General features: G+C 36.0%; 1 long non-coding RNA gene and 1 pseudogene across 1 annotated transcript; one reads left to right on the forward strand and one right to left on the reverse strand.

The window, feature by feature from the left end:
- Nucleotides 1-8,983: 8,983 nt before the first annotated feature.
- LOC143682745 (uncharacterized) lies at nucleotides 8,984-37,234 on the forward strand. Its single transcript, XR_013175258.1, has 3 exons — nucleotides 8,984-9,044; nucleotides 31,475-31,757; nucleotides 37,134-37,234. It is a non-coding gene; the product is annotated as an uncharacterized LOC143682745 (long non-coding RNA).
- A 22,374-nt stretch (nucleotides 37,235-59,608) lies between these two features.
- LOC143685482 (U2 spliceosomal RNA) lies at nucleotides 59,609-59,760 on the reverse strand (annotated as a pseudogene).
- Nucleotides 59,761-72,089: the final 12,329 nt, after the last annotated feature.

A 72,089-nucleotide genomic window follows, 5' to 3' on the forward strand; every position in this document is an offset into this window, starting at 1 on the left:
ATGGACTTTGAACTTAAATTTTTAAAATATGTGAAATTTAAGAAAATATTTTTCCAACATTGTTTAAAAAGACTTTTAATCTACTCTTTATTTTTATATTATTTTAACATTTCAGGTGTCTCTAAAGAGCCAGTTTCAGCTGTTAGCTTACTGCAATATTGCTCGTGTCCAGAAAAAGTATGAGGTAGCTTAGTGCTTACAGAGCATTTAGTCAAAACTGAGCATTAGGTATTTGCAAGTTTAACTTTTCTAACATATTCTTATTATATCTTCATTTATTCCCAAATAATTATAAGATATTATAACAGCAATTGGAAATCTCAGATTTTTGTTTGAGATAGAAATTTTTTAAATCACCTAATTTTTTTCATTTGACTAGAGAGATCAGAGAAATAATCCATGAGAATCACGTTTTTGAAGTACCCTTTGCTTAGGGTATGTTGATTTATTCATTTTCTGAACATTCTTTAATGTCCACTATGGGCCAGGCACTGTGTGAGTAGCTAGGTTTACAAAAACAACAAGAAATTGTCCTTACCCCTAAGCAGTTGAAAATAAAGTATACAATATTGTATTACAAATGCATAATAAATATTTGCAGAGGGTGTCATGGGAGTAGGGAAACAGATAGAATAAGGGTATTTAAAACAGTTTGGTTATTAAAAAGGAGAACATATTCCTAAGAAAAGGTGACATAATCTGAAATTTGAAGGTTGAGTATAAATATTTGGTTACGGAGAACGGCTGAACTCAAATTAATCATCTCCACCATAGAAGAGATATTTACACGTTTATACATGTGTTTTTTGAAATACAGGTATGCTTTCTCTAGTTTCTTATCTTGATTAGTCTTCATGCTTACCTTTGACACAGAAGTATCTAACCTCACATTTGACAGATATTTTATCGTCTATTCCAGTGGTTTGCAAGTTGTATTGTGCATCAGGATCTATTGGAGGTATTGTTAAAACACTAATGCAGGGTCCCATCCCCAGAGTTTCCAAGTCATTAGGTCTGGGGTCAAGACTGACAATTCACATTTCTACAAGTTCCCAAGTAAGGCTGGTGTTGCTGGTCCATAGACCACACCTTGAGAACCATTTCTCTATCCTGTCATTTCTTCTCTTGGCTGATTATCAGAACCAGCTGGGGAATGTTTAAAAAATATGGACTTTTGAGGTCCACACCTGGAGATTCAAATTTAGTTGGACATAGGAATCTGTATTTTTATAAATCTCTCCAGTTGATTTTGATTATCGATGAGTTTTAGAATCTGCTGGCATAGTCCAGTTCTCTCACTTCACAAATTATAAAACTGAGATGTAGAAAGTTATAAGAATTCATAAAAATAAACAGCTAACAAGGGAGCAGAACACACCCTTTCCCCCTCTACCACACACATCAACTATTCCTTTTTTCCTTCAATAAACCACAAAGACAATTAATTCTCCTCTGAAGCAAGCTAAAATTCCTATCTAACATGCAAGGTTTTTCCAAAATTTCCTCTTTCTAAACAATTGTTCCAGGAGTTAGTCTTAGATACAATTAGACCAGCCCTAAAGCAATGAACAGAAAATAAAACAACTATATACTATCAGGGTGGAGTGAGTTCAGATGGGAATAAAACTTCAATCTCCTCTTTACCAGGACCTTCTAGCTCAGTAGCAGAAATAGCTTTTTCTATACATTCACAGATGCACCCCCACACAAAGGTAATAAAAGACAGATTAATAGTGTGTTATTGAAGAAATACAAAATATCACAGGGGTTTTAGTATAATGAAACAAATATTGCTATCGATCTGTCAGATGCTGCACTAGTAAAAGTATTAAAACAGCTTTCTACACAAGGATATCAATACAACTGTGCAAAAGCACAACTAACTATACTATAACATAATTAAGTTTATAATAATAGTATGAGCAAAATGCTGTCAGGAGATAGAAGTGGGAGTGAATAATTCAGCTGGAATATGTGGGAAGCATTCATAAAAAGGATGATATAGCTGGACTTTGCCAGAATAAGGAGGGGGAAGAACAAAAGTACACAGGTGAGCCTGGTGCATGGACTGTTGGTGTTCTATGGCTAGAACATGAAGTGTGAGGAATCACAATAGTGTTCAGAAAGGTGAATTTGAACTGGGCGTTGAAGGATGCATAGAATTTGGCAAATAATGCTAACTTCTCTACGCATTATTACACTAACTCTTTTTGGGATTCTTCCTCTTTTCTTTCCTAACTACAAAAATTTATAAATCTCCCAGTTGGTTTTGATTATCGATGAGTTTTGGAATCTGCTGGCATAGTCCAGTTCTCTCACTCCACATTCAAATCCAGGTCCTTAAAAATTCCTACATTAGCAGTTGTCAACCCAGGCTGAGCATCACAGTTATCTATGCTGTGTAAGAAAATTCAGAAGCCTTGGCCCCAGCTAGGTGGTGTATTTTCTAGAGATTTCTAATCAGAATTACTGATGGTGGGGCTCAGAGATTTCTAACTGATAATTCTTTTTTGGCTAGCTCTGATCTGAACCACTTGGACTGCCAGATACCAAGTTGAATACATAGTTGCTGAACTCAATTGCAGAACCTAATTGCCTTACTAAGGTCTGTTCACAAATTATCTTTTCTTTTTTACCAAGCAGTTTTAGTATAAACTCTCTGAGGTCCTAATATTCCTAATCAAAGAAGAATTTCCTACATAAAGACTTCAGTAACATGAAACCCAGTTTCCTGATATATCTACTAATGTTCATGGTCGTGAGTAATGCCATTCTGAGCTTGGGAGGTGGAAAGACCCAATGTTAATTTGAACTATGACAAAAATAGGAATTTTAAACATGCACAGGATTTGTAAGACAATATTATAAAGGCGAATTTTTGCTCAACAACAAAATTAAACCAAATTGTTCCAAATTGCAGAGATGATGCATAAACAGTTCAGAAAATCAGAATGCCTAATTGCTCTGTATTGGATATTGAAGAATTAGTAATTATTGAGAATTTGTGAAGTTTTAAATTTGATGCTTTTGATGGTCATTCACAAGTCATAGAGGTTTGTGTGTGTGGATGATGTGGTTAGATAACTTTTTTTGACCATTTGTAAACATTGTTAAAGAAAAAGGTTTGAATTATTTTAATTCTCTCACAAACCATAATGAAAGCATCATTTCAAAATATAAATAAAATATTTTTATTTCTGACACATGATGTTCTGAACAGTCAAATCCCATAGCTGTATATTCAATTAGATATTATTGGATTGGGACTTTTATTATTAGGCATTGCATTAGCTCAACATTCACGCTCACTAGAGATGACTAGGGAAATTATGTTTCCTCATGGACAAATGATGTGAATTTGAATATAAAAGCAGAGGATATTCACAATATGATAATATTTAAAAATATTTTATGATTAATTTTGTCCTGAATACTAAGGAATTTATGGATATCACCCCTTCCCCTACTAGTACTTCAATGAGAGGAAATTTGAGCATAATGACTCAAGGACTAATAGTTTGGGATTCATGTAAAAATAGTATACTATAAAGTGCCATTCCAGAGTATAGTTTTCATGAGCTTGTATCATATATGTGAATCATTTCCCTTCTGTTCATAATATGCACATTTTAATTTTATGTGACAAGCTTATAATGCATCTATCAGATACAACATGTCAGTGTCATGTGTTTTGCCTCTGATGACATTTAGCATGGAATTTACATTTAAAATCAACATAGATAGAAACTTATAGAACCTAAGGTGTTTCATTTATTAATAATAGTCAATATTGTTATATGTAAATGTACAATATTACCTGAGTTGTGCATGATTATGAGGATTGAATAAATAATGGAAGAACCATATTCTGATATAACTCAAGTAATATAACAGGGACAGATAATATAGTGTCTTTTTGTAGTGCTTACTATGGGCTAAGCATCGCTCAACTCTATTTTTTGGTGTCATATTTGACCCTCATCACTATCCTAAAGTACATACTATTATCTCTATGAATGATGAACCTGATGTAGAAATCCTAGTAATTTACCCATAATTGAATAAGAAGCAGAACTGGGAGTTGAATTTAGGCAATAGGCTCCAGGGTCAGTCATCTTAATCACCGCTGTAATCCTGAGAGAAGAATCTGTATATATAACCCATGCCAACACTGTGATTCAGGATGGGAATAAGGGAGCCCCTTCTAAGATGAAAGTGTATATTTTGTGGCTATGTAATTTGAACAAATTATTTCAGTGCTTTAATAATGCTACATATTTTACTTGTTACATCGAAAAACTAATCTGTGCACATGGAAAAATGAATTATTTAAATTTAAAAGAAAAATATTACCCCTAAATTTAAATATAGTAAAAAGAACATTGAACTTAGAATTAGGAACCATCTCCAGCTTTATCTGGAGCTGTGGTTCTCTAGCTATGAATCCACAGGGGAACCATGAGGTAGTTTAAATTTTTTGAGGGATAGACAGCGTTCTAGTTTTCTAACTGCCAGAATGTGGTATACCAGAAACAGAATGGCTTTTAAATAGGGTAATTAAATAAGTTGCAAGTTTACAGTTCTAAGGCTGTGAAAAATGTCCCAAATAAAGCAAGTCAATAGAAATGTCCAATCTAAGGCATCCAGGGAAAGATACCTTGGCTCAAGAAGTCCGATGAAGTTCAGGGTTTCTCTCTCAACTGGAAAGGCACGTGGCAAACATGGCGATATCTGCTAGTTTTCTCTCCAGGCATCTTGTTTCATGAAGCTCCCTTAGGAGGATTTTCCTTCTTCATCTCCAAAGGACTATGACTGCATGAGCTGTGTGGTTCTCATGGTTCTGTGGCTTTTTCCAAAATGGTCCCTTCTTTTAAAGGATTCTAGTAAACTAACCAAGATCCACCTGAAATATGTGGAGTCACATCTCCCTCTAATCAAAAGTTAATGCTCACAATTGGGCATGTCACATCTCCATGGAAATGATCTAATCGTGATCCCAACCTACAGTGCTAAATACAGAATTTAATCCCATTTATACGTTATTGTGTTTAAGTATGAAGTAATGTTATTTTTTATTTCAATTTACAAAAATGACTTTCTTTTTCCAAATGGCTACTAAGTTGTCAGGGCACAGCTCATTCAGTTTTTTGAAAGTAACTGCTTAATAAATAGAACTGTTGGATATTTCTTTTGTACTAAGAGCATCATGAAAAAAATTACTGGGAACCTATTCTGTGTGAACTGAGAAATTTTAGGATCATTTGAAGTAGAAGTTTGGTTTTTGGCATACTGATGCATATTTTTCTCAACTTCAATTTTCTTATTTGAGAAATGAATCGGCCAGAGGAAATGGTCTCAAATTCTAGTCTAGTTGTAATAGTCAATGATTCTATGAACTGGCAGAGAATGATTTCAGTGACTTTGATAATTCCATATATCATTCATCTGTGGACAGAATGTAGCTGTTCTTTTTAGCAATCTTCAAATACATTTTTAACCAAATCTTTGAAAGCAAACTGTGAGATGTAAATGAATTAATCATTTTACAAATATACCTAATCTAATTTTTAAATCTATAGAGCTCTTTTTTTGGGGGTGGGGGAAGTCAAGAAATTTCTTCACTTGGTATCATTGAAATAGAAAATTCTCAGAGTCAGTGAAAACCTGGACTCTGTAAATACTGGAAAACTAAAGCATCTGAACTGCCTAAGAAGATATTGCTGCATGAAAGGTTCAAATCAAGAACAATTATCTCACGATTTTCAATAAAAATGTTGGCTAAAACCACACCACAGTCCCTTTATTTTATTGCCAACTTACAAATGATGCGCCCATTTAGAAAATATTTTAATGTGTGTCTATAAAAATAACATTTGTTACATGAAAAATAGTAGGCACTTATTAGGTGTCTATGAAATAATTTCTGATTGATTCTATTTTGTGGTACAAAAGTTTTGTGTTTGCTTGGCATGTTTTTGGTGTTTGTTTTGCTCAAAATATAGACCAAAAATAGATGTTATACTCTGACAATTAATACATTTGCTTTTATTTCCAAAAGAAGAAAAAGAACAAAATATTTTTGAAAGCCCATATCCTTGGGTTAATGATTTTGGAAATACAAAAAGAAGCCTCCTTCCTTCTGCCTTCTCTATCCTCCAGCTACATATGAAAATGCAATGGCAGAATAACTGTGCTGTGAATGGACTCTGAGCTTTTGCCTAGTACATGCTTAGCACATTTATTGAGGTAAAATAAACAAAAAACCCAAACCAATTGCCAACCATTGATTTAATTTTGTAGTAAAGTGCACACATGGAAACAAGAAATTCAAGTTTTTGTTGATCATACGACCATAGAGATGGTTCACAGTTGATTAGTCTGAATAAAAGTTTTATAATACTTAAACAAATATATCAGAGTTTTAAGTTATTTCCTTTTTTTTTTTTTAGCAATAATTAAGACTTTTTCTCACTAGCAAAGTAGACACTTGGTGTTTTAAAATAAAAAGGAAGACTAACAAATATACAAAACCTTAGAAACTATTTCTAGGATTTCCAAATAACTTATAGATGCATTATATAACTTTGGTTGGATCCCAATAAGGGTATCAACTGCAGAGTAAAATCAAAAGTTGGTAATTTTACAAGTAAATTGAATTGACAGTAATAATTCTGCCCATTTTTTGTGAGCAGCCTCTTCAGATGCTTGTATATATTTGTTTCAAACACTTACAATGGCTACAAATTGATTTAATTAAGTGTATTAGTTTCCTATTGCTGCTGTGTCAAATTACTACAAATGTAGAGATGTAAAAATACAAATTTGTCATCTTCCAGCTCAAGATGTCAGAATTCTCACTGAGCAAAAATCAAGGTGCGTTGGTAGAACTGCGTTCTCTTTCCTCACTCTAGAGGGAAATCCTTTTCCTTGCTGTTTCCAGGCTTCTAAGGCTGCTCTCATTTCTTGGCTTCTGGCCCTCTTTCATTTTCAAAGCCAGCAATTACATCACTTTGATCTCTGCTTCTGTTGTCTTGTCTCTTCCTTTAACTTTCCTGCTTCCCTCTTTCCGTTATAAGGACCCTTGTAGTTACATTGGGCCCATCCAGATTTGCACAGTCCCCTTTCCCATGTAAGGAAAGACATTCACAGATTCCAGGGATTAGAATGCAGACATCTTTGCAAAGTGTATTATTCTGTTTACTACATTAAAGTATATCCTGCTTCATCCTACAAAGAATTTTAGGAAACAGTGTCAACATTTTATGAAGATTTTAAGTTAAATAGATTAACTGTCCTTTATTTGGTAAAGTCTGAATAAGAATTCAGACTTGTCTTTAGTCTTATTATAAATCATACACTATTCAGCCCTCATCACATATTTCTTTAAATACAGTTGTAAGTCACAGCAAGAAGATGAAATGAGATTTATAGTATAAAAGATTTTATACATTTAAAAATAGCCTTTAAATTTGATGTTTATATTAGATTTCTGTTTACCTGAAAGAAACCTGAAGAACATTTATAAATATTTTTATAGTAATGAGAAAAATGAAAAACAAAATCCTGAGTGGAAGTTCCTGCTTATGAGATCCTCTATCTTTAGCTTATGCTCCAGGAAGAAAGTTCTTTCATTTAAGCAGAAAGGGTTAAAGGTTCACCCTCTATTGGCATAGCGTGTGTAGACTGTGGTCTCATAAAAAATTTAGTTGCCAAGAAGAATACAGATGCTGTCAGATAGAAACAGCTGTGAGATCATACAGCCATTTACTTCCACAAGAAAAGGGGTTGGAAAGCATTTTTAGAACAGAGGTTCTCAAACATTAATGTGCGTAAATATTCCACAGAGAACCTTAAAATGCAGATTCTGTTTGAGGTCCAGAGAGTTCTAAGATTCTGTATTCCTTTGAGGTTTCAGGTGATACTGAGGTTGTTGGTCTGTGAATCACACTTTGAATAGCAATGTTGTAGAACACTCTGGAAGGAAGCAAAGGCTTCTTAAGAAAGTTTAAGGAAACACAATAAGCACTTAAGTGAAACCAGAGATTTTGTTGTGAAGAAGCAAGACGTGGACACCACTGCAATTGTGGTAGGACTAAGTTATCACCTTTTCTTTAGTGAGGAAGAACTGAAACTGTATATTTATCAGCATTTTCTGTATACTCTTACTAATCCATTGTGAATAAGAACATACTGTAAAATGAATACAGTTCACAGTAGAATGCATAGGTTTACTTATTCTTTAATAGATCCCTTAAATTATTGTTATATATGGTTGACAGCACTCTATTTCTAAAGTGAATCTTTGATGCTCAGAGTGGACAGAACTAAGAAAATCTCATCCCTTAACAATTTCATTCTTATTTTTGTAGATTACTTATCACAAAGTTACATATTTACCTTTCTTTAAAATAATCAGATGATAAACAAGCAAACAGTAAATGAATGATACATTTTCATGCAGTTATAAGGATGCAGGAAAGAGAATAGAGGATAATGGAATGGTGTTGAGCAGAGACTTGAATGAAGTCAAACAAAGGTCTGAGAGAAAAATTCTAGACATGTGGAATAGTGGATGCAAATCCCAATTAAGGGAAGGGCTAGGTTTATGCAAAGAATAAAAAGGCTGGTGTGGCTGGAGTGAAGTGTATGAAGAAGAGGAGATGCCCTTGAAGAGTTGGTAGGGGCCAGGGATGTAGGGCCTTCCTTGTTGGCCATGAAGGCAAGACATTTGGATTTTATTCCCAGTGTGAATGGAATGTACTAGAAGAGTAACAGAGGTACAACTGACAGATTATGATGACAACTGAATGGTCTACGTTATTTGTTCCCCGCTTTGTTAGCCCACTATCAGGGCACCTAGTACTACATCCTCTTTTTATTTCATCATCTATCTTCCAATTTGGAATGTGAGATTCATACTGCCCATGATGGTATCTGCAGAACATGGTTACCACCTGGCATAACTGGTTGTTTTCTGAAGGTATGGGTGTGTAGGACTGTGGTTGGTGGGTTTGAGAAGAAGGGACGAAAAGGAAGAGTCTAAGGTAAAGGTAATGCTTTTCTAGAAAAGTGGACAGAAAATGACATAGCATACCACAGTTGAAAAAAATATTGATGTTAAAAAGACAAATTCAGTTTGGAGAGAAAGAACAATGAAGAGATCCCTATAGTGAATCGTACTGCCACAGAAGACTAGTTCCATGTGATTTAAAAGGTGTTCTGACAAAAAGAGTCACAAGGGTGGCATTTATTCACAGGACCCCACTTTCATCCTTTTTTTTTTGGCTTTGGTACTTCTTCAGTTCTTCATTTTGATCTGGATTAGCATTTCCACCTGTTCTTACAATTGATTTTCATTATGATTGTTGTTATAATTATTATGAAACTATTTATTTTTATATGTTATCTTTGTTAATTGTGGGTATTTAAATTTCTAGCAGATTCTCTCAGCTAATATTCTTCTTTTATTTAAAACATATTTAATGTTTTACTGTTATTATTGCTTTAGAAAGAGCAAACAGAGGATGTAGGTACATGGCAGGCATCTGAGAGAAATACCTTAGAAATTCTCCTGCCCTAAAAAACTGTCAGTTAATAGTTGGCCTCACCTCCTCCCCATGACCACCACTTGGCTTTATGTATCTCTCCTAGCCTACTAGTTATAGTCTTGCTAGCAATAAAAATGAATTGTCAGGACAGTTCTGTCTTTTGATATCTCATGCTATCCATTCTTAACAATATTGGGTTTTTAAACTATCGGTGTTGGACATCAGGCTTTCTGTGACACACACCGCTGCTCTCCTAGTTCAGTGGACAGAACTAGACACTTGTCTTTTCCTAACATAAGGTGGGTGGTTAGTGTAGTGTGCCCGAAGGAGAGCAGAACTAAGCAGCCCCAGTGATGCCTACCACGTGCCCGGTTATAGATTGGTTCTCGTAATGGATTACGCTGATTTCTTCTTCATATTAGCTCTTTAAGACTTCGTATTATCATTGATTTGCATCCACATTCAATTTCACCTTTCAAATGTAAATTGTAAATTGTTCAAAACTTACTGTGACTATTCAGGACCGTTGTTTGATGGGTGACCTATTATAGACTTTTCGCATTGTAAAAATGTTCATATTTAGAAGATTAAGTTTACAATTACTGTAAGAGCTCATGTTTAACATGATACAGGTACAGAGGGCTACTGTAGAAATATTTATAGATATGTGTTGTGCTGGTTTGAAACTGTTATGTATCCCTAGGGAAGTCATGGTCTTTTAATCCAGTCTTGTGGGGACAGGCCCATTATTGGCTCGGACCTTTAGATTAGGTTGTTTCCATGGACATATGACCCTGCCCATTCAAGATAGGTCTTAATCCATTTACTGTAGTCCTTTAAGAGAAAGAAAACACACCCAAGGAAGCCAGAGGTACCCATAGGAGCTGAGAGACCCATTCTGAAACCATCCCAGGAGAGAAGGACAGCAGACACCGCCACGTGCCTTCCAATGGGACAGAGGAATCTGGATGCCATTGGTCTTTCTTCAGTGAGGGTATTCTTTTGTTGATTGATTTGGACATTTCCATGGCCTTAGAATTTAACTTGTAACTTAATAAATCCCCTTTGTAAAAGCCAATCCATTTCTAGTATATTACATTCCAGCAGCTTTAGCAAACCAAAATGTGTCAATACATGGGTTAGTATATAAACATATATTTCTTTGCTTTGACAGCTGAGAAGGTCTAAAATAAATGATACCTCGGTATCAAGAAGCATACCTCTTGTCTCAATCTTCCTTTCTAATAACTTCTCCCAATGTGAGGAATAGGGTTTCTTGATAGTATGGGACTGGGACTAGGACAGGTAATATATAAGAAGAGTCTGTAACCTCTTATAGTTAGGAAGTGATAAAAATAAAAATATGGATTAATGTCAGAGAGACACAAGAGCTAACTGAAAGAGCTCCCAATGCTCAAAGCTGAACCAATCTAAGCAACAGAAAAATAAATAAAGCTGTATTGGGTTGTAAACCAAAGTATAAAATAAATATCCATGAAAGCATGACATATAAATAAATGATTGAATAAATTTATAAGTGGAAAAGACAAATCTCCCATGCAGAATTCAACATAGCTATTTCACCCTAAAGGAGGGTGAGCATAACCCCTCCCTTAGGTATGGGCTACTCATAGTGACTTTCTTACAAACAGTAAGAGTGCAATATGGTAAGGGGAACAAAAGAGAATAATGCTACAGTGGAGAAATCTGATAGATACTACTCTGATCAAGATCAACATCAACAGACGCAAATCATATTGCTAGTACGTCCCCTTGATACATGTGATAAAAATGACAATTTACTTCTGCAATTTTTCTTCCCCAAATCCATGACTCCAGTCTGATCATGAGAAAAGAAGACAAATTCCTATAGAAAGGCATCCTACAGCATACCTAAGCAGTGCTTCTTAAATTGTCAAGGTCATCAGAAACATGGAAAGTCCGAAAAACTGTCATAGTCAAGAGGAATCTAAGGAGACATGATGACTAAATGTCCTATGGAAACCTGGGTGAGATCTTTGAACGGGAAAAAGGGCACTAGGGAAAAATGAAGGAAATCTAAATGAACTATGGTCTATAATTAATAATGTATCAATATTGGTTCATTAATTGTAACAAAAATACTATACTAATAATGTAAAATGATATTAATTGCGGAAACTATGCAACCCTGGGTTCCATATGGGGACTCTGTATTATCTGCTCGATTTTTCTGTAAATTTCAAGTGTTTCTAAAAATAGTCTATTAAAAATAAAGAAAGAATGATTGGGAGAATAATAGGGATTACTGATCATCACTTATGAACCTGGACTATGCTCATAGCTTTCATTACTCTCAGCTCAGGAAAATATCTGCCCAGCCTCAATGAATAACAGTCCTCTAGAGTGTTGCCAAAGAGACACATATAAGAAAACAAAATACCCTATGTTCAAAGCCTTATTAGCCTTTTTTATCTTGCCATACAGAAAACCAATGTTGGCATAGATAAGAGTGGGTGAAATAATTTACTTTTATTTAATGTTAGAATCATGATTTTTTATATACCTGGCACAGGTAAGGAGAACTGTTTTCTTCTGATTTTGATTTAGCAAACTTCAAGATAAACTTGCTGTGTTATGGTGTTTATATTATTTCTGCCAGGATGAATGCAGATTTTTTAGTTACTGGTTTCATTTGGCAGTTTTTTTTCAATTTATATATACTATGCATCATCAGCTGACATAATAATTTCAGGTCTGATAATGGGATTGGTAATGTTTCTACTGTATCTTCACCCATAAAAAATAAACCTTTACTAGGGACACATGTGTTCCCTGGAGCCATTCATGGATAATTTTGTAGATCAAAGAGAAAAACAAAACTCCTGGTTAAATTAATCTATGACCAAAATCTACTATTGTTGAACAGCAGCCAAATGTTTCTTGGTATCCCTCAGAACACCAATTACATGTGATTTAATAGATGTTCTGCCAAAAAGTTGTTGTCAGATAAATTTGGGAAAATCTAGGTTTAACTAAACAAAAATGGGAGTAGTTTTTCCAAGATTCTCATAATATGCTAATGTATTTTGTGAGTCCCAAAATTTACGTACTTTCCCAATCCTCTCTGACCACAAAACTCATTTTCAAAGAATACTTATTTTTATCTCAAGGAACCAGAGTCTAAGTAATTCTGTTTGAGAAACTTGGTGTAGGATGGTGCTTTCAATGTCTGGTATCAATACCAGGATTTGTATCATCTGGGGAATTTATTAGAAATGAAAATTCTTGTACACCACCATACAACTTCTGAATCAAACTGTTAGTTGGGGTGGAGCAATCTGTGTTTTAACAAGCTTTGCAGGTGCTTCTGGGACATACAAAATTTTGGTACCTTTAGTCTAGGAAAATCTAATATCTTGAATGTAGAGACCAATGTTGTAGATTATTTTGTAACTTTAATATAGGTGTTCTCTTCCAAGGGATCTTCAAATATGCTGAAAGTCATCACTTCATTTTTTTAAAGCAATCTTACTGGATTTATATTCACATATGATATAGTCATCCAAAGCATGCAGTCAATGGATGGCTCACAGTTTCATCAAATGCTTGCACATTCATCACAATAAATTTTAGAACATTTTTATTACTCCAAAAAGAAAAAAGAACACCCAAAACATCCTAAACCCCTTATCTCCCTCATTAATTATTTGTTTGTCTTCATTTTCTTACTCATTGCCCATACACTGGATAAAGGGAGTGTTAGTCACAAGGTTTTCACAATCACAAGTCACACTGTGAAAGTTATATAGTTATACTATCATCATTATGAATTGAGACTACTGGATTACAGTTCAACAGTTTCAGGTATTTCCTTCTAGTTACTCTAAGACACCAGAAACCCAAAAAGGAATATCTATGTAATGCTTAAAAAAAGAATAATCTCTAGATTGAACTCTCAACTCAATATGAAATCTCTTAGCCACTGAAACTTTATATTGTTTCATTCCCTTCCCCTTTTTGGTCAGGAAGCCATTTTCAGATGCATGATTTCAGGGCCAGGCCTGTCCCTGGAAGTAATGTCCGATGTAGAGGGGAAGGTAGTGAGTGTATTTGTAGAATTGGCTTAAAGAGAGAGGCCCATATCTGAGCCACAGAAGAGGCTTTCTGGGGATGACTCTTAGGCATAATTACAATTTGCAGAAATAAGTTTCATAAAGGCAAGCCTCAAGATTGAAGGCTTGGCTTATTAAATTGGAAGTCCCTCATGCTTGCAAGATACCAGGAATTCTCCAGGTGGGGAAGTTTAAAATTTCCACATTTTACCCCAGCCCCTCAAGGGGACTTTGTAAATACTTTTCTTTATTTTCTGCCCAAATTACTGTGGGGTGTATCAGAGTATTACATTAACCTGTACAAAATAACAGGATCTCATTCCCTATTCAATTTTCCATGTAAATATGTTGTTTGAATAAACTGGCTATACAGGTTAAATTAGATATTGTCCTGCAGAAAATATAAATCTTGTACCAAATAAACATAACTTCCTTTGATCTTACACAGAAGTTGAAGTTTTAATATAGAGTCAATATCATCATTTACCATGTATTCTGATTTACCTTAGTCCTAATTGAAGGTGATCTCTTTTATCTTCTTTAACTACTGCTATATAGGATAATGTTGACTTTCAGAGCTGTAGAACTCTAACTCTGAGTCTCAGGTGTCACATAGCTATGCAAAGTTCCAGGGAAATACCAGATTATACACAAGAAGTTCAGCATCTCACAATTTAGAAATAACAGTTAAAACTCAGGAATAAATGTAACTGCTGTAAGAGTTTTAAGATCTAGGAACATTTACAATAAGCCTTTTTGAACATTCTATACTCCTTATTGTTGATTGCTGTTTCAGTTGGCTGAATGCAATATACCAGATATGGATTGGCTTTGATAAAGGTGATTTATTGTTACAAGTTACAATTATAAGGCCATGATAATGTCCAAATTAAGGCACCCAAGAAGAGGACACCTTCTCAGAAGAAAGTCCAATTTTTTCTCTGGGGTTTCTCTGTCACACGTGAAGGCATATGTCAATGAGTGCTGTTCTTCCCTCCCAGCTTCTGGTTTCAAGTGCTCTCTCAGCTTCTGGCATCTCCTGGGACATCTGCATTTCCAAGCATTCTGTGTCTGTTTCAGCTCTGATGCTGTCCTCTTTCCATGAGCCCCTTTAAAGACTCCAGTAAACAAACCAAGACTCGCTATGAATGGGCATGGTCACATCTCCATCCAATCAAAAGCTCACACGCACAGTTGGGTGACTCTCATCTCCATGGACGCAACCTATTCAAAAGATCCCACCCTATAATAGGACTGGCCCCACAAGATTGGGTTAGAATTAAAAGAAGATGGCTTTTCTGAGGTACATGATCATTTCAAACCATGCAACTGCCCAATTTCTACCCTCTTTCTGACTCTTGATAGTCTGTGTTCTCAACTTTATCTCTCAGAGAATTTACTCATTGTAGTTAGTTTATATGAGTGAGACTTACAATATTTGTCCTTTCATTTTTTGGCTTATTTCACTCAATGTAGTGCTCCAAGCATCTCCAAACATCTGTGTCTCTATTCTCTACGTGTCAGCATTTTTGTCAGCTCTACTCTGAAGTTTCTATTGGCTCTGTCATTTCTGTTGCTACTGTCATTTCTGACTCTCTCCAAAATGTGTCCTCTTTTAAAGGATTCCAGTAAACTAATAAATACCTTGCTAGAATGGGTGGAGTTACATCTCCGTATAATCAAAAGATCATACCCACAGTTGGACATGTCACATCTCCATGGAGATAATCTAATCAATAGTTACCACCCTGTAATATTGAATTAGGATTAGAAGAAAAGGCTGCCTCCACAAGACTGAATCAGGATTAAAACTTGGCTTTTCTGGGGTACATATATTTTCAAACTGGCACACCATGCTTACTATTTTTCTTGTGCTCTTAGTTTCTTTAGCACTATCTGAGTCCCACCCCTGGTCTTGTTATATAAAGCATAGTCCATTCCTTCTAAGGGACAAACAAATATCTAAAATGCTTTCACTCTGCTCTTCTTTCTTCACTCCTGTTCTTGATAAGCATTTATTTCTGATAAGTTTTTATTACCCCAATCTTTTAAAAATTTTTAAAAAATTAAGCACCCATCAACTAGCTCCAGACTTTTATTTTACAACTGAACTGAAGAAACATGACAAGGATGAGGGAAACAAATCTAGAGTGGTGGCAGAGATGGGGGCTCCATGGAGAGGCAGCAAAAGGGTCTTATTGACTTTTCAGAACTAGAAGCCTCGATTAAAACCATCTGGGTACAGTAAGTCTTGGGCCTGGTATTTAGATAACTCTCTCACTTTAGAGATATCCAGACCTAAATCCTATGTCATTTGCATTGGACCTGGACTGAATTAAAGCACATATCTTGCTCTTTATTCTTACTTCCTGTCACTCTTTTTCCACACACAGACCTCCTTTTTGGTGGTGGTCAAACCTGCATGTCCTCTGTGTTTGAAACTCAGTGGATCCTCTCAGACATACTTTTAGTACTTCCAATAGTAAAGTAGTATTGGACTTTAAGAATGATAGTAAAAATTAACAGAAAACTGCAATAATCAACAACAGAAATAGAGGGGAGGGACCACTGAGAAACCAAACTTCAGGAAGGAAGGTTTTTATTACTCTATTGGGTAATGAAGTGAGTCCAGCTGATTTCCTGCTTAAAGACAAAAGAGACGTGAAATCAATAGTGGAAAACGGAAATTATAAATATCAACTACAGCTTCAAGAGAGATTACACATCAGTTACAGTGTTTGTGCCTCATTTCACTTGAATGCAGTGCTGACGAGAAGTGGTGCTATTGGTAGTCTTTGTCTTTTCCTCATCTCAGAGAGAAGACTTTCAGTCATTTACCATTAAATATGCTGTTTGTTGTACTTTGATCTGATTTTGTTGATGGTCTTTTCCAGATTAAGGAAGGTCCCTTCTTCCCTATTTTGCTAATAGATTTTTAAAATATGCATGTGAGTGTGCTAACTTTATAAAAAATTGGTGTTAAATTTTGTCAAATCTTTTTTTTTCTGTGACCATTGAGATAATCATATAACATTTTTCTTTTAGTGTTGATGTGGTGAATTGCATTGAATGATTTTTGAGTGTTAATTCAACCTTGCATTCCTGAGCTACTTCTTAGTCATGTAATATATTCTTTTTATTTATCATGGTTTTCAACTTGTTAATATTTCAATGAACATTTTTCTATCTGTGTTCATAAGAGAGATAGTCCACAAATTTCCTTCCTAAGCATGTCTTCACCAAGTGTTGTCATTAAGGTCATTATGACGGCTTCCTGAAAAAGTGTCTGTATCTGTTTTTGCTTTCTGCAAGAGTCTGCAGTTCACCCGTGATGCCATGTGGGTCTAGGGCTCTATTTGTGCCAGGGTCATTAAGTACAGATTCTATTTATTTAATTGATATTAGAATAATTCAAACATTTTATTTCTTCCTATTTTGGAACTTTGTGCTTTTCAAAGAATTTTTTCATTTTGTTGAAAATTTTATGTTGACATAAGGTTGTTTATCATATCTTCTGATTGTCTTTTTTAATCTCTCTAGTGTATGGAGTGATGTGTCCGTTTTCATTCCTAATAATATCTCTTTTTCCAGATAAACCTTATTAGGGAATTTTCAACATTATTAATCTTTTGAAAGAATTCATAATGATTTCCCCTATTTGTACATTGATTTCTTCTCATATTTAATTATTTCTTTTTTAAATAGTCCCTTTGGGTTTGGTTTGCTATTCTTTTTCTTCCTGAGATGTATGCTTATAGGGTTGAAAATGAGCATTAAATTTAAATCTATATTATTTGTCAAGCACTATTTTAGATAGATTCTGCCATTTTCAATCTATTTTTATTTTCATTATCATTCAATTCCAATTAAATTTTAAATTTTGCTTTGATACATTCTTTGACCTGTGGGTTATTTATAGTAGTAACTTTTAATTATAGCAATCTCTGATTTTACCTCTAGCTTAATTCCATTGTGCTTAGAGAACATATTTTGAATGATTTCAACCTTTGAAATTTGTTGAGACTTTGTTCACTCAGCGCGTGGTTAGTTTTGGTTAATGATACATGTGTATGTGAAAGGAAGTTAATTTTATTACTGTTGGATGTTAATTTAGATGAAATGTATGAATCATGTTATTTAGATTTATATCCTTACTGATTTTTGGTCTGTTTATTTTATCATCTATTAAGAAAATTACATCTTTCAGTATGATTTTGGATGTGTGTATTGTTCCTCTTATTCTGTCAAGTTTCTACTTTATATGTTTTCAAACTGTGTTATTGAGTGAACAGATTTAGAACTGTTGATTAACCACCTCATGTTGGTTTCATTATGAAACATCTCTATCTATAAATGTTTCATTACTTACAATCTCTTCATTTTAAAATTATTTGAAATGTTCTTATAGGATATCTATATATGACAGCGTTCTTTTGTTAATGAATGTGTTGTGTATCTTCTCCTGTTCTTTTATTTTCAATACTTATGTATTGTTTTATATTCAAGGTGCATCTCTTATGTGGATCATGTAGTGTTTTCCTTACTCTAGTCTGAAAATAGTAGTAATTCTAATTTTGGGGTTCTGCCATCTGAGTCCTTGACTCTGTCCATGAAGTCATTCTTCCTTTTTCAGGAATAGTAAAACATGTCTGAAACTGAGAAGTTTATTAGAATGTTTCTGGCCTGTAGAATTTTTAAGAATCTGACAACTGTCTTTCATTTCGTCTTTTCTGTGTTTTTTTTTAGTCCTAGCTGGCAGGGTTTCGCAAATTTAACATTCTTAAGAAACTTGTGGCTCCCCTGTGTATGTCATGGGGATTCAGTCCATTATCTAAGAAGGTCCACCATAAATCTTCCTTAGATAATTCTGTCTTTATTTCTACATTCTGCTGAGGGAATCCATGAGTCATACCCTTAATGTTTTCAATGACTCCCTGTATGAATGACTATTTTGAGTTTTTAATCCTTTCAAGGCACCAGCAAAATGTTTCTAGCCCCATCCTTGACTTTCTCTGTAGAGCATGCTCTCCTGATGGTGAACCTTCTTAGCACCTTTTACAATCTAGATAGACTGAGAATTTCCAGGAACCTCAAGTCCTGATCCCTTTTTGTTTAATAGTTCTTCCATCAATCAACCTCTTTTTTTCTCACATTTTACTTTAAACAGAAAGAAGAAAGTAGGCTATACCACCAACACTTTGCTTAGAAATCTCAGATAGACATCCATGCTCATAGAGTATGCACATTTTGACTCTACATTACTGTATGATAAGTTCAGCTAAGCTCTATGCCACTATATAACAAGGATCCCCTTTCCTCTGGTTTCTAATAACATGTTCATCATTTCCCTCTGTGCCCTACCAGCAGTACCTTTAATGTCCATATTTCTGCTGACAGTCTGGTAATGACAAAGTAGGAATTATTTAAAACAATATAGGTTTTCTCTGCCTTTCTTCCTTTCTTCTGAGCCTTCCCCAACAGTGCTTTTATAGCCACATTTCTTTTTTACCAACAGTCTATTTGAAGTAATCCAGACTTTTTCTATCATACATCTATAAATTCTTCCATTACCTAATTCTAAAGTCACTTCCATATTTTTCCTTATTTCTTACACAGCATCCTACTCTTAGTACCATTCATTAGTACCCTATTGAGTTATAGCAAATTACTAAAAACAACGTGACTTAAAATATCATGAGTTTGTTATTGTACAGTTCTGGAGATCAGGAGGCCAAATGGCTGAGCGGAGTCATGTTCTTTCTGCAGGCTTTATGGGTAAAACTGTTTCCTTGCCTTTTTCAGCTTTTAAAAGACTGCGTTACTTAGCTCATGAACCCTTTCTTCATCTTCAAAGTTAGAAAGTTAATTTTTATTTTTTTTTACATGGACAGGAACTGGGAATCAAACCCAAGTCTCCGGCATAGCAGGCGAGAACCCTGCCTACTGAGCCACTGCCCGAAATTTAGCATTTTTAATCTCTGTCTCTGACTCTAATCCTCTGTTTCTGTCATAACATCTCCTTTGCTGACTCTGATCTTCCTACCTCTCTCTCGATCACAACTCCTGTGATGACATTAGACTCATCTGTGTAATGTAGGATGATCTTCCCTTCTCCAGTTTCTTAACTGAATCACATTTGCAAAGTGCATTTTGCCATAGGAGGTAACATATTCCCAAATGTTGGGGATCAGGACTTGGACATATTTGGGTGGCCATTATTTTGTCAAATACGCAAACTTATTTTGGGGGCATAAATTTTAAACATTGTATTGTACATAGTCTTAAATTTAAAATTTAAATCTCTCTCTCTCTCTTTTTTTAATCAAACTATTGTTCATGTTCTGAAACCCTATGTCCCAGATTTATTTTTCTTTTTGACGTTACTTCCGCCTATACAGAATGCCTGAAGTGCTGGAAGGGATATGGAGTTGTGTGGGAATGGGGATGGCATTCATCTTTTGATACCTCAATATATCCCACCATATTTCCATTTTTTAATGCTGTAGTCTCCTAGCCTTCTCTCAAAATGTCTATAATGGCGAAGTTGAAGTACTTATCAAGCACAGTGTTTGCTAAATTAGTAGAATCGTATAGCAGGAGACTTCTTTTAGATATTGAGCAAAGAAGAGAGAAGGAATGCTTTCATTACAGGTAACATCTGGGATTCAGTACTCAATAAGGATAAAACTGAATAGTAATAATAGTTCACTATCTACTGTTTTCTGATAACATAGTTGAACAACTCTATGCTTGATGCATAAGTTTGTACTACTACTGCTTAACAGCTTCATCATTTTACTTAGGCTTTAATATGCACAGCAGGTTAAGAGGCAGTAAGATTCTTGTTTAGTCTAACAATCATATTTGAATAGTGAATGTTTAGTTTAAAAAGTCATTCTCTGAGACGACCCTTTAAATTGAAGTATGCTGTCTTACAATGATATCAAAATAAAATTTTGACACCTGTGCACACAAAGAGCTCTAAGAAGACTGCTTTAAACATCTTTAGAAGAAAACTAACTCTGTAAGGCTGCATAGAAAAAAACATATTTTAATCCTTCCAGAGATTACAGAATTTGGCACATAAAAGGAAACAGATATGTAAAGCCAGTGGTTTTTACCCTGTAACCCAAGGATCCCTGGGGATTTCATGGAGGGACTGCAGAGGCTGCTGCATGGAGTGAAAGGAAGCCAAGCAGGCAAGTCTTCAACCAAAGTGTTCTGTTTTTATCTGATTTATAATGCTAGTTCTGGACACTCTTTGTTTGAATAAGGGCTTTTTTTGGCTAAAATAGCTGGATAGGAATTGCATCAAATAATCTGACCTAAATCCTAGTTAGCGAGGGACAGGGCCAGACTAGATTTTAGTCATTCATTCCATTGCTTAAACCCCTTCAAATGCCTCCTGTCAACTTCACAATGAAATCCATACTCTTTTGCCATGACATGCAAGTTCTTACTGACCTGACCCTTGCCTACCCCTTAGCTTACTTATGGCACTACATTCTTCTTAATACTCTAAAAAGTCTTTCCAAAAATTATGTATTGTATCTACGGAGATGATATATCTATCTCTGTTGCCTGAAACTCTTCATGCTCTTTGAGATCCTTCACCTCCTTCTTCCCTGATTACCTCATTAAGGTTTTGGATGCTCTGTGGTGCTTCCATAGAACCCTTTATGTACTCTAGTATGAGCAAAGGGTTGCATCTAGAGTATTGCAATACTCTAGATGATGTAATTGCTGCTTTGTCCTTCTCACCCAACTAAACTGTTGATAGCATGTTTTCTAAAGCATTAATCTTTGACTCAATAGCACCTAGCCTAGGAGATGGACCAGTTTGATGATCAAACATATAGATCCAAATTTATTTCTTTTTGCTCATTACCATACTACATAGAAATATTCTGGGGGATGAGGAATTAGAATGGTCATCTGAGCCAGCACTCAGAGAAGCTATGAGGTCAACAACTGGATAGGAAGGCAGCAGCAGGGAGGATAAAAGGGCATTAAATACACTCTATAACTATGTTCACTATTTATTTAGTTAAATAATTAAGCCCATGTTTGTTAAGCACCTTCTATACATAGCCTTAGGCACTATTCTAGATACTGAGGATAGAGCTATGAACAACAGAGACAAAATATTTACCTCTGGTTCTTCAATTCTAGTGGCAGAGGCTAGGTAATTGTGCTGGTTTGAAAGGATGTATGTCCCCTAGAAAAACCATGTTTTAATCTTTATGAAATCTTTACAAAATCCCATTTTGTAAAGGCAGAATACTCCCTATTCAATATTGTATGTTTGAATCTGTAATCAGATCATCTCCCTAGAGATGTAACCCAATCAAGAGTGGTCGTCAGCTGGACTGTGGGAAATGTGTTTCCACCCATTTGGGTGGGTCTTGATTAGTTTCCCGAGTCCTATAAAAGAGGGAACATTTTGGAGAATGAAAGAGATCTGGAGAGAGCAGAGAATGCTGTAGCACCACAAAGCAGAGTCAACCAGCGAGCGACCTTTGGAGATGAAGAAGGAAAACACCTCCTGGGGAGCTTCATGAAACAGGAAGCCAGGAGAGAAAGCTAGCAGATGACACCATGTTCCCCTTGCGCCCTTCAGCCAAGAGAGAAACCCTGACCATATTCGCCATGTGCCTTCTCACTTGAGAGAGAAACCCTGAACTTCATCAGCCTTATTGAATCAAGATATCTTTCCCTGGATGCCTGTGATTGGACATTTCTATAGACTTGTTTTAATTGGGACATTTTCTCAGCCTTAGAACTATAAACTAGTAACTTATTAAATTCCCCTTTTTAAAAGCCTTTCTGTTTCTGGCATATTGCATTCCAACAGCTAGCAAACTAGAACAGTAATCAACAATTACTTTATATAATATACCAGACAATAAAACTTCTGAAGAAAAATAAAGCAGGACAGGGAGATAGAGAATGACTGGGGAAGGAGTTTGTTCTTTTATAGAGGGATAGTAGGAAAGGCCTCACTAACAAAGTGTGGGGTGACAGCTGAGCAAAGTTCTGAAGACAGTGTTGGTGTTTGTGGGAAGGCTGGTCCAGGTAGAAGGAGCATCAAGTTCAAAGGACCCCCAGAGGCAAAAGTGTGCTTCATGTGTTTGAGGAAAAACAAGAGAGCAGTGCCAATGTGACTAAATAGAGTAAAAAGTGAACTGGGGAGAGATGGGTCAGATAGAACATGACACATAGATTTTTAAGAATTTTGGCTTCCACTCTGGGTGCAGTAGGAAATCCCTATAGCCTTGTTTCAGCAGGGTTTCGTGAAGTTCTGATTTTGGGTGTTTAGATGATCTCTGAATCAGAAAGACCACAGGAAGCAGAGATAGTAGGAAAGAGACCAGCTATGAGGTTATTGCAATAGTACAGGAGGAGATGTTAGTAGTTTGAACCAGAGTGTAATGGTTCAGGTAGTGAGAAGTGGTTGAATTCTTGAATTCTGGATACTTTTCAAAGTATAGTTCATTTATTATTGGTGTGGATCTAGGGTATGAGAGACAGCAAGAGACAAATGACTCCAATGTTTTGACCTACCAGTGGGAAGAATGTAATATCCATTGACAAAATGGTGGAGACTGTTAGAGAAACATATCCCCAAAGTATCTTTTTAAGAAGGCAAACCAGGAAGACATCAAGGAAAAGATGGAGAGAATCTGTACTTTAGAAGAAACCAGTAGGTTATTGCTCATAATCTTACTGCTGGCACTAGTAGGTAGACAAACTGTCTCAATTTGTAGTAGGTAAGATTGCTTTTGAAACCCTGTAAAGATGTGGAACATGCCAAACCAGACTGTCAAGAAGACTGTACCTCCACAGATTTGGCAGACATGATACAGGCTACCAGTGCATCTGAAGGTCCATAGTAGATATTCTTTCTCAGCCCTGGATGAAGGCAAACACATTGCTTGGGTTTTTCTCCTCTTGATCCTGATGACTTGGCAGTCCAAAACAGCTCCTGATCTGACATCAAGGTTAATGTGACTAACTTGTCACTTAATGTTTTAGCTGAATAAAGATCAAGCACAGTTTGTCCTCTGCATGTTTTACTTCCAGGAAAAATGCTGTATAAACATGTGGCATTTATATTTAACATACCATGTGCAATTAAAATCCCACAATATCTAAGAGACACATACTGTAATATTTGTGGTATTTGTGGACCCAGCTATTGAGCAGACTTGATAGTCTTTTTATTTCCTTACAATTCAATAACACAGAGCTTAAGAATGCTATGATGTTTTCTTCCCTTCCCTTTTTTCCCTTCCTATTCATTTTTCTATCTTTTTCTGTTGTGTTTTTTTTTTTTAAGAAAACTGTAATTACTCTTGGTTTTTGGCCATTACACACCCTATAGTGTTATTTGCTTTGCTATAATCATAATTCACATGAACAGCATGTAAAATGTTGCTCTGAATGGTGAGGAGCAGCAGCTTTGAATGTGTTTAATAAAGCTCTTGAAAGTCCTGCGCCAAGAGACATTCCTCAGAGAAATTGTCTGTTCCTTTTCCTTGAAAGTTCCTCTCAAAGAATGCTGACACTAATGTATGCCAAGACCCATTGATGGTGTCCATACCTGAAGATCTAAGGAATAAATCTAATACTGTGTATTGAGTCACCAGATGCAGAAATTGTCATAACTAAATAACTGTAGGAATTAACCATTTGTCTTGGCTTCCCTTTTGAAGCACTCTTCAAACAATTAGGTGGAAAAAAGTATAATTCTATAAGGAACTAATTCAAAGTTGGTGTACAGTATATTATATCAACCTATTTTTCAGATAAATTTTCTGAAAGTCTTTACTGAAAGAATATTAAAAATAATATTGTCTTGGGCGGGCCATGGTGGCTCAGCAGGCAGAGTTCTAGCCTGCCATGCCAGAGACCCGGGTTTGGTTTCTGGTGCCTGCCCATACAAAAACCAAAAAAATAAAATAACAATAATAATAATAGTAATATTGCCTTGATTTTTCTGTCAACACTGGAAGCTTAGCTTATTTGAGAATTTTCTCTTCAGCCCTTTAAAAGCTTTTATTGGCAGTGTGGGGGAGAACCTCTTCTATTGTGAACTATAAAATGTGTCAAATTATTAAAAAGGAATGTTCTTGTAGATTTCTGAGAAAAGTAAGAAGTAAAAAATTAAACTAAAAAGTCATATGGCATGATGAGTAATTGAAATTGAATCAGGCCGTTCACCTATTCTTCAGCACCAGTAGTCTAGAAGTAATGGATTCTGGTTCACAGTTAATAACTGTCTTTATCAGCAAAGTATTAGCTCCAGTTTGTTCAAGGTCATCCAGATAGAAACAATCATCTTATTTTCTGGGGGTCAGGCTTTGGGGGGTCAGGCTTTGGGCTGGACATCTTAAGAAAAGATCAAAGTAGAAAGAAAGGGCATTTTGAAACTTTGTAGAAGCTTTCTTTCTCATCTAACTTTGCAGAGCAACTTGACTTCTAATTCTAAGGACCAGGTCACATCCTACAATTTGTTAAAACTACAACAAACTCAGAGTGTCATGTCAGAAGGATAGGAGTTAAGGTTCAATTATTGAAAGTGAAGAGGGGAAAAAAAAATGAAGAGGAGGTAGCTTATGTATTAAAATAATAATAATGAAAACAGTAAGAACATTTCTCATCCTTTCCTGTAGAATCCTTTGAAAGAAATTTCTCTTCAAACATAGCATCTGTATACTGCAGATACTGAATAGTAAATGTGGCAGGAGTAAGTAGATGAAGGTTAGTTAAGTGTGAGGATGTTTTCTGGGCATAAATACCAGAGGGGAGGGAGGAGCATTGGATTGAGTGACAGGGGACCTGGGTCCTGGTTCACACTCCACCACTAACCAGACATGTATCCTGGAGGCATCACATAATATCTGGGTCTAAATGGTATGAGTAATCATTTCTAACAATGTCAATTTGCAATTCTAAATTTTTCTAGAAAATGAATCTCATATTTAGTAGGATATTTGTAATGTGCAAACCAATCAGATTTATAGGAATTTAGCTTTTCCTTGAACCAAATAATTTCTTTAGTTAAAATGGGGCAGGGAACCAAATCCAATTACCGAAAAACTGATGAAGTGATTACGTTTGGATGAATTTGGTAAATATTTAATGACACTGCATAAAAAAACCTATAAAATGATCAATAAACTTCTTAAAGTTAAACCATAGATTTTTAAGTTTGAGCACTAAAAATATTCCTTTGAAATAGATTTTATGTACATGTAATAGAAATAGTTGTATGATGCATTATGTCAAAATTAGCTTTTAACACAAACTAATTGGATGAAAGCATGGAAATTCTCCTTAGAAAAGAAAGAAAGATCTAACTTACTCACAGGACCTGGTAAAAGATACATATACTTGATAATATTTATTTTCATATAAACCATTGAATAGTCATTTGAGAATTTATATGGTATTGAAAAGGCTATAGGATATTTGTCAAATCATTAGCAGTTTTCAAACTTTCTGTCTTTGCTTCTTTCATTTTCTGCTATTATGTCTAAATCTGATGGGATGAACAGTGATATAAGAGAAGGCTAGGTAAAACATCCCATACAGAGAAACCGTAATTTTAAGAAGGAACACAGTCGTCTCTATATATGAACACGCTCATGTTGTTACTGTGAAGGAGTAACTAAAACATAATGAAATATTTGCCTATTATATATTTTTATTCATTCTTTTTATTCAAAGTATGAAAAAAGGTACTGATTGTTAAAAAGTGAAAATATCTCAGAAATGTTTATTAAGAAAAGTGAAGGCCCTCTATAATCCCACTCCTTGGAGAAAATCTCCCTTAACAGACTAGAAGGCTGGTGTACATTCCTCCCAAAATTTCCCCCATGCATGTATTAACAGACATATTCTATATGCTGGGCAATGGTGAGACATGACAGATAATTGTTCTGAATAGTTAAAGCTGAGCAATAACTACGATTCACTGCATAAAATAAGAAAGCAGGTAATTGTATGGTATTTTAAAATACTTTAATATTCATATTAATGATAGCAAACTTTTCTTGAGCATTCACTATTTTACCATGTGAAAGTATTGATCTAAGTGGTTTATATGCCTAATCTCTTTTAATCTTATCACCACCAAATGAGAAAGGTACTAATATTTTCACCCCTTTTATTTTAGGAAAATGTAATTTGTGCACTGTGCCTTTCACATCAGAAGAGAAGGATAACAGTCCAGGTAGCTAGATGGAAGTGGGACAGTCTTTCTGCTGTCCTACCAGTCATTTACTCAGAGTCCAGAGCTTCTTTGCGTTCTGCTTTCTGCCCCTTTTGTAAGCCACACAGTTCATCAGTCTTCCATGCCCCATTTACTGCAGCACAATCTAAGCTTCCTTATATGAGCAATCAAGTCTATGTTCTTCCACTAATAAAATTTAAACCTCAGATGCTTCCCATGTCCAAGTAAATGAAGATGTTCAATAATTTTATGTATTCCTTGGTCTCCGAGCTTTCCTTTGCTTATATCATCCTCTTATATGTTCCCTTCTGTTTCTTTTTGTCTCCACTTACCATGAATGTATTGATGCTCCAGGGATAGCCCAGTCATTTCCTAAACTCTTCCTGGGCAACTTGATGGAAATGAACCCCTTCCAGACTCCTGCAGCATTTTTCTTGAACTTCTTATGATACTTATCACATATTACTTTGTTTTAGGATCATTTGTCCATACTTATCTGGATTCTAGAGTCAAGCTATTTGTAATCCCATCTCAAAAATCACACATTGATCTACCACAACAACTTTACATAATATGGGCTTGATAAAGGTGTATTGACTTTGATTGCCTGTCCATTAGGCATAAAGAGGAATAATAATGTATTATAGTTTACTCTGTGGCATATGCAGCAAATGGACTGCAGGTGGCTATCTATAGGGAAATTATTCTTCTTGTTAATTAGATTGTATTGGCCTCAGAGACAAGGATCAAGGACATGGACACCAGCAGCATGATTAAAAACAGAAAAAGGAGATGGTTATGGTTTCCTTTACACTGTACCTCAGGGTAAGTGAGCAGGATGTGGACCTTGAATGCTGATTTTGCAGTGCCAAGAAGACCAGGCAAGGTTTATGTATATAGGTTAACAACTCTGCCCCGGGCCTGATGAATCAGGAATCATTGCAAAGTTACTGATCTATAATGTGCTCTAAAGAATGCAAAGTGTGGCTTGGTTGAACCAAAAAGCTCTAGGATAGTCTCTAGAGCAGCTAAAATCAATAGCATAAATCATGTCCAAATATGAGGAGGGAATGTTTAAAATCATAACATTTTAGAATTGGAAGGGATCCCAGCCTAGACCAACAGCTTCAATTTATTGATGAGGATAGGTCGGAGATTTAGTATAGTTCAGGTCAGTTCAGTGGAAGGCCTGCTCTGTGACCAATGTGATTCTAGAAATTGGACATATATGATTAAATAAACTCTACTCCTGTACCTGAAGTGAAGCAAGCAAGTTAACAGATAAATTTAATGCAAAGTGCCATTAACATGAAGCGAAGCAAGGCTTGTTATGTTATAATACCTTAGAAACTTGATTCTAGCTTTGAGAGGATAGAAACTGGGGGTCAGAACAATTCCTTGGGAGAGGTGGTGCCTGAATAGTTCCTTGAAGTGTAAATAGGAAGCAAAGAAGTGGACAAGGATAGGACATTCTTGGAAGGGAGGATGAACTGCTAAATGTAGTCCAGCATGAAGTGGAGGGAGGTTGATTGCTTTGATCCTGACTCCAGGAAAGTACCTGAGCTACATAGTAGTCACCAAGTGGCATTTTGTTACAAAGCAGTATGCCACTTGGTGACTACTATGTAGCTCAGGTGCTTTCCTGGAGTCAGGATGAAGCAGGAGGGGTGCACAGTGGGTCCTCTGCCTGGATGGTGACTCTACAGTGGAGCCTATTACCACATTTCTTTGGGGAAAGACAAATTTCAACATTACCCTAAGTCATGAGAGCCTCATGTCCTAAGGCATGAACAAATCTTTGCCAGCGAGCAGAGATCAACTCTTTCAATGCACACAGAGAACTATCGAGTACTGCTGGCCCCAAGAACCCTGCTTCAGGACTAACCCTGGTATCTGCCACCTCATGATCCCAGTCAACTTCCCCCTGGGGTAAATTTCTTTTAAACCAGAGATAATCAGTAACAGCCAGATCACACCTGTTATTGTGGTTTCTTTGGCCTGTACAATGTTTTTTGTGTGTGTGAGTACTTAATTTTTTATCAGCATGTAAAAATTGAAAGATAATATATAAAAATGAAGTTTTTGGATTGTTTTAGAGAAAAAGCAGTATGATCTGGTAATACAGGGATTGAATGTGTCTATCATAGTCTCATTGATGGAACTGAGTAGGGCTGCCCCTTTGCCCAGGGTTTGTGCTTGCCATGTCACTCTGGCTCCATCCTCATCACTTCAATCACTTTTTATCCATTTTATTTATCCATTTTGTCTCTGAAGACATCTGAGATGATTGTGTCTCTGCTTAATTTAAACCTCCAAAACTCAAGTGGTCCTAAATCTGTCCCCTAAACAATCAGGACTCTGTGGTCTATATTCATCTTTCTAAAGCATGCCACTCCAATTATTATGTGATTTTTATTCTTCTACGGAAGGGTATTTGTAGAGAGGGTCCTGTCAGGATTGCAAGCATAGCTTCAATATAGAAATATATAAATCAGTATTATTCACCATATGTATTAGTTTGTTAATGCTGCCAGAAATGCAGTATACCAGAAATGGGTGGCTTTTATAAAGAGAATGTATTAAGTTACAAGTTTACAGTTCTAAGGCTATAAAAATATCCAAACTAAGGCATCCAAAGGTAGATAACTTGATTCAAGGAAGGCTGATCTGGGACAGCATGTGACTGGCTTCTGCAGGTCCTTTGGCTTTTTGTTTCTAACAGCTTATCCAGGGGCATTCTCTTTCTGCATCTCCAAACTTCTGGGTCTCCTGTTGGCTCTTCAGCTTTTTCCAAAATGGTTCCCTCTTAAAGGACTCCAGTAAGCAACTCCACTGTGAGTGAGTGGAGGTGCATCTCCATGGAAGCCAGAAGGTCCCATCCACAATTAGTGGGTCACATGTCCATGCAAACAACTTAATAAAAAAGATCACACCCAACAATATTGAATCAGCATTAAAGAATGTGGCTTTTCTGCAGTATACAAGTTTCAAGACAGTACGCTATATTAATAGACGTAAAAGAAAGCTATGTGGTAATCAACATATAGCTGAAAATTGACAAAATTGAATACCAATTTCCAATAAATAGAACTTTTAATAAAATAAGAATTAATTAATACTTTACTAGCATGTTAAGATACATCTCATCACGATAGTCAGCATTAAGCTTAACGGCATACCATAGAAGCATTCTTACTAAAGTGAGGAAGAAAGCATTGATGTTCCTTATGCTAATTGAGTTGTACCCATACTCTTCTCCTTTCATTTTATAGTAGAAAACTCCCAGGGGCCACATGGGTATTCAAAGGCTTTATTCTCTAGTTTATTGCTAGGTATGTTTGTGGTCTGTGTCAGTCAGGGTTCTCTGGAGAAACAGAATCAACAGTAAAGGTCTGTTAGTATGAAGTTTATAAAGGCGTCTCGTGCAGTCATGGGAATGGAAGAGTCCAAAATCCGTAGGGCAGGCTGTGAAGCTGGTGGCTCCGAAAGGGTCTGGATGAACTCCATAGGAGAGGTTCACTGGCTAGGACAAAACAGTGAAAAAGTTCCTCTCCTTCCCTAAAAGCCTTCAGATGATTGGAATATTGCATTGTGGGAGACATGCCTTAGTTGATCACAGATGTAAACAGCCACAGATGTAACCACCAGCCTTCCGGTTTATCAACCAGCCACAAAATATTCTTGCAACAATGGTCAGACCAGTGCTTGCCTGACCAGACAACTAGGCATCATCATTTGGCCAAGTTGACAGCAGATCCTAACCATCACATGGTCATATGATGAAATTTTGTACAGTGAGCTATAAGCTATAAGTGGAGGTCATATGTGCAATTTCAAGACCTCCTCAAGGATAAAGTTGCTTGCTCTGGACGTCTTTTCTTTTTCTTCCTTTGTTGGCAAATATTGACGAAAAGAGGAGCCCCCTTGGAAACATATATTGCTAATAGCTCAGTCCTGAGTCTCATTTTTGAAATTCTGAATGATAGGTAAATATGCTTCTATCTGATTTAAACCACTGTATTTTGGCATCTTTCTTTTATACTTGCTTAACTTATACCTTTACTAATACAACCTGCATTATTTAACATTTTTGGGAAGTGCTACCCTATATAATAAGATATGGAAAACGTGTAAATATTAAAATGTAGGTAAAATAATCTTATTTGCAAATTATATTATTTTAAACATGGAAAACCTAAAGAATCTATCTAATGATAGTACAAATAAGACAATTTACTAAATTTCCTAGGTAAAAAATGATGTGTAAGAACCAATAACCTTTCTGTTTAGAAATATCACCGAGGTTAGAATTATAATGAAAGTTTTCATTTACTATAATAACAAAAATACACCTGAAATAAAATTAACAATAGGAAAAGACTATATGAAGAAAATGACAATATCCTCCTCAGGGGTGTCAGGGGAAGAAAAAGCTGAAGACATAGAAGTCATACCTAGTAGCTTTATAGCAAGAATCAATATCATAAACTAAACCTGTTAACTTTAACAAAATTCTCTTTATCACCAAACACTGTAGCAGATTTTTTATTAACTAAACTCCATCTTCAGGTTCTTTCTGTCTTGTTTGTCTACAGCATAGAGGCTGGAAAAGCCAAATATATCTTCTCTACCCGCTCTGGGAGCTAGAGGTGGCCACGTGATGCTTTCTGCCCATGAGATGTAGGCAGAAGTCAGCTAAGATGCTTCTGCTGGGCCATGATGCTGTCGCCCTGAGGAAAAAGTCAGGAGCCTTGCAGAGGCGCAGACTTAACACCCTCTGCTGTTCTTTCAAGTCTACTGACAGCCTTCTTGTGTGAGAGAAAAATAGGCACCTTTGTGTTTGAACATCCTCAGCCCGCTGCCACCACCACTACCGAGGTAAATGCTTTTCTGTTACTAGAATACCAAGGTCTTCTTAATAACCAAACACCAATAGGCACTTTTATAAACCAGAGAAGCAAATGTTAAAATTAATATATGAAAGTACATCAAGAATACCGAGGGAAATTCTGAAAAATATGTCCAATATAAAGGGCTAGGGACACTGTCCCTAAAATAATAACAAAATGTAATATAAAGCTATAAAAATGAACACGGCATATAAGCTGATAGACAGCTCTGTGGTATAGAAGAGAGCCCCCCAAATACAAACAATTCAGTGCAAAAAAATAGAAAGATAATAGAAAAATAATTTAAAAGTTCATGAAGATATGGAAATAAATGGAAATACATAAATACATGGAAAGATGCCTCACTTACAATCAGAAAAAATGAAAATTACACAACTCAGTTTCAGTTTTCACAAAAATTATGATGTATAATATGTTCTTAAAGGTAGGAGAAACAGTTTCATACACTGGATGAGAGATAAAATGATACAATATCCACAGGGGTCAAGTTGGCAACAACTATCAATATCAAAAATTGAAATTGGAATTTCTAATAATTTGTAAATGTATATCTTTAACTCTGGTGAAATGCTCCATATATCTATGTGAAATCACATATGTACTTGCATATATATGCACATATATACATATGTATACAGGGTAACAAAGTACTACTCATTATTCAGTTATTTTCTGGGGGTGGACGTACGGCAGTAGAGCTGCACCCCGGGTCCTCAACTTAGGTTATTACTCTAGAGAGGATCCTATTACAGCAGTTCTTTGGAACTCTCAGCATCACCTTAAGTCTATACTTATTCTAATGCCAACTTCAAACTATTTGAGACAACTCTTTCAAGTGCAAGTACTCTATTATTGCTACAGGAATTATGAGGGCCCCCAATCCGGCTGCTGAAAACAAGAACTTTCCCCAGTTCTGTGTGAGCTCTGGAGATTGTTCCCTTAAATTCCTTTGTGTGATAGTTTCCTCACATGTACGAGCTGATCAATTCTTAGCTGAAGACTCAAGGGGACCTTCTGAATATCTCTAGAGTATTTTTTTTTTTCTGTGCAGCTCTCTCTTTTCTCGTACTCTGCCCTTGCAAAACCTGGTTGTGTTGACCTACCCAGGTTTGTACCTATAGGTCCTCAACTCAGGGAGTTCAGTGGGTTCCACCTTGTTCTCCTCCCTGTACCACAGTTTAGAAAATCTCTCTAGTGAGTAATCATAGAACCCACTGCATATTATTATTGCCTTGCAACCATCAGTGCCCTTCATTTTCTGGTGTCCATTCCTTGAAAAATGTTTCATATATTTTGCTCAATTTTTTACTTGTTTCAGATGGAAGGCTAAATTTGCTTTTGTTGAGCTATCATTGTTAGAAATGGAAATCTCTGGCATATTTTCGTTAATGACATTTTAACAAAACTACTACATCATTCATTAAATGTAATCAATAAAACCTAATATTAATAGTGATTTCATATCCATCATCCATTTAAAAATATGTTATCTCATCTTCAAAAGTCAGAAATTTTGTATCATTTTTTAAATCTTTAAACACGTATATCTGTTCTAATTCTATAAACTTTGCGTGTATGTATGTGTGTGTGTGTGTGGGGGGGGGTGGGCAGGCTCCAGGAATCGAACCTGGGTCTCCAGCATGGCAGGTAAGAATTCTGCCTGCTGAGCCACCATGGCCCTCCCTACTCCTATAAACGTTTATATGTGTATGTTCATATACTGTAAAATTTTTACTGATTGTTTTTGACGTTTCTCTGCTACAAAGTTGTGTATATAAATTGAATTAAAATATTTTGTATGGACATATTCTAAATGTTAAAATTTTTCTTCTCAATTTCGTTAATATTAAAATGATCGTTAGCACAAAGCTAATAGAACATTATGTTTTTATAAACATAAAAACATATATAAAACATTAAATTTTTAATAAAACTTTAAAAAGTCATTAGAACATCATCACTTAATGAGCTAGATGGAACTTTTTTTCTGCAAATAGTGTCTGATTCCATGAATGAATATTAGTTACAACCAGAATGACTCAGCAATTATTATCAATTATAGTTCAGTTCTTCTTGTTTGTATTTTTGTAACTTTTTGTATTGTGAAATATAACATACATACAAAAAAAGCAATAAATTTTGAAGAGGCTTGTTGCAAGTAGTTATAGAATAGATATCAAAGTTTGGTGTGGGTACAGTTCCACAATTTTAGTGGAAGACTGCTAAAAGCTGCTGCAAGACATTATACTGGTTCAGCATTCATACTCATTTGTTGAGTCCTATCTTCTCTGTTATAACTCCTCCTTCTCCTTTGATTCTTCTCTCAATGCTTGAGGTATTTGGACTATGCTCATTCTAACTTTCTCACACTGGAAAGGGCTGTCAATAATATGGGGTGGGAAATAGAACTAGTTGATGTTTTTGAACAGGCTGGCCCCTCTGGGTTTCAGGATGTATCTAGCCTAGGAACCCATCTGGAGATTGTAGTTTTCTGGAAAGTAATCACAGTACATGAAACTTTTATAGAATCTCAGATAGAGCCCTAGGTGTTCTTTAGGATTGACAGGAATGGCTTTGGGGCAAACCATGGCAAATAGCAATATCTAGCTGAAACTTATGAGTAGCTTCCATAATAGCCTTTTGATGCTGTTTGAATGCTCTCAGTCACTAATACCTTATTTTGTTACATTTCTTTCCACCCTTTTATTCAAGAAGGCACTGTCGATCCCAAGGTGCCAGGGCCAAGCTCATCCTCGGGATTCATATTCCAGGTTGCGAGGGAGACTTTCACCCCTGGATATCATGTCCCACGTAGGGGGAGTGTAATGATTTTATTTACAGAGTTGGGCTTAGAGAGAGAATGAGACAGAGACAGAGAGAGAGAGAGAGAAAAAAAGGCCACATCTGAGCAACAAAAGAGGTCCTCTGGAAATAACTCTTAGGCATAACTTGAGATAGGGTTAGCTTCTCTGTTATCTAAATAGGCTTCACAAGAGCAAGCCTCAAGATTAAGGGTTTGGCCTGTTGACTTGGGAGTTTGTAATGTTTGAGACAGATCATGGGTTTTGCTGGTGGTAAAGCCTAGTAGTGCCATATTTTTTCTCCAGTTCCTTAAAGGACTTTGCCTGTACTTTTAAATTATCTGCCCAACATATTCTGGGATGTATGCGGGTATTACATGAAGCTATATGGAATTACACGCCTCATTCCCATTCTGGGCTCCATGCATTTGGGTTGTTTAAATGATCTCTCCAGACAAGTTGAGTTACAGTATGTGCTACAGAAAATTTAGGTTTTGGACAAAATAAACATCTCTTCCTTTGGTCTCATACAGTAGGTGAAGTTCTAAAATGCAGACGATGTCTTCCTTACCTCTGTATTCTGATGTACCTTAGTCCTGACTCAATCAGCTTTCCTCATCTCTAATTGAAGCCTAATCTCTTTTTCACTTTCTTTAACAGTTGTATGTGGCAATGCTAACTTTCAGAACTGCAGAATGCCTTCTTTGAGTATTAGGTATTGCACAGTTACTCAAAGTTCCAGGGAAATACAAATTTATACATATATAGCGCAGCATCTTGGGATCTAGAAATAGCAATCGCAGCTATGGACTAAATGGGACTGCTATAAGAGTTTACAGTCTAGGCCCCAATTTTCTTATAAATATTTTCTAAAAGAGACAGTAGAATATTTGCTCTTTTGTTTCTGGCTTATTCGCATCACATAATGTCCTCCAGGTTCATTCACTTTGTTACAGGTCTTACGACTTTATTCCTTTCTATAGCCACACAAAATTCGATCATGTATATGCACCACAGTTTGCCATTGGACATCATGCATGATGGCCAAAGTCAACAATCCATTTCTCACATTATCCTCATTTAGTTGTACAATCATCAACACTCTCAATCTTAGACAATTCTTTGCTCCCAAAAGAAGAATAACCAATACACACACCCTAACCAAATAGAAAATCTGATTATTTACTCTTGGTTTTGCTGTGGAACTGTTGATGTCTTTCTGTTAAATGCAGAACAGCATGCAACAGTAGTTTTCTCCCACACCCTTAAATTATTTACACTTTGCACAAGATTCATACCTTTGAAGTACTTCATGCAAGAACTACTTCAATATAAATATTTATAGTGTTAATTGGTGGGATACATGGCTCTATACGACCCCTTTCAATCATGTTCACCTTCAATATGGCACTATTACTTATAGACCCACTAACAAGCTGCCTTTACTTTTCTCCATTCCCTTACATTTAAGTTCAACTTCATTAACTAATCGTTCACCCATCTCTAGCTTCAGTGTATCTCTAGGTTCTCTGCATTCTATATTATAAGCTTCTGCGTTTACCTTTACCAAGGTCATACAAAATCATACAGTATCTGTTCTTTTGTGTCTAACTTATTTCACTCAACATTGTGTCCTCAAGGTTCATCTATGTTTTCATATACTTCAGAACTTCATTTCATCTTCCTACTGCATAATATTCCTTCACGTTTATATACCACATTTCGTTTTTCCACTTGTCTGTTGATGGGCCCTTGGATTGTTTCCATCTCTAGCAGTTGTGAATAGTGCTGCTATGAATATCAGAGCACAAATGTCTGTTTGTGTCATTGCCTTCAGCTCTTCTGGGTATATACAGAGTAGTGGTATTGCTGGGTTGTAAGAAAACTCAATATTCAGCTTTCTAAGGAACCGTCAAACTGTCTTCCATAGCAGCTGTACCATTATATATTCCCACCAACAATCTTGGTATATTTAAGCAGTGGATAATCTTGTTAAAATAAGCAAATAAATAAATAATGAAAAATTTTGTTACAGCAGTGTCATTTGTTTCTTGAAACACCTTCTGAATTATGTGTCAAAAATCTATTAGCTAACAAGCAGCTTTTCTTTCAATTTTAAGTTGAAAGCAAAGTGTTGAGAAACGCTTGGTTTATAAGAGATATTAGAACCATTCATTTTCTCATCACCTACATCAGTATTAAAAATTATCTTTCTGGCCATTGTTTTTCATTCCTCCCCCCACCCCCATAAGGACCATAATAAAACCAGATACATGAGCAGCAGGATATCTTTTTTTTTTTTTAAATGGGGTAGAAATCCATTATGAAAAGACTCATCTTGACCTCATAGTCTCAGACAGATGAGTAGCTAATAAAGAGGTTTACATAAAAGTTGGGGCACCAAAAAAGGATTCTTTTAAAATGATCCTTGCACGTGTACTGCTTAGAAAGACTTCAGGTACCTGAGGGCTATATACAGCTCAGATTGAAGACTCTTCTTTTAAATAAAATAATATTTTGTATGTACTTTTCATTCTGAATAGAACAAGGAGGAGGAGGAAAAGGAAGGGGAAGGAGAGGAGAGGAAGATGAAGAAGAAGAGGAAATAAAAGAAGACAAAGAAGAAGAAAGGGAAGAAGTTAGAAACTGTGTCCTGGAACTCTATAGAGTGAATTATTTTCAGGAAGCTCTAAATATCTATTTTCACTTTGTGTTAAGCTTTTGGTATATGCTTCTATTTTCTTTTACCAGTTTGTTATGCCTTTATATTGCTTTATATTTATTCCTTTACCTTATGCACCATTATAGAGTAAAGTGAACTCTCAGAAAAGGAATTGCTTTTTACTCTTTCCTTCTGTAATGGTGCACAGAAGGCTGACAGTTGAAGGAATAAATACTATTTCTCAATCAACTATCTCCAGATAGGAAGGCAGCTATGACATCAGTGCTTGGAATGAACAGGCCCCTTCATCAGGAAAGCAATGTTTCCTGTTTTTATGATGGTATGTTCCTGAGCATCACGTTTCAGTTTCAAAGCTCTCATTTCTATCTTCTTCGTTCAAAATTGAATCCAATTTGTTTTCTTCAGTTTAAAACCCCGCAAAGTTCATATTACCAGTGTCCCATGCATGTGTGTGTGTGTGTGTGTGTGTATGAGTGAGTGATGGAGGGATGGGGGCTTCATCTCAACATCAACAATAAAAATATCATTGATTGAAACAGTGCTATACACGGAGAAATAAACTGACACTGCACATGCCATTTGCTGGAAGTGACTTTGCAGTAAATTTGGGAGAAAGCAAAAAATTTAAATAAAACTAGGTATTCCTATACAGATACACAGTATATCATTGTGTATCTGTCATTTAGAAATATCTAGAAATCCAGGATAAGGATAATAATTTAAAGTCATTTTATATATAAAGAAGTAGAATAAGGAAATGGAAACTTTGGCTCCCTAAATACAGGGAGAGAGAGAAGAGAAAATCTATGTGTTCATCCTCTTCAGAAAAGACTATGCATTTGAGCAAACCCAATATATTTTCTATCCAGTAGGGAGCAGTCGAAGTCCATGATGTTCTCATAAATTCTTTGCCTCAGAGTAACAGGCACATGACTTAACACTGAATCATCTAATTAAGTCTTAGCTGAGTCAGGACTTTCTCCAACACTGACCCAGTGTTCTTTCCTGAATGCCATATTCCTTCTCACACTGGTCTTTATATTAGATAAAATTTTCACTTATCAATTTACATGGAATTTTATATTGGCACAAATGAAGACATGTGACATTTTGTGGCCAGTTACCATGCTTTTAAAAATCTACAAAAGCATTAACTATGGGGTCAAAAGAAGTTGAGGGAGGGGCAAACCCAAAGCTTGGGGGTGAGGTGAGCTCAGAATTCCTGAAAAGGACAATCAAAGTGCTCCCAGAAGGGCAAGCCTCTTACCTACTAGCCACTAACATATGAAATTCTAATAGCAATATAAGTGATGTACATGGATATTTGACTGATAGATAAACTAAGGCAGAACTAAACTAAGAATTCCCAAAAGAATATAAAGTAGTTTGAAAGATCAGGCATGTGGGAAGCACCAAATTCCATCTTTCCTACTTGAATCTCTTCTATTTTAGTGTGCCAGAAGATATTAAAGTACAAGGGGATGTTATGTAGTTCTACAGCTAAAAGCACATCTTGTCCTTTTAAAAAGAAAATCTGTGGTTTTGATTGTGTTATTGTATAAAACCTTTGAGTGCAGATTTTTTCTGGTTTTCAGATGCAAAATGTTCCAAAATAGTTCTGAAGGAGGACAGCCTAGAGGCAGCACCCCAAAAAGGCACACACTGTTGTATTATTCTGTTTAGCCTCATTGACAGAAACCAGTTTACAATTGTCTGTGGCTGGAAGTGAAAAATGAGATATATTAGGAAATTGTCAAAATGAAGAATTTAAGTATTATATTTTCCTGAGCCCTAAAAATTATGTCCAGCTTTCCCTTGATAAAATTAATAGGCACAAAGGGTAGATTCACCAGGCACAGGAAGTGCTGTCTTCATTTATGCATCAATGACACTATTGATTCATCATTAATAAGTCATAGAGTTTAAGATGGTTTTTCCCAACAGTGATGTCAGCAGACAGCCCATCCTTTGATTTGGCCATCCTCAGAACCAAAGTCATGCACTTTAATTGGTAGACAAGAGTTAGGTATGTAATTTGTGGCTATGCAGAAGACTGGCACTAACTATCCCACATGTGGTGAGCTTGAATGTCAGCCTGGTGAACTCTCCCATTTTGCCAGCTGAGCTAGCGCATCACAGGGACCACTGTTGGGAGTAGTTTCTTTACCACCATTAGCAACCTCTTGTACTTTCCTTTAAAATGCCCAAATTCAGTGGAGTTCAAATTTTTGGCATTGAAGAACTAAACTTGAATTTGGCTATACTATTTTATTTAAAATATGAAGATTCCTCAACAAATGAAATAAGAACCATTTTTTTAGTAAGTTTGCAAATACTTTTCCCATCCATTATGAAATTTACTAAAGTAACTGTTTTGCTGGGAAGTATTTATTAATTTAAAGCAATTGCTTTTTGAAATTATGATTTAGTCATACTCTAAGTTGATTAGTAATCACGTTAGTTTTATTTTAGGAATAATATGATTATGCATGTCATTGTGTCTCCTCATGTTTATACTTGAATGAAACAATATGTAGTGACAAGAACTTGGAAATTAGAGTGAGGAGACTTTATTCTCAGCTTAAAAGTGCAATCTAAAGACCTTCACACTCTCAAGATGTCAGTATGTATTCATCTATGCACTGCATAGTAAGAAGCCACGGTCATGACGTACAGGTGTAGGGAGGATGGAGTCCTAAGTATTGATGGCACCATGAAATGGCTTGGGTGAGCCTTAGCAATAGTCTCCATCAGCCTTTTAACCAACTCTTTGATTTGGACGTTGGGATTTTCTCTTGATTTTATTTAAAATATTATGCATATGCAGCGAAAACAAGTCCCTTAGTCCCTCCTTCCATTCAGACTGCTTGCTGAAGCCACATCTACAGAGAAATAATTCTGGGGATAAAGAGGATGATAGACTTTAATAAGAAGGGGCATATCTCTCTGAAAGTTTAGAGTCTGGGACTTTGGGGAGATAGCACATTGTCGGAGAGGATGAGTACGGTTTTGATGCGAGATCAAGGCCAGTGGGGGCTCTGATAACAAAAATAAGACTTAGAGCCAAAAAAGCATTTTAAGGAGGGAGAATGGGTGGGGTTTGTATATATGAGAACATGTGGCAGGGCAAGAGGAAATCTTGAAAGATGGAAGTTGTGAAAAAGAGAGTTAAATTCAATTATGGATATATTGAGCCTTAAATGGCCCTTTGGTATCTTAAACAGGGTGTTCTTAGATATCTTCAAACATGGATTGAAACTCAGAATTACCACTGGAGACATAAATTTAAGAGTAGGTGGAAGATAATACTGCTTCCCCTTATCTTCTATCTTACTATCATACTTGTAATTTCCTTTGCTCCTTTCACAACAATGTGGGTTGGGATTTCTGCCATGACCTTCAGTTCAATCTACTGCATTGTTTTAACAGTTAACAGTGTATCCCATAATCTGGGCCTCCTACAACTGAACATGCATATGCCTTCACATCATCCATCCACTTTCAGGCAAGCTGCGTATTTCTAGAAATTTTTGCAACACTTCAAGGCAAGTCTGGTTAGTAATGGATATTTGAAGGGACTAAACTGCCCCACCCCCACCCCGCAATAAACAAATCTCTTTTTGCCCATTGTATAGACAAAACAACCAGATAAACAAAAGTATTTTTATGAGTTTTCAACAGCAGTTTATGTCACCATATAGATATATTTATATCCTCTGAAAGTCTAGATTTTGCATTTAAATGGTATGAATGGTTTGCTTACCCTTTCTTGCAAATATTTGATAATCTCTACTATGTAGAGATTATCCATTTTCCTAGATGCTAGGGAAAGAGTGGAGAAAAAGACTGATGTCCCACATTTACATTACAAAGAGTAGAGAGGCAAACTTCATGCTGACTAATAAATGGTCAAGGTAATTTTAGATATAGTTAAAAGACAATGAAGAATATGACATGAAGTATTGTAATATATAGTTTAAGGCTGTTGGGATTAATTTGGAATGTTAGTCAATAAGGAAATGAGTTTTGAATTGAGACCTGATAAAAGAATGTATTAGCAATATGAGGACATGACATCAGCATACCAGGGAGAATGAAGAGAGAGACCAATGACTCTAAGGCAGAAACAAAGTTGGTTGCTCAAGGAACTCAAGATTGAAGTAACATAAACTCCTGAAATGCAATGGGAAGAGGAGGGAAGCAGGAGATGTGGTTGGAGGTCAAGTAGGGCCTTGTGGGCCATTGAAGATTAGTCAAAGCTTGTTCCAAGCACATTTCGTTCCAAGGAATTTGTGCCAAAGAGTGATATGTGGTAATTCTAATTATCTTTTTGTAGTAATACTGTTTTCATTTAGGAATAACTATGGCTTGATTTTTATTGTACCTCCAGTAGAAAAGTGGAAGCATAACAATTAGGAATGGTCATGGGCCAGTTGCAATGGACATCACATGTAATTTCTGAGTACTGCAGTGTTAATAGTACCAGCCCTCTTAATTGTAGGGATAGCTTTTGGCATTGGCACACCAAAACTTTGTTGTGGGAAATGACCTCTCGTGTAGTTGAGATATTTTACATGCACTTTTGCATTGACCTTATTTGTTGTAATATATATAAGTCCAGAAAAACAAAGCAAAACACTTCTGTCCTTTAATCTGTTCTACATAGGGCATAATATAACTGTTCAACCTATTTAGCATTATGGTTTGCTTTTGGGGTATGGTAAAAGGTGAGCTCCTGCTCAAAAGAAGCAAGATATTAAAAGAATCCCAAACCCTTGTCTGTGTAACACAACTTCGCCTATAAGTTAGTTCCACGGTATGAGTTCCACTATCCCAGTCTACCTGGTATATTATCTGATGATTGGTTTTTCAGCATGCATCCACATTTCCATCTTTAATAAAAAGTGAGACAATTTCCCTTTTCTAGAATTTTTAGGGCAAAATATCTCATCATGAGGTCAGAAATATACTTAGTATAAAGTACTATGGATATGCAGGTAATGTAATTGGTCCAGTGTCCTCACAGTCCATATGAGGTTGTGCTTAACTGCATGTTAACATTTACCTTATGGAGGTTGTGTGGGAGGGAGACAGGTCACCTTCATCAGACAAAGAAGGACTATAAAGACAGAGAAAGGTCAAGATTATCATACTTCCATTGAGTGACGAATTGCTAACCAATCTTTCTATATATACAAAGCCACAAAATGAGTGGCTTTGTATTTAAAACTGTGATCTGAATGCAGTTGAGAATTAAAAATATATACTTTTATATACAGTTGGTGCTTTAAATGTATAGGGCATTTTTAAATGTTGGGAAAGCATCATTTCAGTACTTTTATTTGATTTCACTTCATTAGATGGACTCTAATATGGTTTCCATAAATAGTTTGGCAATGCATTCCCCTTAAAAAACAACTAAAACATTCTGCTCTGAGTAAAACATTTTTTCTCTTTTGCATTAGGTTGGAGCTGAACTCTTACAGTTCGAATTTTGAGAATAATGCTTTTCCATTTGAAAACAAACTGTGCTGAGCCTGTATTTTCTCTTGGAAGCATAGAGGGGATTTTACATGTTGGTAACTATGATGAGGTTGCATGGAGTTCCTTGCTGTCTGGAGTTGTATCCTGGTAGCCATATTCTGATCTACTCCAGCTTGGAAAGGCAGATCAGCTCAGGCTCAGGTCCTGGGGTTTGTATCTTTGAAGAGCTCTCTGCCTGGTTTCTCAAGAATCTATACATAAAAGGATGAAGGGGAGTAGTAACTATAATAATTTCTCCCTCTATTCCCATCAATGAGTTTAGAGCAACTCTAAATGGAACCCCAAAGGTTGAGACTATAGTCAGGACAAATATGTCATAAGCAATGTTTCCTAAAAGCCATCTTCTAAATGAGACGCTTGGATGCATACATTTGTTTATGTTTGTGTATGCTTATATATACATATATACATATAATTTTTTTGCTATTCCATCAAAGTCTGGGAAAACTGTTTCTATTTTGACAGTTTCTCTGGATCATTTTCCAAGAGAAATGATGATTTTTATAAACATATACTCTGAAAGAAGTCTTTCTTCTTGGAAACATACATTTATTCTGTCTAATCAAAGTGAGAAGTGTCAAACCATCAGTGAAGGAATAGCCAGAAAGTATCAGGTCCCATCAGAAAAAGCAGAAAGCATGCTTGTATTTTTTCTTTTTCTTATAACCTAGGAGAGAAATTCAGGAAAATCCTTCATAGGCTTTTCCAGCAGAGAATGGGGGTATTCTGATTTTTAAATCCCACCCCAAATTATTGAGAATGTAATACAATTGAAGGCAAATTGCTTTTTTTTTTGGCATGGGCAGACGAATTGCTTTTTAAACGGTGGTGGTTGTTTTTCCTCTTGAAATACGAATATGATTTCATCCTCTATAAATCAAAAAAAGCTTGAGTTCTTCATTTTTTTGTTTCATGAAAAGGAAATTACATCATAATAGTAGTCTTCAGATAAATAAGAATTGCTCATACTCTAAAGTCAGTCAGCGTTTAAACCACAACTAAATATCAAGATCTTAAGTTGTTTTTCAGTTTTTGGCAATGTTTTGAAAAAATTTTAGAATGATACAAAATAAATAAAAACCCCAGAAAAAGATATATTAGATGGCTTTTTAACAGTACAACACTTATGGGAAAATTGTTAAGAAAAAATAAGTTGGCGAAATGTGGTTTTCATTTTGGCGTGTAAAGTAACATCAACAAAGAGTAAAACAGCAAAATATATCTTGCATTAATTGTAAATCACCAGCACTTTGTGGGACTATCCAAATAGAAAGCTTGTGCCTGAAGCATAGTCTGATGCATGAAAAGGTCTGCTTAGGAGGTTGGAATTCCAGGCTCAACTCAGCTAATAGTCAGTCCTTGACAGTTGAAAGTTTAGTTACTTCAGGCTTTAGTTTTACTACATGATCTTTACTATCTCTCTTATCTCTAAAATTCTCTGAGGCTCCAGCACACTACACCTATTTTTGTTTATCTGAATTCCAAAACATTACCTTGAGCAAAATAGAGGAATTGATTAATCATAAAAGAGAGATGATTTGGTAATAACATAATATATCATACAAACCAGGACTTTTTTGAGAGTGAAAAATGATGCTAAAATAATTTAAAATATATATGCTTTTGGGATACATATTAATGTACTGACAGATTGTCAGACTGTTTTATATTGCTGGATCTAAAAATGGTTCTTTTAAAAAACTGTTCACAAGCCAAATTCTTTGTTTTAATAACATTTTTATACATTAAGGCAATGTAAAACAATTCTTTGTATTTTTTGATTATCTGAATTATAAAAATAAATTGTTATTCTTGGTCCATATTCAAGTACTTTAATCAATTCCTTTTTATCCATTTCCATCTCTACTACCAAGCCACTGCTTTTTTTTTCTTTTACAATGTGGTCTTATTATTATTATTTTTCCATAAAATTGCATGAAACCATGGGGTACAAGGGTAGTTCATTAGCAGAGTTCTCTCCTGCCATGTGGGAGACCGGGGTTCGATTCCTGGCCCATCCATACACTTCCCCAAACAAGCAAACCAACCAATAACAAACAAACAAAAATTAGACAAATGGTGCTGCAAAAATGGGATACTCACATGAATAAAAAATGAAATGTGACCCTGCCATACAGTACAAAAAAAAAATTGCATGAAATCCTCGTCAGAGTTACATTTTCTGGTTGATAAATTTGAATTTTTTGCTACATTTGATTTTCTCTGTATATTTTTTAATTGACAAAATATTTACTATACAGGTAATTAGATACCTAGGAAGTTGAGAGCAATTTCTTGTTAAATGAGGATATTTACATTTCTAACTTTTAAAGATTGAAATATATAAATATCTCAGAGCAAGTGTTTTACAGATACCATTTTTTTTTTTACTTAAAATTTTCATTCAGGTACTTCAAGAAATATTTTTATAAGAAAAATACTCAAATTAGCTGTCTCTAATTATAATCATTTTGACTTTTGCCAAATTTGCATGCTGCACAATCATTGGACTTCTCAAATTAATAACATTTCCGTATGGAATATGAATTTATCCAATTGAATATAGGGGCTGTATCACAAGATTCCTTACTCAAGCCAAGATAATCCAAAGAAAAACTATTTAAACATTAAAATTTATATACTTTGGACTTGTCATCATTTGATTTATTCAATTCTTCATTTGCCTTTGTATGGATAAATTTCAGTGTCTTCCTAATTTCAAGCTTTGTTTTAAGAGACACAACTCATTAAAAGCTTTAATAGCTATGTTTTTGGTTCTCCATTTGCTGAATAATTTGATTAAAGATTTCCAACTAATTTTGAATGCAATGCAACAGAATTTATAGGATCCATTTACAAAATGCTTTATTTTAATTGTAAGATAGTTATATTGATTTACAAAATAATTCTTCAGAGTTCCAAACATTTTAAAATATGATTTATGACAAGTAACAGAGAATGGGCTTTTGGCTGTGCTGAGGTAATTTTCTTTTATTCAACATCAGCTTTATCATGAAATTTTGAGGTATCATTACTCTGTGAAAATATATAAGAAATTTCAACAACCACAGTTTCTATTTAAATTAATACAATATTTCCATTTGTTTGGACACAATTAAGACTTATGCATGTGTTGCAATAGATCCTAGGTATATTTCTGCTCTTTTTATTTCTTAATAAGAAAAATAATATTTTCTCCATAATGCTGTGCTCCAACAACATTAGTATTTGCATTGTCATTGAAAAAATAATTTTATCTGTTGTATTAAATTTTGTAACTAAATTTACACATTTACAAAAATGTCATATATTTCACCTTCAACAGAATAAATTTTCAGCTCTACTTTTATTATATGAATTAGATAAATAGGCTAATCATTATTAGGATTAACAACTGATGAAACTGATTTTTTTTTAAAGCTGTCATAATTTTTCTTTCTGTAAAGTTTTTCCCTCTGCTCACAGAGCCAAGACTTTAGTAGCTATTCTTTCATTTAAAGGAAACTTGGGATCTAAAATGTACACAATTATTTTGAAGAATAGTCTACATGTAAAAACATGCAAATTCACTTTCTACAACTGCCCATGATCCACTGTTATCTTTGGCATAGTTCTTTTAAGAAAACTACTAATATTTTTAAAAGATATTAATACTCCTTCAGCATATTTGTATCTTTTGATTTGCAGAAATTATATTGTTATGGTCCTTTTGGTGGGTAGTAACTGTCATATTACACATATCATAGACTTTCTTGAGAAATAGAAATTTTGAACTTAATTTTCATGTGATATGTACTTTAGGTAAACTCATCGCATTGAAAGACTTTATTAAAAATGTAAAAAAATTCTACATAATAAAATAAATCATTTTAGAGTTATATGAGAAATGACAAAACTTCACAACACAAGCATTATTCTCTCTAGATCCTATGGCAGGACTTCTTACAATTTCTTTCTTGCATAGATTTTATGTATATCTACTGCATAATTGCTTTACATGTTCCCACTGACTCCACCAACTAGTAGTTGAGGAATTCATGCATATTCTAGGCTGCAGCATGAATCAAGGCATAACTGACCAGTACAACAAAGCTAATCTTTCTTCTATTGTTACCTGAAATCAGAAGGAGTTAGCTATATCTAGCCACTCCTGCCTGCGCCCTGCATTTTATCGGTAAGTTTCATGCAAGCTGTGTGCAAGTATTAGTTACTGGTATTGAGATCTAATGAAGGGAAGAAAGGTGGTAGCCACTGATAGTCTTTCACAACTCTGGTTTTCATGTGTGTGTTACACACAACTATACAAGGGAGACCTAGGAAGAAGGTGGAACTGCCAGTGGAGGACTATCAAATCCATTGAAGATTATTTTAATGCAATTGACAAATAGTCAATCCGGTAGGACTCAAGGGGAAAACAAATCTGGGAAAACTAGGATATATGGTTACTCTCCAAGCAACTAAATACATAATTCTTTAGGTACAGTAACCTTATAAGAAGGTTTGGAAACTGTTAATTCTTCAAAGCAGTTCCTTAATGTATTGCTTTTTTGTATTATATTTTTGTGTGATTCTTGAGTATATTCAAATGAAACACATTACAGGGTTGTGTTCTTACAGGGTTGATGTAAGAATTCTATACCTAAAGGAATTATTACAGTTTCTTATCCATGATAGGTTTTCAATAAATGTTATTTACTTGAAGTCTTTTCCCTTATTTTCCAGGTTCCTTAAATTGTTATCATTTAATTCATTTTTTTCAAATCTCGTTAAATGATCATATCCTAAATATAACACTATATACTCGGCGCATTGAGCGTACCAGAATTAATCAGCCACAGACCTTACCTCAAGGACCTTAGATTCTAGAAAAGAGATAAGACATATGTTTTATATTAACATGCAAACACACACATTTTAGTACCCAACTCATTGATTTTCTCTTTATCACTACTCATATCAACATTCTCGGTGATGGCAATGTCCCTTTTATCACTGAAGCCTTGGGTGTTCTCGGTGATGGCAATGTCCCTTTTATCACTGAAGCCTTGGGTGTTCCATGCATGACTGCTTCAACTCCAATGACATATTTTTTCTCCAAATACCTCAGCCATGTACTCCCAGTCTTTCCTATAGTTCAGCATCAAGAATGAATATGCAAACTCCAAAACCTCAATTTCTGGAATCTGAGTTAATTTCAGGATTCTAAGTTTCTGGTTAACACCTCTTCTGGCTTGCTTTAATTAGACTCCTATATGCACATTCTTAAATCCTTCCATGAATCTTAGCCCCTTTATCCTTTCTTTTCACTATAAAGTATTTTCTTTATGCATTCAATTTCTTCCTTACATACATTGAAATCCATGATGTCATGGCCCATCAATGTAATCACTTCATTGTGATTATCTTTCCCTGGTCTCACTGTACTTAACGCTACTATTTTTCAGATTTCTTCCTGCTGTGTTAAAGAAAACTTTTTAGTTTCAATAAGGAAGGTAAGTCTTTTAGTGCAATAAGTAGTAAGTAGTTCTTTGAAAACATTATGAGTTAAGTGAAAGAGATTGGAAATTCAGCTTCATGTTTTTTTCAGTATAAGCAAACATTTGGTATTTTCTGAGACAATATACTTACATTTTATGTTTGGAAAATGTTTTAAGTTGCTTAATACAATATGCATTTGAGTTCACCTTCCCTTTAGTATATCCAACATTTTCAAGATTTTTTAAACAACCAAGAAATAATTTTGAGAGTAAATTTATAAATAGGAATAATTTCTAAGATTATGACCAAATGGTGGTAAGCATGGCTAAATCATTTTTTAATTTGTGATATAGCCAAAGTCATGGAAAAACACTAACCTTTTATAATTCTGCTACAGAAATAAAATTCAGGGTTTTTTTTTGTTGTTGTTTGTTTTTTATGGCTCCTCCAGCAGCTTTTGCTTGCCTTTATTCAATATTTATTCCAGTATAAGTACCTTGAAGAATCTGCATTTTACATGGGTCATGATTTATATCTAATCAAAACTAGGTACATATTAATTCAATTGAATATTTTAAAAAGTAACTACAGGGTGGGCCACAGTAGCTCAGTGGCAGAGTCTCGCCTGCCATGCTGGAAACCCGGATTCAATTCCCAGTGCCTGCCCATGCAAAAAAAAAAGTACCTACAAAACACTTTAATGTGCCTACAGCAATAATGTATGTTCATGAATGCACATGTAATAATCAAAGTAGCTCCCAATGAAAGCATTGTCTTTTTTCTCTGTTTTGTCTAGTTTTTATTCCTTCCAATCAGCAGAAGATGATGATATAAACATATAGAGAAGTAAAGGAATGTAGGATGAGGAAAGAGAAAAAATGAAAGATAAGTGGAATAAAAAAGTTAGTGATGGGTCTCAGTAATAAAATAGGTATGCTGAATTATTCAATTCCTTCTAACATTTACTATTTTCCACACTCATGTTTATAGCTTGTTCTTTTTCAAATGGAGAAATAGGCAAATATTCTTCAACAACTTTTTGAATGGTGCATTCATGTCACAATAACTGAGCACGTTGGCCCTGACTATTGCAGAGTCTTTCGGCCCAAGCAGGATGACATTACTGTTATTATGGACACATCATATTAATTTTTCTATATTAATTATTGATAAGTAGATTAATCAGTTTCTACTAAGTATTGTATTCATTTCTCTGGGAAAGACAAAATAAATATGATAGCTGATGTCTCAAGGAGTTGGCATACTAGTGAGGAAGCAAAGATTAGAATAAATAAAGTTGTTAGAAAATGATATAACTTAGAATGTGGGCAGACTATAAGGAAAATTAGCATCAATATTTGTCTGATTTGGACATAATATTTGTTATATAGACAGCACATGGCAATCATCCTAGAGAAGACTATAGTAGAGAGATATAGACTACAAGATACTAGAGTAAGTATGGGAAAGTTGGGAAATTGAAAAAATTGGGAGTGACAGAATGGCCATAAAATCCCAGAAAATTAGAACAGAAAGAGACATTAACAAGTATTTACCATGTCCCATCCCCCACACACCATTTATTTTTTAACAGATCACAAACTCTCAGAATGTGCAAGTGTGCTGGCTTAGAGCCATGCACCACACAAAAAAAACATGTTCTTAAGCTCAATCCATTCTTGTGCGTGTGAACCCATTATAAATAGGACCTTTTACTGAGGTTACTTCACTTAAGGTGTGGCCCAACTGAATCAGGATGGATCTTAATCTGTCACTGAGGGCCTTATAGGTGAGGCCCCCCCAGAGAGAGAGAGAGAAAGCCACAGGGAGCAGCCAGAAGCCAGAAATCAGTGGGACACAGAAGAGAAAGAAGATTCAGACCCACTGACCAGCCCCAGGAATGCCACAGTCTTTTGGGAAAAAGCATCACATTGATGACACCTTGTGGATGCCTTGAATTTGGACTTCTAGCCCCCCGAACATGAGCCAATACATTCCTATTGTTTAAACCAATGCATTGCATGTATTTGTCTTAGCATCCAGGTAATAAAAGCAGAAAGGAATGCTCTAGTCATTTTATTCTTCTAATTCCATAAAATATCCTCTACAAATAGATATCTAGCCTTAATTTCATTATAATGTTAATCCTTAGATGTATTTTTCTAATTTTATTGCACTCCAAACTTTCTCCATGTAGTTTCTATTCAATGATCCATCTCCAACATTTACTCAATGTGCATTAAGATGCGGTGGTATGACAGACATGTCTATGGGGAGAAATTATTTTCTTGAGGAAATGGGGTTTCATAGGGCTAGGCTAAAATGCATTGAGATTATACGTAATAGAGGTAGAAGTTATATCCAGGGCTATTTGATCACAAGGTATAGGTGTATGTTTTCTTTTTTAAAGAAAATATCTAATATCTTTCTCAGTATGATAGATCTTTGTTCTAGTTTGCTAGCTGCCCGAATGCAATATACCAGAAATGGAATGGCTTTTAAAAGGTGGAATTTAATGAGTTGCCAGTTTATAGTTCTAAGGCTGAGATAATATTCCAGTTACAACAAGTCTATAGAAATGTCCAATCAAAAGTATCCAAGGAAAGATACCTTGGTTCAAGAAAGCCGATGAAGTTCAGGGTCTCTCTCACATCCGAGAAGGCACACGGTGAACACAGTCATGGTTTCTTTCTCAAGTGGAAGGGCACAAGGCAAATATGGCGTCATCTGCTAGCTTTCTCTCCTGGCTTCCAGTTTCATGAAGCTCCCCAGGAGGCAGTTTTCCTTCTTCATCTCCAAAGATTGCTGGCTGGTGGACTCTCTCTGCTTCGTGGTGCTGCAGCATTCTCTGCTCTCTCTGAATCTCCCATTCTCCAAAATATTTCCTCTTTTATAGGATGCCAATAAACCAATAAAGATCCACCCAAATGGGTGGAGACCTTCACTTAATCCAGTTTAACAACCACTCTTGACCAAATCACATCATGCAGGGAGACGATCCAATCACAGTTTCAAACATACAGCACTGACTAGGGACTACTCTACCTTTATGAAATGGGATTTTGATTAAAACATGGATTTTCTAGGGGGCATACTTCCTTTTAAACCAGCACAACCTTCTGTCTCCACTAAATCTTCTGATGTCTTGAGTGGAATAAAGAGGGTCCCAAATCATTTGAAGCTCTTCTTCTAGAATACCCAAATGATTAAATTTTTCAAAAACATAAAATTTTCTTGTTCACAAGATTTTCTTTCACAGGTTTATGTTGACTTATTCAAGTGAAATCTTGAATCAGCCCGTATTGGGGTCAGAGGAAAATTCATGTTAATATATTTGAAATTTGGATCAATTCCTATCTCTACTTTTGTAATTCCTTTCGACTCCTTTCACTTTTCTCTTGAGCTCCTCTTTCTGCACTTTTGTTTTCCTTTAAAATTTGTCTTTCTTGACTAAGTCACTTTTGATGTTTAACTTCAGAGTTCACTTTAAACCTTCCCTTTCGGTGAGACTGTGAGACAGCTTTCAAACATGACATAAAATATTCCAAGAAAAGATGAGCTCATTAATGTTCTTTCAAGTACATGCTGGACATACAATCAGGCCACAGCTTCTTTTGGTTTAATGAGAAAAACAACCTGTTACTTTGTCTTAAGAACGGTAAAGTAAAATTTATATGATGAAATCTCTGCATATGCTGTATTAGTTCCTGTGGAGCACGTTGCTGCAATGGTGGGTCCTGGGGACGCAGGTTCAAGGCATAATGGAAACTTTAAGCAAATGATGCTCTTATTGCACAGAATAAAGAGTTCAGAAAGGGGCAGTAATCACCTTGCATAGCACAAAAATTTCAAAAGTGTGGAAAAGAAGTCTCATCAAGCCTTGTCTCCCAGGGTGGCTGAAAATTACTGTGTGGGGATTGGCAGCTTCACAGGCTTCATTTCATGCCCAAGAAAAGAAATCAATCTATAATGAATGTGGTTTTTATTCACCTAACAGGGAGGGGACCCTACTGCTGAGAATTGCTATTCTGAAAAGCATCTTGAGCTGCTGTTCTGAGTTCCTTGGTTTCAGATCTGGTAGGGCCTTCGCAGAATGGCATGCGATAGAAGAGGAGGTGGGGGTAACTGAAAGCTGCAGGATGGCCACTTAGCATATGTTTACGGCCTCACCAGAGAAGGAGGGAAGGGTAGATCAGGTCTAGGCAATTGCAGCTTAACAGATGTCTGTGATTTCCCTAATAGCTGACTGAGGAAAGCATACTATGTTTTAAAACACCCCTCTTTCTAGGTCTGTTGGCAAATCTTTTGCAATTAGAAGGCAGTGAACTGACTCCATTCTTCCATCATGAATTTGCCTAGACTTTATATAATTATTGAAAGTAGTAATGGTCACTTCTAATGAAATCATAAGGTCAAAATGAAAGCATCACTGTGATGATGGCAATATTCTCACTTCCTGGGAAAGGGAAAGGAGAACTAATATTTTTGAGTATATGTTTTGAGTCATCTTTGAGCTAGGTAATTTCTAATATATTCATTATTTTTTAATGGCATAATTATAATAGATAGCCTTTTTTGTGTGCAGAGGGAGGCCAGGTAACTTTGCCTAAACCCTAATATTAGCAAATGGTCAAGGGAAGGTTTAAGCTCCAGCCTTCCTGGCTCCAAAGTCATACCACTTTACATAAAACCAGCTATGTCCTACTTTCTATATAAGTGACTAGTTCTTTTGTTGTTTTGTGCATGGTTATTTTTGTAATTATTTATCAGTATAGGTAATTCCAAAATTCAAGTGATTTTCATAAGAAGTGAATTCCTGGGATCACTATTATTGACAGTTATTTCTATAATGTATGGATGTTAAGGCAAAAATTGTAATGGTATTGAAAAAAGCTATGTGAAAAATAAGTTGCAGAGGAAAAAGTAATTATTTATGTGTAATAGCATTCTAATAAACTGAATTTACCTTCTAACCTGAACAAAAATGTTTTTGTTTTTTATTTACTGCAGAAAAATAATATATATCATGATTAAGTAGCATTTGCTAAATTGATAATTCAGTGCAAGATGACTCAAACAAATGGTAGAATTCTGCAGTGGCTACTGAGGCTAGCTAATTTACATGGAAGATTCCTTGAGTCAAACCTAGATTCCTTCTAAGTGCTGGGTAATTCGGATTTTGGACAGGCTTTTTTCCCTTGAGTTAATTAACATGATGCAGTTGCTTAATTAACCAAAGGTCAAGAGAATTTCCAAGACAGGAGAAAGAATCACAGTTTATTTCAAACTAATTTATAAATCAGGGTTTATAAATCAGTGGTCTAAAGATTGGAGCCTTTGAGTTTCTATGATAGGTTTGTAGCTCCCTTCATATATAAAACTGAAATACATCTTCCCTCAGTATCTTCATCTCTAAAATGAGCAAATTTAACGAAGGAATGTGCTGAGGTGCTAAATGTAGAATTGCCAAGGGAGTCACTGGGAATAAGTGCTTGAAGATGAAAAACAGGGAAGGGAAATGGTAGGACAATGAGACAGAGAGGAGAAAGAAAGGGGAGAGAGTGTAGGGGAGAGGGGAGAGAGGAGAGAGAGGGAGTTTCAGTATGGATATCTCTCTGGAAATAAGGATTTCTCTATGTAGTCAGGGACTTGCAAATTTCCCTTACATGCTACCTTTCTACAAAATTAAGATATTTTGCTATTTAAGCAACCACCATCACAAACACAAAATAATTGATGAGGCTTAAAATTTATGAAAAAAAAAAAAGCATTGGGGAGAGGCAGGGAACACAGAGGCCAAGTGTAGCAATAATACATCAGATCAATCAACAGCCTGATATTCTTCCACTCAACTGCACAGCCAAGTCTGCGGTGACCTTCGTTCTTATTTGTGGTCAAGCTGAACCTTGACTGAGAAAGCGAACTAAATCCAGTTTTAACAAGAGTGGAGCAATCTGGGCTTGAAGGGCACCCTATAAGCACAAAGGCAAGAAGTGCTTAAAACATCAGAACCAGAAATTGTTTGAATCTAATTTTCAGGTGTATAGGAGGCCAATGTAACATGAGCATTACAAGAAATGGAAAAAGTGACATGTGCTGCAAAATTTTGGATTCACTTTAAGCATGTGATGGATGAATGGAGAAGGGCAGCCAAGGAGCTGCTAAGTGATGATTGGAACTGGAGCTTGAAACTTGGCAGCCAAGAAGTGAAAATATCAGGAGGTTTGGAAAAGACTAAGCAAATCAAAATTAAGTAATATCTCTGATGATAAGATTTTACTGATAATTTATCTATTGGATCATCCAGATTCTGAATATCTAAATGAGGAATAAGAAGGAGAATATCTGGAAATCTGTTATTGCTATTATTGTTTGATTTTAATGTTGTAATCTCATAATTAACAGAAATCTGATGATTTCTCTATTCAGGATCATTTTTCTTGGCTTCCCGTTGGCTACCAACTTGGTGAACTTCTTACCATCCAATTACAAACCTTCCCTCATCTAGCTGGCTCTGACCTGTCTTCCCAATTCTGTCTTACTTTCACTGCATCTGTTTTCCAATATCTTCCACAATATTGACTTAGTCACTGCTCACTGGAAAAGTCCTTCTCCCCTTGTCCACCTCTGTGTATTTCCTTGCTCGTAGCATTTCCTTCACTTCCCCTGTTTTCCTCTCTCTCTCTTTCTGTTGAATCCTACTCATCATTCAAGAACTCTTGCTTGAAATTTTCCCCAGTTCTTCCCCAAATAAATAATTTTCATTTCCTCTGTTCCACTGTCAAACTTTATTTTCTGATTTATAGAACTTTAGAAATGATCCCAACAAAATTCTGACTGATATCTTTGTGTAGTTTTCAGTCTCTTCAAATGGGCTATATTCTGGTTAAGGTATGAATTGTCTCATTTATCTCTCTATCCCCAAACACAACAAAAGCATCCATCAGATTTCCACTTTGATCGATGAAGACTCCTGGTTTAGGAGATGACAATTTGAATTGCAAGCATGAGAAGCCAAGGTTACTACCATGGGTCCATTTTGTAATACTGTAATCTCAGCACATGAGAAAGTATTAAATGTGTATGGTATTTTGATATTGATATTCTCAGAACCTTGGAAAACAGAAAGGGACATAGGTACAGGGTGTGGAATTAAAAAAAGAAATCTTATCCTTTTTCCCTGAAATTATCTAAAACAAAAAATGCTTGTGTTTAAAATGTCACATAAGTTGAGCAATAAAAATTGACAAAGAGTTATTCCTGTGCTTCTTTCTACCCCCACTTCAAGAATTTGAGTGAGCCATTACATTTCCTGAAATTGAATTTCCCCAGCTGTTGAATGAAGTCATAGCAGCAGAGATGATGTCAAAGTTACAGCTCAGCTTCATAATGTCCCACACTAATGTAGGTAACTTCAGAGTTATATTAATCTCTGAGTGTGTGCATCATATATACACTAAGGTCTAGCAGGCACCCCTGATCTACAGGGGTTTATTGGGGAAGAGGAACGGGCTAGATACCTGATGGCTGGCTGTCAGGCCCTGCATAATAATCAGAACAAGGCTCATCTCGTACCCTCCAGCCACTGATTGAGACCTTCAAGCCAGGTGAGGGGAAATGCTCTTGGCTGCTACTGAAGGGATTGTCCCACGGTCACTTCCTTTAGAGAGAACCAGAGTTTCAAGGCAAAGGAGCCTCAAATTAAGATAAGTTTTTAAAGACATGCAGTTCATTGAAGAAATTTTGTGGGAAGCAAGAGTCCAGGATGGAGTTGTGGGTCTTTTGCACATATAAAACTCTAGTGATGTGCTAGTGGGTACACCACCTAGGCAGGATTGGCCCCTCGATGACATCGGCATGGTTTGCTTTAGTACAGCAATCAGCAAGCCAACAGTCCGGGTAGGGATGTGGAGACAGACCACACCGTGCTTCTGAGGCTGCCCCTTTCCCTTCCCCTCTTTGAGCCAGATAGGAGGTTGGTAAATATGAAGCACCAGCAAGTGAAACAGGAGGAAAATCAATCCTGTTCTATGGTTGATATTTCTCTGGCTCAATTATTTATCTTTTTCTGGTGGTATTTAGAGACAATGAATAATAAAAATGGGGATGATTTTAAGGCTGCTTTCAGTTCTAATTTTATATTTGGTTAAAGAAAAATAGATTTTAATAGAAGAGAGAGAAGGGAACAGTTGCGTTTCTGACAATGCAATTAAACTTACCATAGCTGTGAAATTTTGTCTTTACAAATCAGGCAGAGTAACGAAGGAGGTGACAAATCAAGACTGATATAAGAGGGGAACCAAACTTATGTATACTACCACTCACTGTACTGACCAAAACTTCTATATTCTGCAAAATAAACTTATTGGAAAGTGAGTTTTTAAGGACTTTTTTTTTTTAAAGAAAGCTCTGATTTATTTATTTGAAACATAAAAAAGCTTCACTGTGGAGGAGGAAAGCCTGAATATATGCTATGACTATGATGTGACAGCTTCTAAGATTTAAGAAATTATACAGACTTCTAGGAGATTAAAGACTGAGGAAAAATGCACTTTCTCCCGAAACAGTACAATATCATTATTTTTTACTCAGTACCATGTTTGAGTTGATATGTGATTTACCATTTGTTAAAGGCTTTTGATGTTTTGCCTGGACACCCAGGAGTTGTTCCCATCTATCTCTAGTCAGCATGTGAAATGTTATTTAAAGCCTACATTTTTGCTTATAAATATTACCCAAGGGTTTCAGTCCTACAAAGGTCAAATTTCAACCCAACTCCTTGGACTGCTAGACCTGGAAACCTTTTAGCAAGTTCTGCGTCTGTTTTCATCTCCTGAAAAAAGTTACCTCTGCAGACAGAGGTTTGGCATTCATCTACCTCTTTAATATATTATATATTATGGATGGAACCTCAAGCACATAAAATGTCTTGTAGATGGAACACATGGATAGACATCTACATTGGAATGTTTAATATTTCTCCATTCATGAATTTGAAATCTAGGAATGGAAACTTGAAATCAGATGTTTTAAAGAGGGTTAAATCTCAGTGAATTAAAATGGCGAATGAATTCATTGTGGAAGCACTGAACCGATCTCAAAATCTGTGCTACAGTGTATTTCAAAGTACATGTTCTGGATCGTCACGTATTTTTTTATTGTCATCCCCAGTCTGCTCTAGATATAACCTAGTCCTATAGTTTCACCACATTAGGTAAAATATTAGTTTATTATTGCTGCCTCAGCTCTTGTTTGGACCCAGACTGAGTTCTTTCAAAGCATGGGCTAATGCTGCTGTGAGACCAAAAACCAAGCCAGACACTGAAGTAGGCATGGATTTCCTGGGACTTGGGCATAGCAGAGGTTCTCCAGTGGCAGCCGTTCCAGAGGTCAGCACTCAGAAATGTATTGGTGTGCAGGAGGGATAATATTTATATGACTTTAGGACAAAAATATTTCATATAGTATGAGGACATTGGGTCTCTAGCATAATCATTTAAAGGAGCCTAAAACCTGTATTTTATCAAGATTAGTGTTTAAGACTAAGGTACAGTTGTTGTCATCTCTCCATCCGTGGTTACAATCTTCCCCTACTGGGGGGTTGTTTACTTTCTTGACTTTTGTCCTTGGCTAATGCAGGCTTGTTACAGGCCATTTAGAAGGGGCCCCAGCCCTTGCTCACCACAGCTCTCTAGTGGCAAAAACTATGGGCTATAAAACGCAGAGTCCAGATCTACTCACAGTTGAATATGCGCTTCAACATGTTACGTATCATACTCAGCACATCGCATAGCATGGTTTGCTGATCTGAGGGCAAACCATGAAAAATCAGTCATGCCTAACAGCAATCTTTTTCTTTCTTTTTTTTTTTTTTTATTTAGCAGGGACAGGCACCAGGAATCGAACCCGGGTCTCCAGCATGGCAGGCAAGAACTCTGCCTGCTGAGCCGCTGTGGCCCACCTTAACAGCCATCTTTTTAATCAGCTACATTGAATATAAACTTTGAAATAATTTATAATGTTATTTTCATTTTCTGTTTTTAAATTTTACTATTTATATTTTATTTGTCTTCAGAATTGTTACCTCAAGAAAAGAATAAGAATATTATTCAACTTTACTTTAGGGGAAAGAAAACAATGTGAAGATAAATAACCCCATATCTTTCTGTTTCCTTCTCCAGTAAAATAGTTTCTTAGGGGTTATTTTTAATACTAAAAACTCCATCTCCGACTTACTTATTATTATTATTATATACATTGTTACAATCAAGTTAAGAGTAGCTACTAAAATAACTTGAAGAAGAAAAATCTATTTTAATTTTAATGTTATGAATATGGATTAAATAATATATATTTAGCACAGAATGTACGTAGTATTTGTAATAATTTTAAGTTTACCATATCTGCATTTTATTCTTTTTCTTAACTCTAATATCTTAGTTTTTCCTTTTCAAGTATGCCAATTTAAATTTTATGCATGTTATTATAAGTCTTCTTTTTGTTAAAATTCTGTTCTCAAATTTACCAACTATTTTGTTTTGCTTGTTTTTCATTTACTCAGCTATTTGTATTCATTTCTTCTTTTTGCATTTCTTGTATTTGCTTGTTTTATATTTTGTTTTCTAACTTCTTGCCTTGAATACTTAACTTTTGTTTTTTAAAACATATGAAATCAGTTAAGACCATAGAATTTGACTCTGAGAAAAACTTTGGCCTTATAGTCTTATTTTTAGAAATGGTTTTGTTTTTATTATTTTCTAAGTATACTGTAATTGGAGCATATATTCCTTCCTCCAAAAGTTTTTGAAGTAAGTTGTTTTTTTTGAAAATTCATTTCCATGTTGATAGTCCTTTATGTTTTAATTTCTTTTCTGCCTACCTGTTACGTCAAAGACTGAAAATTTGTGCTATAACTTCCTACCATTATGTTTCTACTGATATTTCTTGTATTCTAAATTTTATTTATTTTTATTTTTATTTTATTTAAGGAGAAGGTCTCTCACAGGTTGGAGAAAGTATCGAACAAAGGGCCTGCGTGCAGCACAAGTAAAGTGCTCACACAAGACTTACTACCTAGCATTTATTTACCACTTGCACAAAACTAGGGTTGGCCATTGCCACGAATAAAGGACGTGGCAATAGAAAGGAAAGAAAGAAATAAAGAAAAAAAGAGACGACGAAGAAACGACAATACAAGCAGCTCAGGGGGAAAAACACGAAGAGGGTTGCAGACATCTCCGTCTGGTAAAGAAAAGAAGCAAAGCAGGAGAGCCAAAAAAAAATCAAGTCTGCCAGTTCACACCGCAATTGAGGAGGGGGTGCTCCGTTCCTGGAAGTACTGCAATACCAGGTCAATGCGTGGAGTGGACGGAGCAAGCTCCTATTCCATCTCCCTGCTCCAAAAGATGTTAAACTGATAAGAACAGATACTACACTTGATCTTAGCCAAAAGGCCGAGAAGCGATGTGTATTCTAAATTTTTGTTTCATTCTGACACTATATTATCCATAAAAGTTGGTCACTGTTGTAGATAGATTTGTAGATTTTACAAGAAGGAATAATTTGTATATCATCATTGCTTATTGAATCATACTTCACCAGCTATTCCTCTTGAGATTCCTGTTTTATTTTATTGTGGTTTTTTTTCATTTATATTTCACAACCTTTAACTTTAAACTTTCCATATAACTTATTTAGATGTGTCTGTATTGGTCTATGTTTAGATTTTTTTTTTTTAACCAATCTACAATTTTTGTTTTTGTCTTTGGGTAGAGTGGTTAAAACACTTGTTTATGTTGTGGAAATAGCTCTGCCAATTTTTACTTATATCAACTTTCCCATGGATTTTATACCACTCTTTTGAGTCCTGTGTTTCTATCTTTTGTCTCATGAGCTGTTTTCTTTCTTTCTTTTTAAAATTTTTTGTAGTAAGATAAAAGAACATATTTGATTAATTTTTTTATTAAATTTTGATTCTATTCTTTATTTCCCATACATTTTTGAAAATTATTAAATAATTGTTAGCTTATTATTTCTTATTTCAATTACTATTTAAGGATATTACACATGTTTCTTTTCATCTGTATTTTCATTCTTATTAGGGTAATCTTACATTTGGAATGAAGGTTTTGATTAAATATTGGGTTTTGCAATTCATGCCTTCTCTTAAAATATTTTTTAAGTTATTTGAATGATTTTGTAATTATTTTCACCGAAACCATTTAGTTTTATTTCCACAATTAAGTTACTTTAATGCTCATCTTTCAGTTGGCTAAATACATCCTTGAGAAACACGTTCAGTATGGCCCAAGGGAGAATGTTTTCTTAGTTCTTATATATATTATAATGCATCTCTTTTTCTTCAGGACGCAGAAAAGGATTTCTGCATAAAAAGATTCTTGGTTTACAAATGTTTCCACTCAAAGTTCTATAGGAATTGTTCTAAATTAAATTTGTATATAATAAAGAATAACTATGATTATAAATATGAAATTAAATATATTTTTAAAAATAAATAAAACTTTTGTTTTTTCTGGCATGGATGACTATATATCTTATTTTCTTTGAAATAATAATTTAAAAATCATGGGTTAAGGATGGGACACTGAATAGTCTATAAACCCTAACACTGTGATAAGTAGTCAAATTGTTGTCACCTAGCTTTGTGGAATCTTATACTAAAGTAAAAGAAAAAAAAAAGCAGTCAAAAGCAGGAAAATGTATATAGTCAGATGACATTTATTACAAGTCCAAAATATCTTAATTTAGTCCAAGAGAAGGAGGTATGGGAAGAAGAATGAAACAAAAAAACCTGAATTCTTGAATTTGAATTCTTTGTGCACTCTTGAATGCAACAGCTGTGAATAATACATGCTAGCATGTATGCCAGGTGTTGGGTATATGCTCTTTTCCTCAGGAAGTTATTAATGCAGTACAGGGAGAAACGCCTATAAACAACTATTAAAATTTAGTGTGTCAGTGTGATAATAAAAAAGGCTATAAAGAACTTTAGAACTTTAGGGAATCTAGTAAATGTGTCCAAGGTTTATGCAGCAGCCATTTCATCTCCTTAAAAGACATTCTTCTCCTGATGAAGCCCAGTGCTTCAAAACAAAACCAGGAGTATTTCTTTTCTGTTTTCTCTACTGACTTAATTAATACAATACCGCGGTTAAAGGATTGGGTGATACGATTAGGGTTTACATATTTTCTTTTTTGTTGGTGAAAACAAGTTTGTTCCAAATTTCAACAAAGTGTGGCGGAGAAAGGAATGGAGTAACTCATGTTCACCATATGAAACCACAAATAAAATTTTAAGAAAATATTTATTTTGCAGTAACTTGGTGTATATATTTTTATTGCATAAACTTACCAATCATAAGAAAACATTTATTGGAATTATTAATGGGAGGAGAAAATATTTAATTTAAGTGTTTGTTAGTGAAAAAGAACTCAACTGAAATTTAAACTGGATGGGCTCACGCAACTCAAAAAGTAGGAATCTTGATCAACTAATTCCATACTTTTAAAAACATAGACAAACTTACATAAATTATAATTTGAAATTTGAAATTATTTTTGTTTTCTTGTACATGATGACTAATTAACTAACCACAAGTTAAACCATATGTAAGCGTATATCCCTTTGCTCCACCCTCTCTCCTCCAACCCTTTCTCAAACCTGGGGCAGTGATGCAATGCTTAAATACAGTGATTATATATAGCTTTGGAGAGATACAGAGGCCTACTCTCCCAGCCACCTCCATAAAATGAGATGCTGATTTAATATGTCTGTCCTGGGATCTGCCCTTGGTATAAAATATTTCTCCCATTGATACTGGAATGTACAGCCACTGACCCTTTTGAGGATAACTAACATTTCCTCCCAGAAAGACAATGGTTTTAACTATGATGCAATGTAATTTTACAATTATTCTTGTGACATCTTCCTACAACTACTATGATTATAATATTACTATGTTTATTTTTACTAAAAGTTATCGTCTATGCTGAGCTGCAGATACATTAAATTATATAAGATATTGCTTGTTTGTTTCTCAAGGAGCTTACATTTATCAGGGGATAAAATAGGGGGAAAATACGTGACTTATCAAGTTGAAATTTGTAATCAACTGGTGAAACCATCTCAGTGTTGGTTTGTACTAAATAAACCATATTTAAAAGGTCTCTGTCTGGGCACCAAAGTTATGCTCAAATCCAAATATTTATGTCAAACAATGTCTAAAGAGTGATTTAATATAAAACTTTATAAATACAACAGAAGACATTTATTAAAAATGACTGAATCTAATTTTAGAGTAATACAAATCTATATGGTTTATTATTGAGTTTTAAGCATAATTAAAAATGAAAAACCAGGGGAGTGCAACGGTGGCTCAGTGGGAGAAATCTCGCCTGTCATTCCGGAGACCGGGGGTCGATTCCCAGAGCCTGTCCACGCCAGAAAACAAAACAAAACAAAACAAATTGTAAAAGACTACAGAGTGGGCTCTGCAATAACATGATTCTTTCTCTCTAGATATTAGTAAGGCCTCTGTCTCAATATAATGGTGTGTTTTGTCTTCTAGAACTGCTGCAGCTTTGCTGCTGCTTTCCTTTTTTTTTTGGTTTGGTGATCCTCTATTGGGAGTTTCACACTACTTTTCCTTTTCTCTGGGCTGTGCTAAATTAACTTCCTTATATTCACTCATTCACTCAATCTGTATATTGAGTCCTTATTACAGGCCCCATTCAAGGTATTGGAATACAACAGTAAAAATAAAAGGCAAAAACTTCTGCATCTGTGGGGTTTTTTAGAGTGGGAGACAGAAAAACAAATCCACGCATAATTGGTTCAGGCAGTGTTAATTGCAATACAGAAAAGCAAAGGATTGGGTAGAGAAAGGTTGCTGTTTTTCAGTGGGATGTTTAGGGTTCTCTCTGAGGAAATAGGACTCGATAAAGACCTGCTAAAAGTTGTGGGTATTTAAGGCAAACTATCAAAAATTGTTATGCTTTCCCTGCAATTGACCTAAATCTAAGAGTCTTTATCAAATATCAGACAAGGAATATTTGCTTCCTGAAGTGTGTTCTGTAAAACTTTCATAGCAGATGCATACTACTGAATAATGATTTCTCTCTCTCGCTCTCTCTCTCTTCACCCACCTCCCACCCCTTTCTTTCTTCCCTTGCTCTCTGCCTTCCTCCTCCGTTTCTCTGGTTCCTACAGTCTGGGAATTTATTGATCATCCATTTCATGACCTCTGTTTATGGAAGGATTCTGCAGGTATGATAAGAAAGTTGGGAAAACACTAAAATACTTATTTCAAAAGTACGCAATATGTAACTGAATTTAATCATACTTGTTTATTTAATTATGAAAAATTGTGCTGGTTGTTTTTATACATTTTGGATAAAAAATTCTGGAAATATCTAGGAATAAGAAAAACAAAGGCAAAATTCTACACAAATTCTAGTATTTCAAAGGTTATCTACAGAAACCCCAAATATTTTTTTACTGTAGGTTCATAAAATAGTTTCTTTTCCAACCACTGAGACTACGTTCTTTAACAAATATATCATAGCTGGTGGCTCCCAGCTGCTGCCCGATGGAGACCCCAAACGTGGGCTGAGGAGCAGCTCCTGGTGCAAACGGTAAGGTATAAGTTGCAGCTGGGGTCCTGGCTGGCTGTGACGTCAAGCCAGTGCAGACTTGGCTTCAGGCAGTGCTGCCATTCCGCCGTGTGTTTGTAGAAGTAGGAAGGGCATTGAGAAGTGGCAAGACGTTCTTCCAGGAGACGGGAGGGGACTGGTGATGGATGACAGCCTGCGAAGGGGGTGTGGTGTCCATAGGCTCAGGATCAGATGCAGCCTTGGACGCTGGGTGTGCCAAAATGCTGCCGGCTGGATGGAAGGTGGCCAGAGATGCAGTGATGGGGAAGCCAGCGAGGATAGGACCACCGCCAAAAGTGGCTCTCAGTGGCTGTCCTGGAGGGGCCCCAAAGATGGGCTGAGGCGTGATTCCTGAGCCAAAAGGAGGGGTGAAGATTGAGGTGGGTGCACTTACTCTCTGGCAAACTTGGCAGCACCACCACAAGCTGCAGGCGTAAGCTCTCCTGCTGCCCAGCCACCCAGGGGCAGCATGACAGAACCAGTGTTTTCAGGACTCACACCCCCCCCTTTCATCTTTGGGATCCCTGTCGGCACCAAGAGGGCCTATGGAAACAACACAGGTGCTGCCGCCAATGACACAAACCTGACTCCTGGCTTTGCTGCTACGGGGATGCCCAGCACTGGGGATAGCAGCTCACTGGGTGCAAAGACTGATAGAGGACCACTTGTCTTTACAGGACCTGCAGCCCTGAAGGGAATGACAGGCTGTGGGGTCAGTGTGCCTGCCCCATGACCCAGTTCCATGCCTGGAGCTCTGAACTTTGGGGAAGGGCCAAGTGGTAGAGACAGCATCACTTCTGTTCCACAGACACCAACCATCCAGGGTATGCCTAGTGCAAGAGCAGTGGGAGGTGAGAGCACACAACATGGGCACGGGAACCCTTTAGTTCCCTCTTTAGACCAAGGGAACTGGAGTCCACCTGGCCGAAATTCAGGTGGTTCAGTGGGAGGAGATGGCAGCACTGCTGGGCCAGGAGGCCCTTTAGTTCCCTCTGCCCATCAAGGGACCCGGGGCCCACCTGCCCAAAACACAGGTGGTTCGCTGGCAGGACACCGCAGCACAGCTGTGCATGGGGGCGCTTTAGTTCCCTCCACCCATCAAGGGTCTTGGGGCCCACCTGGCCAAAAGACAGGTGGGTCAGAGGGCGGACACAGCAGGGCAGCTGTGCAAGGGGGCCCTTCTGTTCCCTCTGTCCACCAAGGGACCTCGGGGACACCTGCCCAAACTACAGGTGGGTCGGTGGGAGGAGACAGCAGCACAGCTGTGCTAGGGGGCCCTTTTGCTGCTGGCTTTGGTGGAAACGACTGACCTTTGCATGGGCAAGTGAGGAAGCAGCCTCGCCTTGGTGAACCCCCATCACCTATCCAGGTCTCAAGGAGACATTTCTTTCAGCCCAAGACACAGCATCTTGGCAAGGTAGAAGCAGAACTCACTTCGGGAACATTGATTATCTGATGTCCTTTCGGAATGGCCTTTCCACGTCTGCAAAGAAGCTCCCATCCTAGTGCTGCTGAACTCAACCTGCTCACTCTCCATATTGATATATAAATGCGTTGTTGCTAATTTCAAAAAAAAAATGTAGAAAGTATATGATGTGTTTCTGTTTCAGTATTTTAATAACCAAATTAAGCTGGTTTGGTAACCTATCTGGAGACTGACTCATTTTAAAGCACTTTGGGTCTGCAATCCTAGTGGCATCATCAGATGTCTTTTAATGTAGCTGAATAATTTAGACACCTTTTTGTGAGAAAGAGATCATCACATAATCCTGGTTATCATTTTTTACCTTCCTGAAAAATGAACTTTTTTTCTAGGCTATAACAACATCAATGCCTAATTAATATTCTAGAACATGTTACATGTTTTTATTGCAAACCAAAAGAAAATGGACTACAAGCCAAGTCCCATGCCCTGCCAAGTCCTCAACTTCCATGCTAAGTTGACTATTAGACTTGCTATCTTGATTTAGAGCAATTGTTGTATGTTCCAGATCTGATGATGGAAGTCACTGACATAAAAATGATACAGCCATGGTTCTTTAGATGCTTGGAATGTTCATTAATTTTGAAGTTACTGAAAATGTGTTAGAAAGTACCCTTATTTTTTTTCTCAGTCTAAGAAGTGAGAAACATAAAAATCTTTTTTCACAACCCTTTCAAAATTCTCCTTCCTTTTTGGTAAACAAAAAAACATTAAGCTATGATTCCCTTCTTCCTACCTTCTCCAAAGATTTGTTTCACCTTCAGTGAAGGATATTTTCATTTTTTTGTACATTGTATTGTGAAAATAGCTGTACTAAATCTTTTGCCAATGCCTAATGCTATCCTGATAATTAATGGTGCTTAATAAGTATTTGTTAAATTAATGTTAAAAAAATTGTTTTTCTCTCTCACGAATATTCATATTCATATTACTATTTTGAATATAAGCATAAAAGGAATGTTAGAAAGAGAGCCAAATTAGTACAAATAGGGGTTATACTGTATAATTTACCAGGGACTCGTTTTGTGATGTTATGATGTTGTCATTTCTATATTTTTCCTTTCTTCAGTTTACAGGTGTTGATATTGTTTAACTTTGATAATTTTTTTTCCACCTGATTTGTATTTTTTCTTACATCATCCCTTTGAACGATGTAATAAATCAATCGTTTCAGTGAGTGTAGTGTTCTGAGGTTAGGGTTCTTAAGCCTGACTCCACGAAGAACCTAAATTAGAATAGGCCTTCTAGAAGTACCTTTCTATCCAAGCCAGACACAAAGTGGCTCCCCAGGGTGAATCAGGAGCAAGTTTATTTTCTTCTTAAAAGCTAATAGTGCACAAGTTCTAACAGTGCTTCTCAGCTTCTTAGATCCAGGAACAAAGAAAGGGAGGCATTTAAGGGGTGGAATCTCTTTTTCCAGGCAGAGTTCTGATGCTGAGGGTCAAAGAGAATGGGTGGATTTGTCCAAAACCCTGTAGGAGTCTGGGACCTTTTCTCCTATTCAAGGAGGGGTCAGCCTTCAGCCAACACTTACTACACCCCAGACACTATGCTGAGAGGTAGAATTATCTATGGACCATTCCTGTAAGGAGCTCTATAGACGTTTCTAAACAATAATACACAGTGGAAAGTAATGAATGTCACAAAAGAGGTACAAACAAAATGCTATGGGAGTTGTAAACAGGAAGAACAGGCTGTCTGTTGGGTCATATGGAGGTTGGTGGTGTGCTACTGGATTAGTATTATAGGACAGATGTGAACATGTAAAAATTTCAGGCAGACAGTATAAACAGTAGCAAAAAGATAAAATGTTCCATTGGGTTGGAGTTTATTAAATGTATGAAGTGCAAATGCTTTAAATATTGTCAATATAGATGTTAATGTTTCAAAGTGAATTGCCAGTTATTAAATAATTTTCTCAGTTCCAAACCCATCCCTCTATCTCTGCTTCTTGATGCTGAAGCTAGCTCCTTTGTAAGCTCTGCCAATAGGAGGCAAAAGACGAAGACTCCAAGACTGGAGAAGGAAGAAGGAACTTCCTCCTTTTTGCCTGCTGGCTACTTATAGTTTCTGTTATAAGCATGCCATCAGCGTGCCCTTCCTCTGTTAGAGACAATCCTTACCACACAGTTGCAGAATCCAGTTTGCAGTTTGTCCAACACATGTAGAATCTTTGCCCTCAGAGACACCAGCCAACCCATGTCCTCTCATCAGAGGTCTAGGGCATAGGTCCATGGGGTCTCCTCTAGCTCAGAGACACCAGCCATGGAGCAGCTTCAGTTTCTGCTTCCTGGGGCTACTTCTCAAGTTTCTTCCTTTTGATTCCCCAGGCCAAAGGGCAGTACCTACATCCTGGAGTTGCTACCACCATCATCTTTTAGGGTTCTTTTTTTTCCCTATTCTCTTCGTTATCTAGTTAATAACTTTATGCTTAATTAACAATTCTTTATTTAAAGTCTCTCTGTTAAATAACAGATATTGTTTCAGTGTCCTGATATAATGAATTAACTATATGCAAACCACAATTTGGTGAAAATTCCCACATTACAAAATTGTAATGGAATTATCATCACTAGAGAATTCTTATTTATTTCTGTATTTATAAAATGGTATTTAAAATGTAAATTAAGGAAATAAAAACCATTATAATGGTTCGTTTAGTAATGAAAACTTATACAGGACATAGGACTTTTTTCCCTGTACCACTCTTCTGGGATCAGAGAGATATTAGTTTTTTGTTTGTTTGTTTTCTTTTAAAGAATATGCAATAAGAACACAATGAATTCCTGATTAATTTGTTCTTAAGTTAAATTAAATATTATTCACACAATATTCCTCTACCTTCATCCAATTTTACTACTGCACACCTAGAATAAAATGCTGCTTGTACCTGGTTCGTGTGTGAATGTGTGTTTAATTGGCAATAAGGAAAAGGAAGGAGAGCAATCAGCCACCCTCGTCTCGTTCTCCCACCTCATCTATGGCTGTAGGCCACCAGATGGTGACAGATCTGCCTAGGGAAACCACCCAGCCAAGAAACAGCATGTGTGCTTAGAAGGGAGCTTCTTCTACACCAAAGATAAGGAGTTTATTTTCCAGGTAATATAAAATATACTTTTTTTCCAGTTTTTTTTTTACATTTTTATTGTACAGTATAACATATATAGAAAGCAAAGAAATAAAAAAGCAGTAGTTTTCAAAGCACTCTTCAACAAGTAGTTACAGGACAGAGCCCAGAGTTTGTCATGGGCTACCATACCATCCTCTCAGATTTTTCCTTCTAGCTGCTCCAGAGTCTAGAAGAAATAAATATATTTTTTTTATTACCACAATCAACTGTTTTGTGTGTATGAAAAATAACAAATATAAAAAAAGCAATACATTTTAAAACACAGCACCACAATTAGTTGTAGAATATATTTCAGAGTTTGACATGGGTTATAATTCCACAATTTTAGGTTTTTATTTCTAGCTGCTATAAGATACTGGAGGCTAAAGAAGATATCAATATAACGATTCAGCAATTACATTCGTTTGTTAAATCCTATCTTCTTTCTTTAACTCCACCATCACTTTTGATCTTTCTATCCCTCTCTTTAGGGGTGTTTGGGCTATGGCCATTCTAACTTTTTCATGTTGTAAAGGTCTGTCAGTAATATGGGGTAGGGAGATGGAACTACCTGATGTTCTGGAGAGGCTGTACCCTCTAGGTTTCAAGATTTATTTGGTCCAGGGACCCATCTGGAGGTTGTAGGTTTCTGGAAAGTTAGTGCTTAGAACCCTTGTGAAATCTTATATATTGCCTAGGTGTTCTTTAAGATTGGCTGGAATGGTCCTGGTTGGGGTTTGGCAGGTTATGATAGGTAGCAACGTTTACCTGAAGCTTGTATAAGAGCAACCTGCAGAGTAGCATCTCAACTCTAATTGAACTCTCTCTGTCACGCATGCTTTATTAGTTACACCTCTTTTCCCTCTTTTGGTCAGGATGGAATTGTTGATCCCACAGTGTCAGGGCCAGATTCATCCCTGGAAGTCATCTCCCATGTCGCTAGGGAGACTTTAACCCTAGATATCATGTTCCACGTAGAGGGAAGGACAATGATTTAACTTGCAGAGTTGGGCTTAGAGAAAGTGAGGTCACATCTGAGCAACAAAAGAAGTCCTCCAGGAGTAACTCTTAGGCATGCCTATAGGTAGACTAAGCTTCTCTGCTACCTACATAAGCTTCACAAGAGTACGCCTCAAGATCAGGAACATGGCCTATTGATTTGGGTGTCCCTAAAGTTTGACACAGTATCAGGGGATTTCCTGATAGTAAAGTTTAATAGTTCCATATTTTTTCTCCCACCCCTCAAGGGACTTTGCCCTTTTTGATTATTGCTTTTTTATTATCTGCTTAATATACTCTTGGATGTATCCAGGCATTGCATTAAGCTATACAGGATTAAAGGAGCTCTTTCTTATTCTGGACTTCCTGTGTTTCAGTTGTTCAAAGGAGCTATACAGATAGGTTGAGTTAGACTATGTGCTACAGAAAACTTCAGTTCCAGACCAAATACACCTTTCTTCCTTTGGTCTCAAGGAGTACGTGTTGTTCTAAAATATAGACAATGTCTTCCTTATCCCTGTGTTCTGAGTTACTTTAACCCCAACCTGGTCAGCTCATTCTTATCTCTAAATATCATAAAACAGCCTTGCAAAATCCAGAAATAATTACCACTCCAGACTAAATGAGTCTACTATAAAAGCTTACAATGTAGACCCCTGTTTCCTTGAAAGCATTTTCTGAAGGAGACAATACAATTGTCATTCTTTGTTTCTGGCTTATTTTACCCCACCAAATGTCCCTTATGCTTATTCACATCATTGCTTGCCTCAGAACTTCATTCCTTTTATGTAGCCGCACAATATTTGTTCTTAAGTATGCACCAAAGTTCACCAATCTACTTCTCAGTCAGCACATACTTAAGCCAATTGCATTCATCAGGCATCATGTAGAGGGTCCCAAGTCAGCAGTCAATCAACATTCTCAATTTTAGATAATTTCATTGTTCCCAAGAGAAAGGAAACCACTAAACACACCTTCACAAAATAGGAAATCTAAACCTCTTAACTCTTGTCCCTCCCCCCATTATTTACCTCTGCTGTTGTTGTGGTAGTGCTGATGTTTTCTTTTAAACATAGCTCATAGCATGCAATAGGTGTTTTCCCCCTGTACCCTGGGCGTAAACACTCTTGGTACATGAATAATATCTTTAAAGTAGTTCTTGCAAGAACTAATTTATATTTCTAGTTAGTGGGACATGTAAGTCTACGCAATCTCTTTCAATCTTGTTCATCTTCAATATGGTAATATTACTTATAGACCCAGTAGAGAACTGCCTTCACTTCTATCTATTCCCTTACATTGGAGTTCAACCTCATTAGCTAACCATTCACTCATCTCTAGCTTTTATGAATTTCTAAGTCCCATATATTCTGTATTATAAGTCTCTGATTTTACCTTTACCATGGTTATAAAAGTGGAATCATCCAGTATCTATCCTTTTGTGTTTGGCTAATTTCATTCAGCATTATGTCCTCAAGGTTCATCCATCTTGTCACGCGCTTCAGGACATCATTTCATCTTACTGCTGCATAATATTCCATTGTATGTATATATACCACATTTTATTAATCCACTTGTCTGTTGATGGGTATTTAGTTTTGTTTCCATCTTTTGGTGATTGTGAATAATGCTGCTATGAGCATTAGTGTGCAAATGTCTATTTGTGTCACTGCTTTCAGTTCTTCCGGGTATATAACAAGTAGTGCTATTGCTGGATCATAGGACACCTCAATATTGAGTTCCTAAGGAATCGCCAAACTGTCTTCCATAGCTGCTGCACTATTATACATTCCCACTAGCAGTGCACAAGTGTTCCAGTTTCTCCACATCCTCTACAACACTTATAGTTTCCTGTTTTTTAATAGCAGCCATTCTTATAGGTATGGGGTGGTACCTCATTGTCGTCTTGATCTGCATTTCCCTTATAGCCAATGAAAACGAACATCTCTTCATGTGCTTTTGAGCCATCTGTATTTACTCTTTAGAAAAATGCCTATTCATATCTTTAGCCCATTTTATAATTGGGTTGTTTGTTCTTTCATTGTTGAGTTGTATGATTTCTTTGTGTAATCAGGATATCAAACCTTTGTCTGATATGAGATTTCCAAATATTTTCTCCCATTGAACTGGCTGCCTCTTCACCTTTTTGACAAAGTTTTTGAGGAGCAGAAGCATTTGATTTTGCAGAGTTCCAATTTATCTGTTTTTTCTTTCGTTGCTTGTGCTTTGGGTGTAAAGTTTAGGAAGCTACCTCCTATTACTAGGCCTTGAAAATGTTTCCCTACATTTCCTTCTAGAAGCTTTATGGTACTAGTTCTTATATTTAGTTGTGTGATCCACCTTGAGTTAATTTTTGTATAGAGTGTAAAGTAGTGATCCTCTTTCAAAAATGTGCATTGTTAATTACACATTTAAATATATATTCTCATTTTAGTTATGGCTAAAAATAAATTTATTATTTTTAGGAATCATAAGTTAATCTCTCTAAATGTTTTTTGTTTGTTTGTTTTTTACCTGAAATATGCATACCC

The sequence above is a fragment of the Tamandua tetradactyla genome, chromosome 5 (genome assembly GCF_023851605.1).
Source record: "Tamandua tetradactyla isolate mTamTet1 chromosome 5, mTamTet1.pri, whole genome shotgun sequence".
NCBI classification, from domain to species: domain Eukaryota; kingdom Metazoa; phylum Chordata; class Mammalia; order Pilosa; family Myrmecophagidae; genus Tamandua; species Tamandua tetradactyla.